At 37.6% G+C, this 59,517-nt stretch overlaps 8 protein-coding genes across 14 annotated transcripts; 3 read left to right on the top strand and 5 right to left on the bottom strand.

The window, feature by feature from the left end:
• The first annotated feature begins 952 nt into the window (after positions 1 to 952).
• Positions 953 to 10,403, top strand: LOC130715656 (uncharacterized). Its single transcript, XM_057565773.1, has 8 exons — positions 953 to 1,301; positions 1,424 to 2,776; positions 4,049 to 5,827; positions 6,345 to 7,412; positions 8,421 to 8,525; positions 8,699 to 8,788; positions 9,330 to 9,440; positions 9,522 to 10,403. The coding sequence occupies exons 1-8, from the start codon at positions 1,242 to 1,244 to the stop codon at positions 10,056 to 10,058; spliced, it is 5,103 nt and encodes a 1,700-aa protein (XP_057421756.1). The 5' UTR covers positions 953 to 1,241; the 3' UTR covers positions 10,059 to 10,403.
• Positions 10,404 to 11,259: 856 nt separating this feature from the next.
• On the bottom strand, positions 11,260 to 14,700 carry LOC130711466 (uncharacterized). Its single transcript, XM_057561094.1, has 2 exons — positions 14,502 to 14,700; positions 11,260 to 13,230 (listed from the first exon to the last, which is right to left on the bottom strand). Exon 2 carries the CDS (start codon positions 13,196 to 13,198, stop codon positions 11,456 to 11,458), a length of 1,743 nt encoding a protein of 580 aa, XP_057417077.1. The 5' UTR covers positions 13,199 to 13,230; positions 14,502 to 14,700; the 3' UTR covers positions 11,260 to 11,455.
• A 3,462-nt stretch (positions 14,701 to 18,162) lies between these two features.
• LOC130711771 (uncharacterized) lies at positions 18,163 to 23,149 on the top strand. Of its 2 annotated transcripts, none has more exons than XM_057561508.1 (9): positions 18,163 to 18,529; positions 20,017 to 20,224; positions 20,316 to 20,548; positions 20,640 to 20,843; positions 20,990 to 21,082; positions 21,857 to 21,958; positions 22,070 to 22,486; positions 22,578 to 22,677; positions 22,804 to 23,149. In XM_057561508.1, the coding sequence occupies exons 2-8, from the start codon at positions 20,047 to 20,049 to the stop codon at positions 22,656 to 22,658; spliced, it is 1,308 nt and encodes a 435-aa protein (XP_057417491.1). In that variant the 5' UTR covers positions 18,163 to 18,529; positions 20,017 to 20,046; the 3' UTR covers positions 22,659 to 22,677; positions 22,804 to 23,149. The 2 variants fall into 2 exon arrangements, with proteins under 2 accessions (XP_057417491.1, XP_057417490.1); XM_057561507.1 differs by having other exon boundaries at positions 18,165 to 18,529; positions 20,307 to 20,548.
• Positions 23,150 to 26,003: 2,854 nt separating this feature from the next.
• On the top strand, positions 26,004 to 29,084 carry LOC130715511 (flavin-containing monooxygenase FMO GS-OX-like 8). Its single transcript, XM_057565619.1, has 7 exons — positions 26,004 to 26,709; positions 27,285 to 27,355; positions 27,447 to 27,605; positions 27,707 to 27,789; positions 28,143 to 28,278; positions 28,449 to 28,631; positions 28,745 to 29,084. Exons 1-7 carry the CDS (start codon positions 26,145 to 26,147, stop codon positions 28,940 to 28,942), a joined length of 1,395 nt encoding a protein of 464 aa, XP_057421602.1. The 5' UTR covers positions 26,004 to 26,144; the 3' UTR covers positions 28,943 to 29,084.
• A 366-nt stretch (positions 29,085 to 29,450) lies between these two features.
• On the bottom strand, positions 29,451 to 32,937 carry LOC130713071 (uncharacterized). The gene is made up of 9 exons (XM_057562873.1): positions 32,763 to 32,937; positions 32,308 to 32,489; positions 31,555 to 32,193; positions 31,402 to 31,479; positions 30,626 to 30,938; positions 30,347 to 30,540; positions 30,068 to 30,144; positions 29,799 to 29,985; positions 29,451 to 29,456 (listed from the first exon to the last, which is right to left on the bottom strand). The coding sequence occupies exons 1-9, from the start codon at positions 32,935 to 32,937 to the stop codon at positions 29,451 to 29,453; spliced, it is 1,851 nt and encodes a 616-aa protein (XP_057418856.1).
• A 3,240-nt stretch (positions 32,938 to 36,177) lies between these two features.
• LOC130710937 (uncharacterized) lies at positions 36,178 to 41,521 on the bottom strand. 6 transcript variants are annotated; one of them, XM_057560334.1, is made up of 6 exons: positions 41,379 to 41,521; positions 40,695 to 40,826; positions 39,811 to 40,112; positions 38,363 to 39,104; positions 38,206 to 38,241; positions 36,178 to 38,118 (listed from the first exon to the last, which is right to left on the bottom strand). In XM_057560334.1, the coding sequence occupies exons 3-6, from the start codon at positions 40,051 to 40,053 to the stop codon at positions 36,362 to 36,364; spliced, it is 2,778 nt and encodes a 925-aa protein (XP_057416317.1). In that variant the 5' UTR covers positions 40,054 to 40,112; positions 40,695 to 40,826; positions 41,379 to 41,521; the 3' UTR covers positions 36,178 to 36,361. The 6 variants fall into 6 exon arrangements, with proteins under 6 accessions (XP_057416317.1, XP_057416318.1, XP_057416316.1 ...); XM_057560335.1 differs by lacking the exon at positions 41,379 to 41,521 and adding an exon at positions 41,186 to 41,370; XM_057560333.1 differs by lacking the exon at positions 41,379 to 41,521 and adding an exon at positions 41,190 to 41,370.
• A 3,086-nt stretch (positions 41,522 to 44,607) lies between these two features.
• LOC130713070 (uncharacterized) lies at positions 44,608 to 47,999 on the bottom strand. Its single transcript, XM_057562872.1, has 2 exons — positions 47,384 to 47,999; positions 44,608 to 47,285 (listed from the first exon to the last, which is right to left on the bottom strand). Exons 1-2 carry the CDS (start codon positions 47,997 to 47,999, stop codon positions 44,608 to 44,610), a joined length of 3,294 nt encoding a protein of 1,097 aa, XP_057418855.1.
• Positions 48,000 to 57,734: 9,735 nt separating this feature from the next.
• LOC130713069 (uncharacterized) lies at positions 57,735 to 58,934 on the bottom strand. The gene is made up of 5 exons (XM_057562871.1): positions 58,812 to 58,934; positions 58,643 to 58,735; positions 58,451 to 58,552; positions 58,030 to 58,347; positions 57,735 to 57,818 (listed from the first exon to the last, which is right to left on the bottom strand). The coding sequence occupies exons 1-5, from the start codon at positions 58,932 to 58,934 to the stop codon at positions 57,735 to 57,737; spliced, it is 720 nt and encodes a 239-aa protein (XP_057418854.1).
• Between the last annotated feature and the right edge of the window lie 583 nt (positions 58,935 to 59,517).

Here is a 59,517-nt window from a genome sequence, read left to right as displayed (position 1 = left end):
ATATTTTATGTTTCACTCGACACCTTGTACCCTTGTACTTGAAGGCTTTCTACATGAGTGGTGAAGCTCCCAACTGGTGTAAATGGACGTAAAACAACAACACGCTCTACAATTGAGAATAATTTACTAGAGCCCCACTCTAAGATACGGTGCCTCTCTAACTATGAGAATAACCAACAATAATTATTCAAATTAAGGAAAAATAATATTGTGGCAAAATATCAAACATGTTTGGCGGTGGAGGGAGGTGGTTGTGGCGGTATTGGTGGTGGTTGGTCATGGCAGTAGGTAGTGGTGGTGGCGATGATGATGGCGGTGGAGGCAGTGTTGTGGTAGTGGTGGTGGATGATGTTGGTGAGAGTATTGTGGTGGTTGCGGTTTTGCAGGTGGTGCCAATGGCGACAGTGGTTCAGGTGGTGTTTGTTGGAAGGTAACATTGATGATGGTGGTGGGGGCGACAATGATCGTGGTGGCGGTGGAGGGAGGAGTAGTGGCGATAGCAATGACAACATCGATAGTGGTGGTGGAGGCGACAATGATGACGATAACAACGATGGTGGTTTTGGAGGCAACAGTGGTAGATTAAATATTTTCAATTTTTCATGTAACTTATACATTACACTTTTATCATGCCTTATCCATCAGCTATAAGATGGATTAAATAATTCATCATTTTAATATATAAGATGAGATTGATGTATAAATTTATACAATACAATGTTAGTACCAAACAATGAGTAAGTCCATACGTTCAAAAAATAAATTGCACTCTCTAGAATTGAACCCTAGACCTCTCCCACTCATGACTCAACTCATACATCCCCTAACTCTTACTCTTGATATATAGTTAAGCTATTATTTGGAAACAAGTCAAACAAACATGGAACTATTTTCATGATGGAATGTGGAATTTATATTTAAATTTTAATCTTAAAAGGTCATGGAATAATGTAGTGAATTTAGAAAGGGAAAAATGGTTACTCCAACCAGCGAAGGGCAATATTTTGGTTCGCATGCTGCGCTGTTCTGTTAATCGACTACTCCTATTCCTCTTCCTCTTCCTCTTCAAAAGCCCTAAAAAAAACCCACCCATTTTCCTCTTCAAATTCCACCCATTTTCCCCTCACTATTTTCACTTCCTTCCTTTTTCCCTCATCGCCATTTCCCAGAAATCTTTTCGCTTTCCCTTCGCTGTTAAAATCACCCTCAAACGATGAATTGATTCCTGCATTCATCGTTTCATGATGGAGGGCAGTGAAGCTGTCGATGATCAGAACTCGGGATGGTTCCAAGTCAAAAAGGTTATTTTTTTCCCATTTATATTTATTTATTTATTTATTTTAATCAGTTGATACATTCTATTCTATTCTATTTTGAACCCTTTTTTATGAAGCATGTGAGTTACTGTTTCCTTGTTATTCAGAAGCACAGATCAAAATTCTCTTTGCAGAGCTGGGTGGGAGGGTTTTCAGGGAAAAATGCCTCTCACACTCGGCATTCCGTGAATAAAAAGGATGCCAATTCACATAGCAAGCAGAAAACTCAAGTTTCGAGGTCAGGGGGGAATTTTTTACAGAACCCTGTTCCTGGGAGTGTTACGAGTTCTCTTTCCGTGTCAAAGGATGAAAAGGGTACAGCTACACACAACCTTAATACAGGTGTGGTTAGACATGACACTGAAACTCATAAGTCTGCTCCACTAGTTAGCTTGGATTCTCGAGGAAATATTGAAGAAGCCGGTAAGTTACAACAAAATGACAAGCCTGACGTAGCGCAGAAAAGAAGATGGGGTGATTTAGAGGAAGGGGGATTGGCACTGCCGCATGAGAACTTGATTGGAGTTGGAATTAAGTTTGGTAGTATTGGAGATGATAGTTTGCTTAGCTGTAAAAAGCATGAGAATGTCCCTGATCCTTGTGATTCATCTCATACACAAGAAAAGGACTTGACAGCTACAACTCCTGATGTAGAGATACTTTCTGATCCTTCCTTGAAATGTGAGGATCACGAATTCGGAGAGAAGGGTAGAGATGTTGTGAACGTAACCTTGGAACATTTAGAAACTCAAGAAATGAATGGGAAAAAAGTTGGTCCCGAAGATGATACTTTATATTGCAATAAGAAAACTGAAGAAGTCAGTGAAACAGCAACTGATTGTGGCATTAACAATGAATCTTTGTCTGGCAACGATTCTGTGATGGTTGGAAATGAAGCCCATGCTGTTATCAATGCGGCAAGTGATATCAAAACTTTTGAAATACCAGAACAGAATTGCAGCTTAAGCAATGCAGTTACTTCCCAGGATTCCGAGTCACACGTACTTGATAATTGCAGCTTAAGCAATGCAGTCATTGCCCAGGATACCGAGTCACAAGTACCTGAAAGTGTTAATGATTCTATAACTTCTGTTGAAGAGGTTAGAGATCCACTGGATGGTATTGTGGAAGATGTTGTTTCAAGCTCTCATAGTGTGAGTGCTCCTGAAGAAGTGGATTCAAATGAAAGCAAAGAAAGGTTCAGACAGAGGCTTTGGTGCTTTCTGTTTGAGAATCTTAATAGGTCTGTCGATGAACTTTATCTTCTTTGTGAACTAGAATGTGATTTGGAGCAGATGAAGGAGGCAATTCTTGTTCTTGAGGAGTCAGCATCTGATTTTAAAGATCTAATCACTAGAGTTGAGGACTTTGAAAAGGTTAAAAAGTCTTCTCAAATAATTGATGAAGTTCCTGTCATCTTGAAGAGTGATCATCGCAGGCCACATGCTCTCTCATGGGAGGTATGCTTGATCACATCATTGCTATTAGTCTGCTACTCTTTTCCTTTCATTGTTCAGCTTGATATTTTGTGGTTCCATGATGCTACAATGAGCCTTTAATGAATTTTATATGTTGTGACTGACAACTGTGGACCCTATGCTAAAGAAAGATTAATTAACCCACTAATAGCGAATTCAGACCCTGTTTAGAAGAACTTATTTGAGCTTATCTTATAGCATAAGTCCTTATGCAAGTGTTTGGGAGAGAAAACTTAAATAGCTTATGGCCTAATATAAGCTGTTTTGAGCTTATTTTCATAAGCTGTTCAGAATAGCTCATGAAAAAGAGCTTATGCTTATTTATCTCCTAGTTTGAAATGATTTCAATAAATTTCTTAAAATAGCTTATGAATAAGCGCTTATGGCCAGAAGCGCTTAATTAAGCTGTTTTCCCAAACGCACCCTCACTATATTTTTGAAAACGATGCATCTATTTTGCCTCTGACTGTGTTAAGCAAATGTATGATGATCTGATAGGTCTCCCAATCCTTAGAAAGGATGAAATTTAAAGATAATTACACTTTCATCAAATGCGAGGGAGAATGTCTGTGTAATGTGTGTGTGCATTGTTCAGATGGGGGAATAATCAAACACTAAATGACATATGCACATCTCTTTTTTCTCCTCTTATTTTCCTTTGATTGAATTGAACCTTAATATTGTATAATTATGATCCAGATCAGAACTTTATTCCTTTTTGACTTTTCAGTTGGATAGAATTTTGTGATGAGTCTGTCCATCTTGATATGTATCTGTAGTTCTCCACAAATATGTTGTGTAGGTGAGTTTATGTTTATGCACTCACAGTCTCCCCTTTGTATGGAGAGTATAGATAAAATAAATAAGGGTAAATTTACTAGTCAAACACTATGGCGAGGATCTTTCCCACTATCTAATATAATTTGTGTTATTTTATTCTACCACTTATGCATGATGAAATTCATGCCATTCCAACTGGATTACTCAACAGTTGTGCTATTAAACCTTGTTGTAGTTATACTAACAGTCATTGGTTTCTTGTTTTGGACCCTATTAGAAAAGATATAGATAAAACATGACATTTAACCAAGCAATCACTTGTGGTTTATATATACCTTTTTGCTTTCTTGATTTATGGTTTCCAAGATGCCAGTCCTTTGACTTCACATACGAGATTATGAGTATCACTTGTTATAAATCTGTACAATCTGGCTTTTTATCATTATGATCTTCATTTCTCTTTACTGATTCTAGGTCCGAAGGATGACAACTTCACCACATAGGGCAGATATACTGTCTTCATCTCTTGAGGCTTTTAGAAAGATACAACAAGAGCGTGCTAGCTTGAAATTAAGCAATAACACAGAACATGCCATGTCTAAATGTTTGACTTCTGAATCTGTTGGCAATATGAATGGAACACACAATGCCAAAAATTCAAGGACAAAGTCAAGAAAGCATATTGGGTCTTCAGATGCTAACCAAGGGAATCTGAATGTGAAAAAGCACAATATTGAAGGGACCAAACCCTGTGATGCAATCAGAGTGCAAAAAGGATATATCCCACCAGAAAGCTTATTAACTTCAGAAGTTGATTTAGCTAAATTACCTTCCTTAGAAAATTCTTCTGCTTTGGCAACTGCTAAGGTTAAAACTCACCTTGGATCTGGAGCGGATAAGCTGCTTTCTTTAAAAGATAAAGCACCCACAGAAGTTATTAATGAGAAGAACCCCAGATCCACAGATAACCTTAGGAGGCAAATGCAGCTGCCTGAAAAAGATAAGGAAAAAAGGAGTACATCACTGGGAAAGTCCATGAATGCTTGGAAGGAGAAGAGGAACTGGGAGGACATACTTTCATCTCCATTTCGTGTCTCTTCCCGCATGTCATATTCACCAAGCCTGGGCAGGAAAAGTGCTGAGCGTGTACGTACACTGCATGACAAACTAATGTCTCCTGAAAAAAAGAAGAAAACAACTTCAGACTTAAAAAAGGAAGCAGAAGAAAAACATGCTCGTGCTTTGAGAATCAGAAGTGAGTTAGAAACTGAGAGAGTTCAAAAGCTTCAACGCACATCACAAAAACTAAATCGTGTCAGTGAATGGCATGCTGTTCGTCATTTGAAGCTACGAGAGGGTATGTATGCTCGCCATCAACGTAGTGAATCTCGTCATGAGGCTTTTCTGGCTCAAGTGGCAAAGAGAGCTGGTGATGAAAGTAGCAAGGTGAATGAGGTTCGGTTTATTACTTCCTTAAATGAAGAAAATAAGAAATTGATTTTGCGTCAGAAACTTCACGGGTCAGAGTTGAGGAGGGCTGAAAAGCTTCAAGTGATAAAATCTAAGCAAAAGGAGGACTTGGCCAGGGAAGAAGCTGTTCTTGAGCGTCGAAAACTTATTGAAGCTGAAAAGTTACAACGTCTTGCTGAGATGCAGCGGAAAAAAGAGGAGGCTCAAATCAGAAGGGAAGAGGAAAGAAAAGCATCAAGTGCAGCACGGGAAGCAAGAGCTATTGAACAGCTTCGAAGGAAGGAAGAAAGAGCCAAAGCACAACAAGAGGAAGCCGAGCTTTTGGCTCAGAAATTAGCAGAAAGACTCAATGAAAGTGAACAACGTCGTAAGATTTACCTGGAACAAATTCGGGAAAGAGCAAATTTGAGGGACCAATCATCCCCTTTGCTGCGTCGATCATTAAATAAAGATGGGCAAGGTAGATCTACTCCTAACAACAGCAGTGATGATTCTCAAACAAACATTGCCTCTGGATTAGGTTCTAGTCTCGGAATTGGCAGCATCACGTTGCAACACTCAATGAAGAGAAGAATAAAGAGAATTCGACAAAAGCTTATGGCTTTAAAGTATGAGTTTCTTGAACCGCCTCTTGGTGGTGAAAGTGCTGGCATTGGATACAGAGTAGCAGTAGGTGCTGCCAGGGCAAAAGTTGGCCGGTGGCTTCAAGAACTTCAAAGACTTAGACAAGCAAGAAAAGAAGGGGCCACAAGTATAGGGCTAATCATTTCTGAAATGATAAAGGTATTTTTTTTTTCATGCACGGGAAAATGATCTCTCTCTGCTTATGGATCTAACAGCTTTAACATCTTTGAAGTTAAGGATGTGGCTCTGTGAGATGAAACTTTATGTGCATTGAAATTTGTCCCTACTAGAGTTTGGAATCTTGTGCTTATTAAAACTGGGTCTGGCAAGTGAACAATAGCTATTTGTCTGGACTCTGGAAAAGACACCTTTTATTGTTGTGTTTGTTTCTAGTTATTACTGAACTTCACCATGTCCTTTTCTCATCGACACTTGCATAGTCTTTGCTTTGTTTAATCAGAAACTAGATCAATTACTTTTATGCACAACCGTCCGACCAACTCCTTTTTTTCTAACTAGATATTGAACCAAGTTTCTTTATTTTTTAGACATGCGTACAGTTTAAATGTGTGTTTTGCCCCTTTACATTCTTGAATTTGTTGATAGTAACACTTCTTTAATTGCTTTAGTTTAACTTGTCCTTAGACCTCTTTATTTATTTATGATTATTTTCTAGTATTTGGAGGGAAAGGACCCTGAGCTACAAGCATCTCGTCAAGCTGGACTAATTGATTTTATTGCTTCTGCACTGGTTGCGTCTCACACATCAAAACCCGAAGCGTGCCAGGTTACATTGCACTTGTTAAAACTTCTGAAAGTAGTACTGTCTGCACCTGCAAATAGGAGTTATTTCCTTGCACAGAATCTTTTGCCTCCAATCATCCCAATGCTTTCAGCAGCCCTTGAGAACTATATAAAGATTGCAGCATCTTTAAGTAGTCCTGGCAACTTTAGTTTGCCTTCAAATAAAGCATCACTTGAGAACTTTGAATCAGTTTCTGAAATATTAAATAATTTCTTGTGGGCTGTTACTGCAATACTTGGCCATATAAGCTCAGAAGAAAGGCAACTTCAGATGCGGGATGGCTTGCTGGAGTTACTGATTTCCTACCAAGTGATTCACCGGTTAAGGGATCTTTTTGCACTTCATGATAGGCCTCAGATGGAAATGTCAGCATTTCCAGCCCCTATTCTCTTAAGCATACAACTTTTGATGGTTTTGACTTCCAGACCTGGCAAATCAAGTTATATTGACTGGGAATATTCCCCTGTGGCAATGGAGCTGGAAATTGGCGGTGAAGGGGCTAAGTTTGCAGATTCTGTTGGTCCCTTATCAGTGATCAATGGAAGCTCAGTTATGCATTTACCTGATGTCCCTGAGGACAGACCGTTGGATGAAACAATCAAGGTGAACAGGAATGAGGAATCTATTTCTATTGGTAAGGATTGTAAATTGGAGCATGATAGTTCTGATAAATTGAAAAATGATGAGATGGAGAAGATAGATGATCTGGATGAACCCCAGAAAAATCAGGGTGGGGATATTGCTAATTCTTTTGTTTCCCAGAAGGATGAAAAGCATACAATGGTAAATATTACTACACAGAAAAATGAAAAATCATCAAATTTGGCTCAACCAGTGGTGTTTCTTCTTTCGGCTCTTTCGGAAACTGGACTTGTTAGTCTCCCTTCCCTTTTGACTGCTGTTCTTCTGCAGGCCAACAATAGATCATCCTCTGAACCGGTAAGTTTTGTGCAACCTGTAAATTCATTCATAGTTTCATACAATTAATAATTTATGTCGAAGATCATTGTTGTGAAAACCCAAGTAGATTTCTGATATTGACATTATTCTATATCTTCATTGCTTTGCCATTTTTTATTACATATTTGTGTAACATTTTCCTGCAAAATAGTATAGAAGTTAGTTTACTGATAAACAAGCATGCCATTTTCTGGTGGCGTGGGTCCATTATGGCGCATTTCCAACCATTTATTTGGTATATAGTGATATACTTTTCAGGAGTTTCTATTGAATTTCAACTTTAGTGAATATGGATCCTTTTTAGAGGGGGTAAAAAGGATAAAAGCGTTTTGTCTTAGAAGAGATGGTACTTTATCACCAGCCCTTTGTATAAGTTGCAAAGCAATAAATTCCTGCTGGCTTTCCCAGTTTTGACTTTTGTGCTTAGCTTCTGGTCTCCTTTATTTCTCACTTTTAAAATTTCCTTTGATGGAACTTTAGCTTTGCAATTCCCTGTGTGTGTGTGATACATGGTGAAGTTGAATATGTACTATGTCTTGCTTTTAGGTTGAGAGGTGGTCAATAGCCTGAGAAATAACATGGTGAAATCTGAAGCGGCTGCAAGTATTGGGTTGCTCTTACGTATTTCTTTTAATTCATGGTTGAAATTATTACTACTTTTTCCTCTTGGCTCCATAGGTAACTGCATCTTTAGTGTCTTGGTTAAGTTGTTTCAAGCGCTGTCCCATTTGTGTTCAGAGTCTGATTTTATTCAATTATCTTGGTCCCTCCTAGAAATGAATCATTGTGGCTTGCGGGTGGCATATTGATTGCATTGTGAACTTAGACCTCTAAGTATTATCTTGGTCATTTACTATATGTTGCATGTCTAATTATTTCCTTCATTTGCATTGCTTTGACATGGTGTTCTGCTTATACATCTGCGTTATAAGTGTGTTAATGCTTTTCTTGGTTTATATCTAATTGAATAGCTTCATTTCCTTCTAGGCCTCATTTATCCTTCCATCTAATTTTGAAGAGGTGGCAACTGGAGTACTTAAGGTGCTAAACAATGTGGCTCTTTTGGATCTTGTATTTCTGCAACGAATGCTGGTAAGTTAGCCGATTCCCCTTATGATAATCTATATTTGAAGCAGCTTAGTCTAAGAATGCTTGGGTATTCAATTTAAGTTAAATTTGGTAAGATAATCTTTACTTTCTCTTGTTCCTGGTGGCTGGTTCATGCTGATATATTCCTACTTTCCCTGTGCTGTTTTTGCTCACAGGCTAGGCCAGATCTGAAAATGGAAATTTTTCATTTGATGAGCTTCATGCTTTCTCATTGTGCCAGCAGGTGGAAAACTCCGAACGATCAGGTGAATCCCTGATGACTAAATCTCATTAATGCTTTTGACTGATTAAAGACTTGGCATTGGTAACCCTACTGGCCTGGCTAACTTTTGGGCCTCTAAAATGAAATATCTTTGAAATCACATTTAGTGTTGGTGGAGAGTAGTCACTAGGCAGCATGGATAGTGTAACTCGTTTGTATTCAACGTGTTCATGAGCAGAAGCTCCAAAACAAAAATTGGGTAAATCGTACTAATCTCCAAAGATTTGATGAAATTACAATAATTTCCCCTCTATTTTGTAAATTACAGTAACTTTGCAAAATTACACATAATTTGCAAAAGTTTTATAGTTTCATCTAACCTCAAGGAAGGTCAGCATACTTTTTTAAAAAAGAAAAAATAAGCCAAGTGATAGAAAGTTCTGTGCGTGGGAAGCATTTATAGCTGGAATGAACTCCTTGCCTTTACTTCGTGAGATTCTATTTTGATGCCTTTACTTTAATTAATGTCTCGGGGGATATGTAGCTACAATTACTACAATGCCATGATCTGCGTTGTTTCTCAGGTTGGTTCCCTTATGCTTGAATCTCTATCTCTTCTGGGTCACTTTGCATTGTTTCATCCTGGAAATCAAGCTGTCCTTCGATGGGGAAAGAGTCCCACCATCCTCCATAAGGTTTGAATATTTAAGAAATTCTGATTAATTTTGTCAATTTGGTTTGTTAAGATAATCTAATGTTCCACTGTAAGAAAACAGGTGTGCGATCTTCCATTCATTTTCTTCAGTGACCCAGAGTTGATGCCAATCTTGGCTGGCACATTAGTCGCTGCATGCTACGGGTGTGAGCAGAACAAGTTCGTAGTTCAACAAGAACTGAGTGTTGACATGCTACTTTCCTTGCTAAGATCATGCAAAAGTGCTGCACCTGCAACTCAGCTTATAACCTTAGACAATTCCGCAACAGATGAATCTAGTGAACCTAATCAATTAGGTACTGAATTTAGAAAGACTCAAGTGGACATTCCTGTAAAGCACAGCCGTTCCAACGGCAAAGGCATTCGGGCTTTCTTGGGAAAGAGTGGTGTTCTGGGAAATAGCTTAAAAAATGGCAGGTTGAAAAGTTTAAGGGACGGCAAGACTACTAAAAGTTCTGAAGAAGTGGTTCCTAGGCAAAATCTATCTACATCGGAGACATCACATTCCATGTTGCATTGTAGATTTCCTCAGAGCTTCATTGATAAAGTAGAGCAATTCTTCTCAGCAGAAATTGCCAATGGGGTAGATGGCGTCTAGTTTAAACATTTTGAACTCATTTTGATTATTTAAGGATCTACACGCATGCCCAACTGATGATAGTACAACCACATAAGCATTCAAAAAGCTGATGAGGCTCTGAAGACTAACTGAGTTATATACCATATTCGTTTCTTAGTCGATGCCAAATATATTGATCTGTTCGGGAAATATAAATATACGTAGTACAGGTTGAGCATCTTTGTAATACATATACAATAGAAAAATGGCTGATCAACTACCATAGATGAAATTGTAGCTAATATGGATTCCAGTATCAATGTCATATGGATTCCAGACCAACTTTCTGAATTATCAATCTTTATACAGTGAGTTTTACAATGATATCTTCATTCTTCAGTTGATATAAGAAAATAAGTTTTAATTGCACTTTGGGCATTTCTACTTCTATTATTCAGTGATTTTGATCCTTATACGGTTATACCCTTTTTTATTTTAGAGAGATCCTTATACCTTCAGTTGTACGATTCTTTTTTTTTTCCAGATGATACATTCATGTCCCAGTCTTCTATTCTTTTTTTTTTTTGATGGAACCAGTCTTCTATTCTTCTATTCTTTAACAAGCGAGTATCCTTCAAATAATTATATAATAATGTCCCATAATCTTGGACACATAAGTGCTTTATGGTTTCTGCTTCATTTATAACCTCCTTAGTTCTCTCATTGATGGAAAACTTCTCAAGCTTTTCACAAACTTACTTTGCTATCTCGGGAATTTGAGATTCTCATACCCTCATCATCATTCACAGTAGAGTGAAAGATGGTAAGAGCCTTACGACAATTTGCTATGGTATATGTCAATTGAGCAGTAGAATTTTCTTGAAGAGATAGTGGTTCAGAACCTGTTTCCACCACATCCTAGAGATCATAGGCTCTCAGTTGAGCATCTTCAATTCATAGCCTGAATTTCACAAATCTTTCCAGTAAATACAGGAGGTGTTTTTGGTGAAATATTGTTTGAAACTATGAAGAAAAAGTTAAGTCTTCCAGTGGGTTGCCTGGTTTTCTCTTGTTTTTGTTTCCGTTTGTTTTCTCTTCATGTACTTCATGACACAATTGGCACAAGAAGTAGTTCAGAGATGCTATATAGCAAACTTCACAAAACATGTAATTAAGGTATTAAGCGTAACAAATTCAAGTGAAATATTTTCATTCACCAAATCTTAATGACACCTAGGGAAAAGGTTAAGTAAAACACATAAAACAATATTAACAATCTTAGCTTTACAAATCCAAGCCACAAACAGTTGCAGTTTCACAAAGGGTAGAAAGCTCATGACCACTTTGTCAAATACATAATTATCATTCTATACAACACAACACAGTCATATGTTAGGAGTTGAATACATAACAACACAACACACCAGAGGTAAAACTCAACAAGCTGTGCTCGCTTCAGCAGCATTGGTCTCTGCTCGAGGAGAATCAAGAGATATCACGGTTTCAAATGCACCAACCAGAGCCTTAACCTTGCTCTTTCTTAGCCCAGCAAGCTTGATTGCTGTCTCTTCAATCACATTGTTATACAAACGTGAGTTCTGTTTCTTCCCTTCCACATTTTGATGCCTCAAAATCACTTTCTCAGAAGCTGATTTGGAACCATACATATTCTTGCTTCTATCTCTCACAAGGCTTCTCTTCTTACCTCCTTCCACAGTTTGGTGCCTAGACACAGCTTTCTCAGATTCAGTATTTGCATTATTAGCTGCATTTACCTCACCACCATCTTCAGCTTTTTTATTGGTAATGGCCCTTCTCATTCTTGCACCATTTATTTCTCTTTTGATGTCATCAGCACCAAGCAACCGTGCTGGCTTGAATTTGAGCCTCCTTGGAATGTTGTTGTTCTGAGGCTGAATTTCAATCACTTTTCCTCTCCTGAAAGATAATTTCCGGGGTGGAACAACTTTGTTTCCTACAACAACTTTTGTGCTCATTTTTGGCCTGATTTTGTACCCCACCTTCACATTTTCACCTTGATGACTTTGTCCTGCTTTGTTGGACTTAGACTTGGCAGCACCATTTTGTTTTGAAATTGAAGATATGGATGAGGAAGCAGATGATGAAACTGATGATGATTTTGAAGAAGTACGTACCATGTTTGTTTTGCCTTTGTTCCCTGAAGATATTTGAGAGAATGTCACATGTCTAAGGTTCTTCCTTGAAGTTGAAGACATTCCAGAACTGGCAATTTTCTTAGTGGTCCTCCTCTTCAAGATTTTCTCCCCTGATGATGGATGAGAGGGTGAAGGCAACTTAGTTGCACCGGGAGACTTAGGAGGTTGTTCAGATAAATTTTCAGAGGTAGGTTCAATGACATGCAAAATTTTGTCTGGTAAATTGTCATTGCTGGATATTTCATGTTTGATTTCTTCAACATTCTCATGAGTTTTCAGAGAAGACACTCCCCTCAAGTTTTTGACAGTTTTAGCACTTGGTGAGCTTGAAGGTTTCTTCTTGACATTATGTTTTGGAGACAAGTTAACGCTTGGTGGTGTTGATTTTCCCTTGCCTTCAGTTTTTGTCTGTTTGCTTCTACTTTCAGTTCTCTTTGGGCTGCTTGAACCAAAGGCAAAAGCAGTTTTGTTCTTGACAATTCCCCTTTTGGTTTGACTTTTGGAACATTCTTGCACTGGAAGAGATGGCTCAGAACCTTCTTGCCTTAGGTCACTGTTGTGATGTTCAATTGAAACATCTGTTTCTTCAAAAGATGGTGAATTTTTCTCTGAAGTAACTGTTTTTTCATTTGTCACTTCCTTGATGTCAATAGGAGAGCTGGGATCTTCACCTTTTGAAGTCAGAGAAGGCTTTGAACTTCTTCCTGATTTCTTTGTCCCTGCCAAAGATATTACATTTTCTTCCAAAACATTGGTTTGAACATTGGTTTTTCTTCCCCTTGTGTTGACCCTTCTCCATGGTTTTTCTTCATCAGCATGTTTGATACCATACTTGCAAAAATCATGGCAGGAACTCTTTCGAGCACTAAGATAACGTGAAAGGATCTTAGGTGGGACTTTTGTGATAGTTAATGTCTCTTCAGGATTTGCTTTTTCAACAACTTCTTCAGGATCAGTTTTCTCAGACTTCTCCTGGTTAATAGTACTTTCCTCTGTCCTCATCTGATAAAGGATGACACAATGATTTCAGGCCCCTGCAACAGATAAGAACTCTTTCAGAGATGTAGAGCAAGGGGGAGGAAAGATGCTAACTAAAGCAACATGAGATATGTACAATTTAATTTAATGCATGTTTGGGAATCCTTCTACATTGAATATAAAACCAAAATCAATTCCGAGGAGAAGCCTCTGAGCACCAGAATTGATTCTGGGAAAAAACAAGTTGATCCAAACCTGCTTATTTATTTTCTGGGATCTACTTTAGAGGAATGGTGCCTAAGCTAGATTGTCTTGACACATCGATGGTAACACTTTGATTAGTGACATGAAAACATTTCAAAGAGGAGATTTAAAAGCTTGAATGTGCAGCAAATTTTATGTTTAGTCTCCAACTGCAGGAATTGGATCCTTTCACTGAGCATAACAATTGTCAAATCTGAAAACTAGGAACATAATAATGAAAACAGTAGGATAAAAGCCTTGCTTGAAGGGAATAAATAATTAACTTCAAGATTTTGTTCTATCACATTATCATGAAATGAAATCTTTTACATCAATTACTCCTTTTATTCATCTTTTGCAGACAATTTAACATTTGTCTTGCAGTTCAATAATAAATTTTACTCCATAAAAGGAAGCAAATTTCACTGTTGATGACATAATTTTTTTTTTCGATGAACAACTCATTAGCACTAGTATCTATAGACAAAATCAATCAAAAACTTAAGAAAGATATCAAAAGTTGTGTTTAAGATTATTTTAATATTATCTAAAGCTTTTGATAGGTTGTATCTAAATCCTGTTTGCACAACTTCAAGGGGCAACTAATGTTTGAATGAAATTCTAAACTAGGCCCCAGAATCATTCATCTGATTAATGCAAACAAATGACAACACCAACTTAGATTTGATTAATGAAAATGAAGATCTTGTGGTGCTATAAACAGCAGATCCTAACATCACGAATTGATTCAGATTTCAGACCAAAAAATAAAACAGCAGAACAGAACAAGGATAGAGAAGAGAAAAAGGCAAACAAAAATGAAACAAACTTGTCTCTCCAGAGACCAATAATAATCATGATCTGATCACATAAGAGAATAGCATCCCATTGATGAAACGATCCTATGACATTCAAGATCATGATCACACATCGTTAAATGAGATGGCCTATGTCATTAATCATGTTCATGGCATGCATCATAACATCAATGAAGAGGAGAAGAAGGAAAAAATGAACAGAAATGAATAAAACAAGCATGATCCAACAAGACCATATTCATAAATTGTAATAATCAACATAATACCTTGTTAGGGTGGTAATTCTTAAAAAGAGATCATGCAAGAAGAACCCCAACAAGGGAGACTGCAAGTCAGGAATGGATGGATGCAAAGTGAAAAAGGGTGGTGTAAGGTGTTGATGAAGCGCGTTTGTTGCGAGAAAGTAACCTTCCAGAGTCCCACCTTGAGAAATAACACCCTGTCAACCATCCCCCCCTAACCATGCAATATCATTACATACTCACATTCAGAAAAGCACGTCAGCATCTTTATCTTAACCCCTTTTTTCCCTGCCTTTGCCAAACTACCTTTATTTGTTCCTTTTTGGTTGCAAGAAACTACAACCATGAGATTAATCATCTCGCAGTTTTGAGATTACTTTAAAAGAGTAGATATTTTTCAACAAATTCACCTCTATACACACCACCTAGAGATTGAATACTGGACTACATGTTTAAGGAGTTCAACTATTTACAATCTATCAAGTGTGCTGGATGTAGTTAGTACCAGACTACCTTTGTTCTATAGATACCTGTTTGGCATTTTTCCTGTTAGTTCCTTTCAATGCAAAAATATAAATACCTCAAAACATACAACCCCATATATATCAGTGTTAAGTTATTTACGAAAGCCATTAAATGAATCTTTTAATAACGATTAATATCAAAAGTAAATGATGATTCACAAACAATACGTTACAACTTACAAGGTATTCTTTTTTGGCCAATTCTTTAGAGCGCCCAAGATTTTTTTGGCTGTTGCCTTAATGACATGGTCAAGTACTAAATTGACTTGTGTAAATTGATTATTTCATTCATAGGTATATTTAATTCACTAAGGGTTTATTTACAATTAGCTTAATTGTTGGTTAGTCCCTTAAGCAGTGAAGCTGATGATACTCGATTATTTTACCATATGTGAGAGTGAGTGAAATTTAGGATTTGAAAGAGGGGAAAAGGTTTGCAATTTGATGAAGAAGTTGTTGACGAGGGTTTCGAAGAGTGGAAGTCTTTGAAGCTCGTGAGATTGTTGTTTCAGTGTTGCAAATGTATTTTGTGGAATGAGTTTCAAATAAGGAAGTCATAATGCATTCAAAATTTAGGATTTTAAAGAGGGATTGAAAGATAGAACATGCATCTTAAGCTCGAGACTATGTTCCAAGCGGTATGTTTCCTGGTACGAATTTAAGAAGATTTTGTTGAGCGAGATCCAATCAGGGAAGCAAATTGCGATTAAATTTAGGGTTTCAAAGATGGATTGTAGCGAAAAGAAAACCTCTAAAGCTCAAATGTGTTCTTAAAGCAGTCCATTGGAACGACTTAAAGAATTGGTGCACTAAAGCCCGAACTCGTCGTGTGGTTGTTCATGCAGCCCAAGACTCACTTTATTCTCTTATATGGGCAAATGACCGATAATGACAAAACTTGAATTGTCGTTTCAGGAGTTGCAACATAGTGAGATTGATGGTAAGTAAAAAATGTAAACATGAATCAATAGGTTTCTTCCAAAATGATAGTGGTGGGTCCATGTTTACATTTACCATGTAATATAACCTACATGTGATCTTATGTAAACCTTCTTACCCAATCGAAGTAAAAACAAAACAAAAGTCACATATCATGTCTGCGTGGACTTTCGTCTAACTTGGATGAAAAAGTTAAATGTTAAGACGAAAAAAATTGTAGTAATTTTAAATGGACAAAACACATAGGACAAAAAATTAATAAAGCCACTTAAAAAGTTCGGTCCTAAACGAACGAATGCCTCTAAAGCTCGAATTTATTCTTGAAGAGTCCATTAGAACAACTTAAAGAACTGGTGTACTAAAGATCAAACTCATCTTGTGGTTGTTCATACGGCCAAAGGCTCACTTGATTCCCTCATTTAGGCAAATAACCGATGATGACAAGACTCAAATTGTCATTTTAGGAGTTGCAACATAATGAGACTGATGGTAAGTAAAAAAATGTGAACATGAAGCAATATGAAGCAATATGTTTCTTCCAAAATGATAGTGCCCCATGTTTACATTTACCATGTATTATATCCTACATGTGAGCATATGTATACCTTCTTACCCAATAAAAGTAAAAATAAGGCTTAATTGCACTTTTGGCCTCCCAATTTTAGTCTTCTTGCAAAAATCGTCCCCAAACTTCAAAATTAGCAAAAAATGACCTTGAAGTTTACACCCGGTTGCAAAATTTGTTTTCCGTTAAATTCCGTCTAAAAACTAACAAAATATTCCGTTAAAAATAAATTAAAAAATAAAGAAAAAATAAAATTGAGAAAATAATAGTATTTTAATTGAAATCCAGAAATACCCAGAGTATTACATCAATTCATGAGAGCATTCAAGTTTCAAATGATCACAACCTGATCTTTTAATCCAAACTAAATTGTTCAGATTAAAATGAAACCAAATCCAGGCAAAACAAATCCCTGAAAAGGTGGGTTTTATCATTTCTTGTTTGTTATCCCTTTCCACATCAACCTGCATTTTCTCTCTGCTTCTTCAATCGAAACCAAAATTCACCATCGCGGTCCAAGCAATTGAAGGAGAAGATCAATTGACCCCCCTTCCAATCAAGTACTCAAACCATAAACAACCATAAAACCCAGAACTTGAAAATGTAAGTGTGTTGGTGTTCCAAAATTGGTGGGTTTTCTGGGTTCTGGGGGTGAAGAAAGGGGGATTTTTATGAGTTTTTGAGAGGAAGGAGTCATGGAGGGAGGAAGATCTGAAATGAGAGAGACCCATAATTAAAAGAGACCAGATCTGAAGAAGAAAGGTGGTGGCTTGAATCTGCCTCATTCACCGTCATCCGCCACCATCGTCGAACCATTGACCGAATCAGCAACCTCAACTCCGTCTGCAAGCTATGGGTATCTTCGTTCGCCTCTTTCTCCATCTCTGCCACTTGTCATCGCTTCTGCTTTCGCTCCTCTTTGCAGCGATGGAACCCAAAGTTTGAATCTCTTGTTCGGTGTGGGTTTGGTGGTGGTGGTGGGTGGGTGAGGAAGAAGGTAACCGTTTGTGGGTATTGGGTTTGCTGGTTGGGGTGGTTTAATGGGGAGCTGGGGTTGGGAATGAGAATGGGTCCGGAGGTGAAGGTGCAGAGGAGAAACAATGTCATCGTCGCTTGGGCTACAGAGGGAGACACTCGAAGCTCCTTTCTCTCCCTGACCAAAACCTACGCTCTTTTGAAGCACCAAATGGAAGTTGCTGCTAGATCTGAGGTTCGTTTATTACTGCTTTTAGTTTTTTCTCTAGTAGAATTTTGAATCGAAATAGAATAATTGAGGATGGTAAGGGATGAAAATGAAGAGGAAGATGTTTGAAGAAGATGAATAATGAATGAAGGTTGTTGGGTTTCATTTTTTTATTTTTAATTCATTTTTTAACCTAGAATCCGTTAAGTCTTGGATGGTTTTGGACGGCAGACCGGTTTTGCAACAGAGTGTAAATGTTGAGGATGGTTTTTGCTAATTTCATTGTTTGGGAACGATTTTCGCAGGAAGAGAAAAGTTGAAGGACCAAAAGTGTAATTAAGCCTAAAAATAAATGTCATGTCTGTCTATGTGGACTTCCATCTTCGTGTTTGGGTGGAGGATGTTCAGACTACTTAACTCATAATACTAATACTTTTGTCCTTCGTATTTGGGTGGAGGATGTTCGGCTGAGATACGAAAATGAATTATATTAGAAAGAGAAAGCCATTTAAAAAATTTAAGACAATTAATTTGATGTATAGTGTCAATATCATAGTGATAGTGATAATTGCCACTAAAAAAATCCACTTCGCGCGATGCATCTCTTCTTCTCAACTTTCCCCCATTGAAACCCTCGAGAGCTTTTCTGTATCGAGCTCATTCCTCGCTCTTTACCAGATCTAAGCTCTCATCTCAATTTCCCCTCACTGTTCTCGTTTCCCTCTGATCTCTGATGTTTGTACTGATCGGTGTTTTTCATTGAAGGGGGAGGCCAAATTACAACGCTAAACGAAGCAGGAGCACCACCTCTTCCCCCCTTGTGACCGCAACCATCACCGAGGTATGATGGAGGAGTTTCGTTCAATTTGTTATCTGAACCCATTTTGGGGATTAGGGTTTGATGCTGTCCCCTGTAATTTAATGTTATGCTAATAAATTAGTTTAGTTTAAAGAATTGAGAATGGCAGTACTAAATTGTTTGCAATCTTAACCACTCTGATGTTTTTGACTCTTGAATTGGACATGACTTGTGATGTTTCTAATTTATGATTGCTATGTCATGCAATGCACTTTTATGATGAGTTTGCTTGCTGCATTGTTTGGTTGAGTGAATCGGTTTACGGTGTGTATGGATTTTATGTTTTCAACTTGTATATTTGGCCACTAATCAACAGAAATCCCTTCTTGTTGCTGGTTTATGGAAACGTGAAAGGGATGAAAATCGAAGGCCTGAGGCTGAAAGACATGCAACCAGAAGGGATTTCTGTTTCAGTTCCTACACCTCTCTTGGAGGACCTTCCGCATCCTCAATACCATTCCTTACCCATAATTGGTAAACTTGTGCCTTTGCTTAACTGAAAGGGCCTTGTCAAAGTAATAAGATCAGAATGGAAATGCCATAATAAGTAGCCAAGCCAGCAGTCTAAGAGAGAGAGAGACTAGAGAGAGAGAGCTAGGTGTGAGAGAGGCTTCTGTTTGTGGAGTGCTTGAAGTGTTGGCTAGAAAATCTTAAAAAGATTGTTGATCACTAAGCAGGTGAAGAAGCGAGACAAGCGGATCCTTGAAACATAAAACGGTCACATTTGATGTAAGGAATTAAAGTACATTGAATTTGTGATGATGTAATGCTACGGGAACTTCTTTCTTCTCCTCTTCTGGATTATTAGCTCTGAATTTTGGGTTGTGAATGACTTTTCGTATGAATTTATGAATGGTGAAAAGGAGTTTTACCATAGTTTCACACTTTCACTTCTGGGTGAAAGTTTGTTTGCTCGTGTTATCCCTTGTGACTATGTCAGTTTATCTTCTTAATTTGTTTCTGAAAGGTCTCTTATATTATATTTGCGTACAAAATTCCCCTTATTGTAGTCTTATTGTTTTTATACGTTACATAGTAGCTGCGAAGCATTATATAGGTGAGAAAGCAATTAATTTTCAGAGAATACAATAAATTTAGCACTGTCGGATAGCTATGGGCTCTGATTGGTGTAATCAAGTTAGGCCCGCACAAACCTTATACTACAATGTTTACTACTGATACATGCACCTGGTTTTTCATAAGTAGTAGCTACATGCCTCCAATATGCTCTATGCCAAGCAATTTATAGTTTTGAGTGGTCCACCACACAAGACTGTGCTTCTTACCTTCTATATTGAGGATACATGCCATGTACACAATTTGCTTATCTATACTCCCAGGTATCATAAGTTTGCTGCAGTTTTTGGCTAGATAATTTCAAAAGTGTATCTTAAATTTTGATTTAAAACTGGTTATTTTGAATGATTTGTTCTCAAACTAGTTTCTTATTGAAGCATTGTTATTTACAGGATCAAACTAAACTACATCTGTATACCATTATGGCTAGGACAAGTAACCGCAGGTTTTTTAATGAACAACATCAGGATGAAGATGTGCTGCCTTATATACTTCAATTAATACAAGAAGAGAACAACTCTCAATCTGAAGCACATAGTGCTGAATCTAATGAATTGAGCAATTCAGCTAGAACTAATGATGAACTAAATGATGAACCAGGTGCTATTATTTTATTGAATATTGTTTTTGTATATTATATTTGCTTGAATTGAATCCTGACATTCAAATGCTTTCATATTAGGTTCTTCAGAAACAAGAAAAGTTCGTGGGCCTACCTTATTGAAAGATATATGGAATATGCCTGAAGGGAAGACAATTGATGTGCGATTCAATACTCGTAATCAAGCTATAGGAAAGGAAGGTCGAAAGCTTGCTAGCTTTCTAGGAATTATAGCTAGAAATCCACAATTAACACCTTTAAACATAAAAGATTGGAGAGCATTTGATAAAAATGAAAAGAATAAATTGGTGGAGCTTGTGAGGGTATGAAATATCTTTTCTTAATCTTAATGTAATTTAATTTTGCTTTGTTTTTATCATGCATGGTCTAACCTTGTAGTTATTTGTATTGTAGAAAAAGTTCTCCATCCCAAAACACGGTGAGGAGTTTGTCAAGAAATCACTGGGGAAGAAATGGAAGGATTACAAATGTGATTTAAAGAATATGTATATGACAATGTATAAGACCAGATATAACTTACTGAAAAATAGACCCAATCATATACCTAGCGACCAATGGACTGATTTGGTCTCTTATTGGCTTTCTGATAAAGCAAAGGTAACTATTTTAATAAACAAATTCCCTTAAAAAACATAAACTGTTCAACTTTATCTTGTTTTATATATTTTTTGGAATTCACACATTGTTTCTCTTTTATTTGTCTAAATAAATTATGTGATGATCTTTTTATTTTACAACAACAGAAGCGTAGCCAGGCAAATAAAAGCAATAGAACAAAGCAAATCATGCCTCATACTGGGGGATCCAAAAGTATTGGAACGCTAATGGATGAAAAGGTATTATGCAAATTTAGTTGACAGTTTTGTTAAGGTGTACGCTGTTAGTTAGGCAGTTCACCTAACATAAATCCTCATTGAAATTAGCTTATGTTCAGTGACAGAAAGGTAGATGCTGATGTTAATTCATGGAAGGGATATATGTTGGAAAAAGCAATTTTCTGAGTACTCTTATTCAGAGTACTACCTGTTTACCACAAAGGAACTTTGGGAATTTGTCTCCTTGGAAAGAAATGATCTCAATTATCAACCATTCATAAGAAAATCAAGACCCTTTAACACATTTATTATATTTATGTTCATATAGTATCAATAACTGATTTTCTTATGAATGTTTGAGATAGATCCTTTTCTTATTAACTGATTTTCTTATGTTCTTATTAAACCAGTCCCTGAATCCTACTTGTTAATTGTTTACATGTTTTTAAAAACGTGTATTAAAGAAACCTTCCATCTTATGACTGATATGAGCTGTTTCCAAATATTTTTCTGAGTTCTCTCATTGACAGTGAGTTTATGCAGCTGAATTTGTCATTACTCACCCACCCACACACACATACTTGGAGGATAAACAAATTAAAAGATTGTTGTGAAAAAAGAAAGAAAAAGAAAACCTGGTAATTTAGCTTAAGAGGCCAACCACATGAGGACAAATTCTCCATGGACAATCTAAGAATAGAAAAAAACCCAATTAATGGATATATATAATATTTGTCTTAAGAAATTGTTTAACATCAATTCTTATGAAATGTTTTAACATCAATTCTTATTTAGGCCAAAGATGGGATAGAGCCTACACTAGCAGAAGTTTTCATGTTAACTCATAAGAAACGCAAAGATGGTAGACCACTAGATGAGGAGTCTGCAAAAACAGTGGTAAGATTTCTCTTTCAATTATATCATTTATAAGTTATGTGTGTGGTTATTTGATTATATATGCTCAATATTATTTATGGGTTATAAATTTCCAATTGATGACTCTCTTAGGATGTGATACAAGAAAAGTTGAACAACGAAGGGACCATTAATGAACAATCTGATGGTAGTGTTGCCTGGGAAGGGGATGTGTATACCCAAGTGTTTGGACCTGAAAGAAGTGGTTATATTCGTGGTTTAGGACTTGGTCCAACTCCTTCTCAATTATGGGGTAGTAAATCTTTGTCAAGGAATATCTCTATGGACAATATAGAGCAAGAGATGAAAGAGTTGAAGGAAAAGCATGATGAAGAAATTAAGCAAATGAAGGAGCTAAAGGAAAAGCAAGATGAAGAGATGACCATGATGAAACAAAATCAAGAAAGGTTGTTCTCAGAATTATCTTACATGAGACAAGTGATGTGTAAATTTATTCCTACAGGGTCATTGATGCTTCATAACCTTGGCGGAGGAGGCTCATTTGAACAAGTAAGGCTTCAAAAGCTTATAAAAGTATTTGTTAAACTTTGACGATATAATATAAGTTCAATATATCATGTCTTGAATATTATGTTATTAGGTCCCACCTGATCCTAACAATGGCCATGAACAAGCACCCCAAGCACCACGCAAGTCATCCCGATTGCGCAGTGTTGTTTGAAATATTGAAGATCCTCATGGTATTGCATTTGTATTAATATATTGCTTTTATTGACATTGCCTCGTGATATTGCACATGAACATGTGTTTCCTAACTTACATTATGCACATGTATATAATATACTCTTTTTATGTTATCATTTCAGGGCACACTTTGATTTTGAGAAGTCAAATTGTGGAAGATTTCACTGGGATTGAGCGTTGTAGATTTTGTTCATGAATTGCCAAGATCAAGTTGTTAGATAAAAAAGGATAAGTACATATTAGATTTGGATATTATTAGTACGCTTTATGTTTTGAAACTCGGGAACTTGTAATCAGTGTTTTAAAACTCGGCTCGGTCATCGACTCGGTCGGGGTACTGAGTCACTGGTCGGACCAGTGGGTCATTGGTTTGATTGCTTGACTCGGTGTATATTTAAAAATCATGAAAAGTGTCCAATGCAATATATATTTAATATATAATTAATAAAATCCGTCTCCAATCAATAACATAGTAATAGTGCAGTGGTTAGGTTTCCTCCATATTTCCTCCATGGCTTGTGTTCGAACCCTCCTGGCAGCATTTTGAACATAATATCAAGTTTTTTTCCTACTACATACAAAATGTTTATAACTGGATTAAAAAAAAACAATTTGAATGGCCCAATATGTTTAATAATTAGATAAACGGGCTTCCAAAAAAACAATTTGAATGGACCAACGTCAACAAACTTAAAAAAAAATTAAAAAAACATGGAAAGGGGGACTGGGCTGACTGGCATTGACCAAAAAAAAGAAAAAAAGGTGACTCGCCGGTTCAATCAAAAAACCGGCCGAGTCACCGGTTTGATCATTAAACCGGCCGGTTTAAAGCGGTTCCAGCCGAGTGACTTGCTTAACCGGTCTGAAGTGTGGCTCGGACCGGTCAGGTCACCGAGTCCCGGTCGGACCGGTCGGACCGGCCGGTCCGAGCCGAGTCTTAAAACACTGCTTGTAATAGTTAGATACATTTGATATTTTAGTATGGATTTGGTGAAATATGTTGTTTCGATGGAACTATGATGGTTTATTTGTATAATATTTGATATTTGTCAAAGGCTTCTATAACCAAATGTTAATCAGTCATAAAAGATTTTATTTTCAGAATTAAAGGAAGTTTCTCTGCAATACTGATGTATAGACATTGCCAATGCATGCTTTCAGTGGCAATTGTAAGTACCTGCCAAGCCAGGAGGGAACAGATACGAATGTGTTTCAGTGGCAATAATAAAGGGCCTTAAGAAATTACTGCGAAAACCTGAAAAAATTTCCTGGACATCCAATGATATTTACCGCTCTGCCAAATCGCTGTTAAAATCTACATTTAATGAAAACATCTTGAATTAGTCTCTCATCTTCATTTTCGTCAAGATGCAATTTGTCCCTTAAATCTCGCCCAAATCCATGTTTTTTTTGAAAGTCCATATGTAAAAGTAACATTTGCAGAAGTTAACTCATATTTTCCGATGTATCAAATTTTTTTTCTTCTTCCAATTACTATATACAGTGACAGTCTCTAGAAATTAAAAAATGACATATTTCTAATAAAAAACTGATCCAATAAATAAAAAAGGTGTTGTATTACATGCTACAAAATCTATGCGGGATCATAGCTAACAATAAGCCACGTTAAATTATTTGCTAAAGACGACATAGGGGCGCCACTATACCTAATAGATATGTTAAATCTTATAACATCTTTGTGGGAAAAGGCTAAAGAGAGACAAAATACCAACCTATAAATGTGACAGAAATGTATGCATCATTATTTTTATAACAATGTCAATAATACATTTATACTATATAGAAAAAAAGTTTTCTTTTTCGGATTCATGCATGTCACGTGTTATAATTATCAGAAACACATTTATAAGTTTCCCTCCAAAATGATTTTATTAATGTGGTTGGTGTTGTGGTGAGTAGGAACTAGGAAGACATTCTTAAGGATGAAGTGTGACTTGCGAAATGTCATGAATTTTTTTATTTAATAAGGTATCTTAGATTGGTGAGACTAATTCTTTACAGACTTAAAGATCATATTAAGTAGATAGGTTTCTTCCAACAAATCATACTTCATATGCACCGTGTTCAATAATTGAACTTTCGACTAAAGTTTAATGACCCAACATATCTTCAACTATGTTGGGAATTTTTCAAATGTGAGTAAGGAAAAAAAAAACATAAAGAAGCTTCTCATATTGAATAAAAAATGTAGACTCATACACACATTGCTTAAGATTTTGAATGAAAGGTACAGTGTCCTCCAATAACATATGATTCACTTATCCAATGTGGTTATAAAAAAGATATGCCCATGCTCTCATATGTCATAACTGTAAGGTATGCATCTTCACACCAGAACAATTGATATTAGTGCTGGTTATAATGACTAAGATAGTAAACAAAATACCCAATAAAGAGGGAGCATGGTTGGTGATTCACACGCTTGAAAGGGAAATTGTTGAAAATTTTTCAAGTGTGAGTAAAATATAAAAAACAAAGTTCTATTACGTGCTACAAATGTGAGAGAGATGTTTGCATCATTGTTTTTATAATAATGTATTCTTGTATACTATATATGAAAAAGGTTTCCTTTTTCGGATTTATGTATGATAGGTGTTGTGTTATTATCAGAAACACATCTATAAGTTTCCCTCTAATAAACTTTTAATAATGTGTTTGGTGTTGGGGTGAGTAGGAAGACAGTCTTAAAGATGTAGTGTGCATGGTTTTTGAAATGTCATGGTTATTTTTTTAAAAGAAAATGGTAAAATGAAGAGAAAACATCTCTAAACTATTGAATTGGGTGTCAGTGACATATTTGAGAGATCAGCAGAGATCTACTCTTAATTAATATGAGCGTCATAAGATTTTTTTGAGGCGGATTGTCCACTAACTAAAATTTTACTCAAATGTAGAATACTATACCATATTTTTCATAATGTATTTTGTGGTGTAGAGATTAATGTTGCTTAAAAATCAGATTATGAAGAATATTATTATACTGAGATCATTTTTGACAATATCTTCTCAAATTCGTTTTAGTCTCCCTCTACCTCTTTTCACTTGACTAAATATCATGTTATCAACTATTCACACGGGTGCTTCCAAAGGTCTTTTTTTATTCACGTTCATACCATCTTAACCGATTTTTCGTCATCTTCGTCATGATAGTGTCACCCCCGATATCTCTGCCTATACTTGCACAACTTATCCCAATTAGTCGGGGTAAATTATCAAGTGTTAGGTTTAGTCACCTTTTATGAAAAATACTCAACTACAAATACCCTCCAATGATTTACAATTACACGTGAATCTCACCACCCAATCATTGAACTTTTATGAAAAATACTCAACTACAAATACCCTCCAATGAATCCATCATCACCTTCAACACATCACATTAACCCAATTGTAATTTGCAATCTCTCAAACTACTTTTTTCTCACAATATATCATATACACCATGGTTTCCAAGACAAATCAAAATTCCAAAAATGTTTGTGTGATTGGAGCTGGACCATCAGGGCTAGTGGCAACGAGGGAGCTGAAAAGAGAAGGACACAAGGTGGTTGTGTTTGAGCAGAATCATGACATTGGTGGACAATGGCTCTATAACCCAAATGTACAATGTGAAGACCCTTTGGGAAAAAACCCTGTTCTCAAAGTGCATAGCAGCATTTATGAATCTTTGAGGCTCATGTCACCAAGAGAGATCATGGGGTTCACTGATTTCCCATTTTTGGTCAAGAAAGGTAGAGATATGAGGAGGTTCCCTGGCCATAGAGAGCTCCTTTTCTACCTCAATGACTTTTGTGAATGGTTTGGGTTGAGAGAGGTGATAAGGTTCAATACAAGGGTGGAATATGTTGGACCCTTGAATTATAATGGTGCTTTTAGTGGTAATGATGATTTGAAGTGGGTTGTTAGAAGCAAAGAGAAGGAGAGTGATGGGGTGGTGGAAGAAGTGTTCGACGCGGTGGTTGTTGCCTCGGGCCATTACTCTCATCCTAAATTGCCCTGCATTCAAGGTATATATATGACCAAAATCCAAATATACACTTAGTCACTGCATCGTATCTTTGTCTCTCACACAGCAAACTTGTATTAAGATTCTAATTACATATACTAAGTCATGTAACACATTAAACAATATAATTTGTGAACTAAAAATTGGTTCAATTGCATGCATTGAATGTTGACAAACATAACACCAATTGTGCACTTTAATATTCACGTAAAATCTCATAGAATTTTGCTGATGGCTTTATGTCGTCGCAAAGTCTCGCTATTACCGACAATCTGACCGTTGATAACATGTTTTTTTTTTTAAAAAAAAAATGTGTTACCAACAAACTAGACTGTTTGTAATTTGGTACTAGCAAGTAGTTTTTTTCACCAACTTAGTTACGGTCAAGACTATCAATATTCTGAAATTGCAACCTTATTATCAACAACCAAAGTTAGTAACTTAACAGTCATTTTAAATTCTGGGCGTTAGTTACACACTACCGGCCAAAGTGATAGTAACTTAGGCCTTTCGATGCATATATTTCAAACTCAAATATGAATATGAACTGATTTTATTCTTGCGGTTGATGCCAAGGAATGGATACCTGGAAAAGAAAACAAATGCATAGTCATATTTACAGGACTCCACAACCATTTGGCAAGGAGGTATAAGACATTTTGAAATGTTTTCCCTCTTCACTTTAAGTCAGCACTCCTAATTAAATTTAATTGAGAATGAGAAGTTTTTTCTCTACAGATTGTGGTGGTAGTTGGAAATTCTTTTAGTGGGCAAGAAATATCAATGGACCTAGTGAAAGTAGCAAAGGAAGTCCACCTCAGTTCCAACTCTGCTTATATTAGTGAGGGTTTATCCAAAGTCATACATAAATATCAAAACTTCCACCTTCATCCTCAGGTTTCACTTCTTATTAATCTTTCAAGTTCTAATTTCAAGAAGAAAAAAAAATAGCTTCTATAATGACTCAGCTCACAAGATGTGGTGCATATATTGTGCAGATTGACAATCTTCAAGAGGATGGACGGGTTATTTTCACGGATGGTTCAAGCATTCAAGCAGACACTATTTTATACTGCACTGGGTAACAACATTATGATAAAAATATTAAGATGGAATATTGACTAATCACCTATGATAACATAGGTCATTGGTAAATGACCTTATAGGTACCTTGAAGGATCTTATTTTGCACCATATATCTTATTTCAAAGTTCAAATTAAAAGAAACCTCGCATTATAAATCAATGTTTTAAATTGCGCTTGCGGTTATCACTGCGTCGCAGAATTGCGGACAAACACGAGTTTGAGTCCAAAATCTGTTACGTTGTGCGGTTGCGGACTACAGTTTGAAACCATGATATAATGAGATACTTGCTATATAGTTGTGAATCCTAATAATATATTGATGGGTTCAAGTTTGCTATGTATATATAGGTACTCTTATGTTTTTCCCTTTCTTGATACCAAAGGAATGGTTGTCATAGAAGATAACAGAGTTGGTCCTCTGTATGAGCACACTTTTCCCCCATCACTTGCTCCTTCTCTTTCCTTTATGGGCATCCCTTCAAAGGTATGAAACTTCAATTTTAGGTAGACCACTTTTTTTTCAAAACCTAAGGCTCATTCGAGCCGAATAGGACTACTATGGACACTTTAATTTCATTATTTTTTTCACATAGGCATATATACACAATTTTAGCATTATGAGGTGAGATGACTTGTTATCGTGGGACCATGCAGGTCCTGGGGCCCCATTTCTTTGAGTCTCAAGCTAAATGGATAGCTCAACTACTATCTGGGAAGAAAATATTACCATCATTCGAGGAAATGATGAAGTCCATTAAGGAATTATATCATTCAAGAGAAGTAGCCAATGTTCCTAAGCGCTACACACATAGCATTGCAGATAATGATGGTTTTGAAGTAAGTGCATATATATGGTGGTTAATTATTAGTGATTTAGTATTACTAAACTTGCATGCCAAGGTGATTAAGTAACATGAGTTAATAAGAGTTGAGCTTGTTTTAATTTGTAGTATTTTGACAAATATGGAGACAATGCTGGATTCCCCAAATTAGAAAAATGGAGGAAAGAGATTTGCATATCATCCACAGTGAACATGTTTGCCAACTTGGAGACATTTCGTGATTCATGGAATGATGATGAGATGCTTCAGGAGGTCCTCAAAATTCCTTACTTCACTCAACTTGGAGATCATGGATTTGAAAATTGAAAATCCTCTGTAAATTAAAATCATATCGATTGGTATTTACTTATTTGTATTTGTGTGTTCAAGAGATGAATGTTTGTGACTCTATTTTTAATTTGTGCATTGTATTTTGATTGATTTTGAATAAGAAATTCATTCAATGCAACTTCTTTTAATTTATTTTTTATATATAATATAAAAGTACTCGTACATTGCACATGATACATAATAGTTTATTATAAATCCGAACACGATACAATCTCATTCAATTTGTTCTTCAGTTTAACCTTAAAACCACTCCTAGAAACATACTGATAACAAAGCTAAAACAACACATATATTTGAAAAATACAACTCAGAGAAGTGCATATAGTGTTACAAAGAAGAAATTAAAAGACTAAAACAATATTAAAACACTATGATAGTAGTTGGGCATAAGTTGGAAAATAACTCTTCTTCTTCATGCAGTCCAAGTCTCATTTTATGGAGTTTTGAAATTTCTGGCGGTTGGACTAGTCATTTGAGATGGTTTTTAAAACTGCAAAGTGCAAACAATATAACAACATTAGGTTATGTTGATTGACAAACTTAACTACTGTGCAATGCTTCTTTAATTGCTCTTAGGCATACATATGCAATGACAATGATATAGTCAATGCTAAAGATACCACTTTCTAATAGAAAATTTAGAGCCAAATAAAATTATCTCTTATCAATTAATGGACTTCACAGAAAAGCAATGGCTATGATGAAAAGCTTATACGCGACCAAGTTAGTTTCTTTCTATGTACAATCTGAGAAAACTTCTCTGATCCATGTATAAAGCAGAGAATAACTGATAAGTGATAAAATTGTTGAATAACTGAATAGATGTACTTACTTTGTCTACAATGTCATCAACACCTTTGTCTCCCTCAATCACATAGATAGATTCCTTGGCGACGGGAGCAGCAGAATATTCCCTAAGATGATTCATTGGTTCCACTATCGTCCAGGCCCCATGACTAGGATCAACTACTTTGATACTAGAAAAAATGGTGCATCCATCAAAGCCATCAAGAGCAAACCTACATAGTAAATGGAGAAGTTAAAGTGCAGAAAGTAGAATATTTGAATGGAGTGAAAAACAATTAAGCCATAGATTCTTACTTCAGATAGTTAATTCCATTATATCTACCAGTTGCGTAAAGAGAACCATGAGATTCCACAGCAACAAGATCAAAGCTCTGGAATTGTAAGATTACTCATGTGATTAGTTCACTAAAGTTTAGCATGATTTCCAAAAAAACAAAAAAAAATGTACGATAAACTTATTCTTAAATGTGAGAATTGAAGAGACTCTTGCAGGACAGATCCATAACTTCATATTCTAAAGTGACTAATTCATTGAATTGAAGCTAATAATAACCTCAAATTAATATACTTTACCTTGTCTAGAATTGAAGGTAAAGAGATCCCCCTTCCAGAATCAAGCATGTCAACATTTGAAAGACAATCAACTCCATAATTAGCACCAATTGAGAAGATATTATTGTTTAAAGAAATTCGAGCCAAGGGTTCTTTCTTCTGATTCAAGGAGGTCCACAAGGTCCATTCTTTGAGAACTGGGCTGTATAATTTAGCTACATACACACAAGATGAAAAGATTGAACAAAAGTTTCATCCCAAATAAAAAAAAAATAGAAAATTCAGCATGAAGTCACACACCTGTGGCATACCAAACACAACCATTCTCACCACCAAACACATAAAGCTCACCATTTGAATGTAGTACTAATAAAGCATTTGAGTGAACAGAGCTCATAGACTTTACAAATTTGATCACATTCTGGGAAGGAGAAAACAAATTTGTAGCAGATAATTGTGATTCTCCCTCAGAAGCTCCTTTCAAGAGTAAGGACTCTTTATGGTCTAAATACAACTCAGCGGACGGATGGATAACTTTCTTTTGTGTCTTAAATGCAGTTTCTATAATTGCAAAACGATCTTTCAGATACTGAATTTCCATTGCCGACTTCATCTGAAATGAAAAATAAACATAAGCTAGTAAAGGTATGAAGAAAGGATTGTGAGATGATAAACAAAAAATGATCACATTAAAGGTATTGAAGGTGTTTGTGCTTCTAAATGAACATTATGAGTTCAACATTACTCAAATATATGTGACAGAATTAATAAGAAAAGGGTAATCTAGTAAGATAAGTTAGAATCAGGTAACAGGATTAATGAGTACTAGAACAAATGAGCATGTGATTTACACATTTTGGGATTTCAAATTGTAGCATGTGATATGAGTACAATTACTTGGCAAGAATCCACAAGTTAGGTAAATTATGAAGTATAATACCTATTTAGTCAATGTGTATGAAGACCAAATACATTTTTATTTATACCAACTATATACTCAAACAGCTAATCATGCAAGGGGGGAAGAAACAGTTGCAAGCTCTGATAAGATTTAGCTTTAACATTGAAAAGAGTACCAGGTTCTGCTCCAGGTAACAGTTCTTATGTGTTTGTATTTTCTTGAAAGTCGTCAATTCTTCAACATCTTGGATCGCCTACAAATGCATCAAAGTTAGCAGCAAGAATACAAAAATCAATTTATACCATTGAGTATATTTTCCTTCATTGACCTCATCCACTTGAGCTATGGGGCATTGATCCACAAATGGAAGATTGTAGCACTCCTCCTCCTCCTCCTCTAAACCTGCTGATATCTCTAGATAACTCTTTTCTGAAGAGCACATACTATTCACATCAATAGTATCATTTACATTATCATGCAAAGAGTGGTATTGGTTTTCCCATTCAAGAGCTAGTTCTTTTAGTTTCATATATATAAGGTTCTTTTCATCCTCTTTTACTTCCCTCGCAACTGATTGAGTTTCCAATGATTCTATGCCTTCATCTATGGAAGCAATGTAACCAAAATTTGTTCTTCGAGTAAAATGCTTTATGTCTGGTTCATCAGCTTCAAATGCTTCACCTTTCTTCAGATCTCGTGATGGAAGAGATGGGGACACATTTCTACACTTCATATTACGTCGCGGTACAGGGGTACCAGGGGATACATTTCTCCACTTCATATTATATCGCGGTACAGGGGTACCAGGGGCAATCGCCAAAGACGTTAGCAAAAACATCAACTTGCTTGTTTGTCTATGATCAAGCTCAAACCAGAAGTGTTCATTTCTGTAATAATTGTTCGCCATCACTTGTCCAAATTTTTCTTCAACTAGCGGATGACACTGGAGCCGGACACGGATTTTCACCTTAAACATTAACAACAACAAAAGGTACTAATGTAAGGGCCTTTACATGAATCATGTCCATTTTTAACTAAATGAATTAGATTTTTAGCACATAAACAACAATGGAATTGGTACCTGTGCAGGATATGGTGTCATCTCTGAAAAATCGTTAGTCCATGCAAAAGGGTCTATACACATTTTCCCCTTGCTAGTTGCTTCAAATATTCCATGAAGCTTTCTGTCACTATAGTTGAATAAAAACAAAGGCAACCCAGGAGTAATGTTCCTAACATAGGAAAAGTGACGAGCTGGTAAACCTGTTAAGAAATAAACATTCTCATGACTTACTAATAGGATATGATTAAATGTATGATTCCAAACTTTAAGAAAAATCGAGTAAAAGTAAAATAATATCAATGTTGTCATGTCATATGAAAGTTGAAATGAAGAATTGTTGTGGGAGTGCAAGACATGCATTGTCAAAATTTCCATGATAAAATTCATTGTTTTGTGCACTTATAGTAATAGATATTAATGTATTACAAATGCTACCTTGAAAGCAATTGAATGGAAAAAAAAATAAAACTAACCAAAGAGTTGTTTAGATCGACATTCTTTCATTGTGCTGTTCTTGCAACCAAATATGACCCCACCAAGTTCATACTTCCCCAAATTTCTGCCACATCCAGAATTGAGTTTTGGATTTGGAGATACTGGCAGAATGGCACCGCCATAAAAAGTTTGTTTTTTTCTCCCTACTCCCATCTTGACAAGAGAAGAAGGCTTATTTTATTAAAAAGTATATGACAAAATGAGCACCTGAAGAAATGTAAATTATTAATATTCTGACAAATGATAAAAAAGTTCAAGGTGTATTTCAAAAAAAAAAAAAAACAAGTTAAATTAAATAGATTTTTTAATATTACTATTTAAAAAGAAGGTAGACTCTTTTTTGGTAAATAGGAAAAAATAAAGAAGGTAGACTCTTAAAAAAATAATTAAAAGTTGACTAGTTTAAATACAATAAATAAGTATTAAGTGTTGCAATTTATTGTACTATATTGATAAAGATTAATCGTTTATTCGTTTTGTAATCAATCAAGCAATTTAATCGTGTAATATAACAACATTAAATAATTTAATACCGAAACTGCATAACTAAAACATTGATGTGCCATTTGCATGCAAATAAATTAATCAAGGTTATCCATTCAAAAAAATTAATTAACTTGATGATAACAAATTATCCATTCAAAAAAGTATTGAGTATTATAATAAGAAAAATTCAAAGATGAGACACTTCATGGGCGAAAAGAGAAAGCATGCGCTAACAAAACACATTACTTTTGTAACTTTCTTTGACTTGCGTTTCAGAAAAGAAAAACTTTCTTTGACTTGAAAATGTAACGATACATAAAGAGAAAATATTTTATACGATATTTATATATGTCCGGCATGGCTTTGGCGTTTCAATATGAAATGATATTGGCATGTGGTGATCATTTGCATGTATACTTCGTAGACCAAAAAAATTAATTTGCATGCACTTTGAAATTGAAAGAAAGTTGTAAGAACTAAAAAGATAAAAGTAACGCAGTAAAAAGCATTCTTTTTCCATTAAAATATAAGTCACTTTATAATATTTATAAAAATTTAATTTTTTCATGTTTATTCTTATATTAATAATCTAACATTTAAAAAGTTATACATTTAGGCTTAATCCAGTTTTTGGTCCTTACCCTTTGTCATAAATATGGTTTTAGTCTCTCGCCGGAGCAAATGTGGGGATTAGTCCTCAGTTTTTTGCAAAATAGTTGGCTTTGGTCCTTCCGGCCGGTTGGGTCAAAGCCGGAGCTCCGCCAGCTGATGTGGACATTGCTACGTCAATTAATGAAGTCCATGTGGCTTTTTTTTCATTTAAATTCTAAAAAAATATAATTAAAACCCTTAATTAAATCCTTCATTTAATTAAAAAAAATCATTTTTCATCTTCTGGATTCATCCACACATCTCTCATCATCATCATCTTTCATCTTTCATCTTTCACCATCATCAACATCCTCCCCCCTCTTCGTTCAACCTTCCCCCGGGTTCCGATCTACCTCAGCTTGGGGTTATGGGTTTTGGGGGTGGGATTTTCGATGGTCATGGTGGGTCGGGATTATGGGTGTGGTGGATATGAGTTGCGGTGGGTGGAGAAAAGGAGGCCAGATTTGGAGGAGGAGGAAGAAGATGAAGGGGAAGCTAGGGTTTTTCGTGGGTTTGCTTCTTCTTCCCTTTTTCGGCGGTTGGTGGTGGTGGAGAGAAAGGGGAGATTAGAGGTGCGTGGTTTTAGCTCATCACTTTTTGAGTGGTCTACCCAGGCTTTGCTCTGTTTGGAAGGTCTGTGAATATTACTGGTTTACAATTTCTGCACTGTGTTTTTTGTTGTTGGTTGCTATTAGTTGAAGGATGGTTCTAGGCACCTTGCTGGGTAGTCGTGAAATGGGATGGCTGGAACATTGTTGTCTGTTGTTAAAGCAAGGGAAGATTTTTGGATTCTTGTGGAACATATTATTTGTGCGGGTGGATTGCTGGAATAATGCAGCATTGATGGGTTTTGTGGGCAACATTTACAATTTGTAAATTCATCTCTTTTCATGGTTAGAGCTTAGATTCTTCATTCTTGTATCATTGTGTTGAAAGATTATTAGATGGGTAATTGTTTACTGTGGAATTTTGATGGATTTTGAGTTCTGGTAGAAGAAGAGGAGGAAGAAGAGGCTGGGAATAGGGTTGAGATATGGGGTAATTGGGTTGAAGTTAGGAGAATCTGAGTTTCTTTTTTGAAAAATCTGGTTTTTTTTAAACTAGACATATCTGGGTTGAAGAATGAAGATGAATAAGAAGATAGATTTTTTTTTTTGCCTATAAAAAAAATTAAGAAGGAAGTTAATTAGTGAGTAATTAGTGAGGGTTAATGGTGTTTTAATTATATTTTTTTAAATGAAAAAGAAAAAAAAAACCACTTGGACCTCATTAATTGACGTGGCAAGACCACATCAGCTTGCGGAGCTCCGGCGTTGACCCAACCGGCCGGAAGGACCAAAGCCAACTATTTTGCAAAAAACTGGAGACCAATCCCCACCTTTGATAAGGCGAGGGACTAAAGCCATATTTATGACATAGGGTAGGGACCAAAAACTGGATTAAGCCATACATTTATTGTTATTAACTAATTTTAACTTTTTTTAAGTAAAAGTGACTTATAATTATAAGGGGCGGATGGAGAAAAATTGGGCGTTGAGAAAAATTCAAAGATAAGTATTGACTCTGCATAGCAGCATAGATATATGATAGATTTCGTATGAATTGAAATAATAGCATTTATGTATCAAAAAATAACAAATAGCATTTATTTACACATTTTCACATATCTACCAGATAAATGGATATAAAGACTTGATCATGCAAAATATATAAAATTTATCTAACTAATATCCACTCGATAAATTATTGAAAAGAGTTACTCCAAAAAGTTAATGGAAAGAAAATGAATAACCATTTGATTGAAGTTTATTGCATTATTATTTAAAAAAAAAAAAGTTTATTGCATTATTGAAGTTTTGTTTATTTAAAGAGCACAGCATATTACTACATTTGATCGTTCAAGACTTCAAGTTACTATGTCCATGATGAAAACAACTACGAAAATTCAATTTAAATGTCCATGATCGTTTGAGCATATAAATCCTTTGGCTAAAATGTTTAGCATTAGAATTTGCCAATTATATTAAACCCAAAAAACATGGCTATGCTTTATCTTAATCTGTGCTTGACAACAAAGAGGCAGGACCCATGGTTAAGCACTGGTCTCGATTTCCAACAACCAAACAAGGACATAAAAGCTATTCATGTTTGGAAATTCTTTTACGATCAATTCTGACGTCCAAATTAATTATGAGAAGTTTTTGTGACTAGTTTTCAGATGCTAGAATTAATTGAGAAAAAAATAAGCTTATCCAATTATTCAAACATGCTATAAGACCATCTCCTACATGGGAGAAGAGAATTCATTTAGTCCCAAGAAATAACTGTTTCTATCCTTCAGTTACACCACTTGTATGATTGTTTATAAAGACATTTACAAGACCATCCTATAACTTAAAAAAAAAAAATCATCAACAGTCCATGAACTTCTTAGAATTAATTATATACTTTGCCTCAAAAGAAACTTGGGATTAGAAGTAGGAAGCCTCTTTCCCCTTGGCTTCTTACATATCTTTCCCCAACTAACTAGGCCTCTTTTCTCAATGCCCAATTTAGAAGAACTAGTTGGCTGTTTCAAGGTCAACAGCAAGTCTGTGATGTTAGAGGTTGAAGTGCAGGATCTTCTCCTTCCCTTACCCAATGCATTTCTACCTGCACTTCTTTGAGAACCAGCCTCTGAGTGAGTACCAGCAGAACCTACAAGACCTCCAATCATCTGAAGATCCTCAGTCACCTCATGCCTAGACAAAGAAGCAAGGCTTGGGAGGATTTCACTTTGGAAGTCCTTCCGCCGCCGCCCTCTGCCCCGATTAGTCCGGCTCCCTTTCCTCAGCTGTGTGGGTGGAGTTGATGATGCACCTACTTGCTCAGTTAGGTCCTTACTCTTACAGCAGAAATCTTCTACCTCTGTCTCAGCCAACTTTAAGGTCATGAACTCAAAGTAATCCATTTTAGCAGGCAGAAGCCCCTCAAGATCATTAGCCTTATCACTGGCATCCACCTCGGTTTCTTTCTCAGGATCAGGATGATCCACTGTGGCGGAAACAATGCCAGCAAACCAGTGAAGAGGACTGCCCAAAAAAGGTTCAGATGATGAAAAAGTTGTCATGTGGAGATCTTTGTGGGCCCCAAGTCCTGATATAGAAACCAAAGCTTCTGCTGCGATTCTGATTTGCTTCTCTTCTTGCGCCTCTGGAGCCTCTTGTTCTGTCAATTGGGACTGCATCTCAAGCAGGTTTTCTTCAGATTCTCCTCTGGGTGGCAAGCATTCCTTGTTCTCTGGACTTGCAGGTGCATGAGAATCAACTTCAATTGGCATATTCTCATCCTCTACAATGCTTGAATTTAGGTCAATCAGACCTGCGAAAGATTCATGTTTCTTCTGATCATTCTTTATCAAATGCTCACCAGAAGGAATCTGTTTCCCGAAGTCAGGCACTTCAATACAGGGTGACTTGTCATCAGAAATGCAGCCTTTCTCAATTTGTTCAATACTTTGATCTTTGGATTGGCTCTGGAAGACTTCAATTTGGGTAGAGATTTTATTCTCTTCATTGGGTTTTCCTTCGCCTTTAGGTTTTTCCTTGAGCCAACTCAACCCCCTTGATGAATCCTGAGATTTATTTTCTTCAACTGCTATCTGAATGCTTTGAAATGCTGTTGAATCAGAACAACCAGCAGGCATCATATTAAGGTTTAGGTTCTTGGGAGTCCCTACATCTTTGGTACCCTCAGCGCACTTTCTAAGCTCATGGTGATCTAATGAACCATGGTTGTCACAGTTGTTTAGATCATTAGTACTCACAGAGGGAAGATCCAACGGCTTGGACCTGACGTCAAAGCAGCTCAGAAGACAGTTTTTGCTTTCTAAATCAGCGCCAGATTTAACATTTGTACCCTGATAAAGGTCAACTCCAGTGAACCCAGAAATTCCCATAAATGATTTAGAAATTTGACCTGATGATGCAGATGATGCAGAAGATGCTTGAACTGCTAGTTGGCTAGGTGTTTTCCATAATTGTGTTGGTGAAATCTCAGAACTTATCATGTCAGCCCCAGAAACAAGCTGCGGTAGAGCACATGTATGCGATGCACTGCTTGGTCCAAACAAGCCATTTCTGTTGGGACCTTGAGTTTGTGCAGAGCTCTCACTGCTAGAAAATATTCTCTCTATCCAAGGTCCACGGTTGATTTGATCTAATAAATGAAAATAAGGAAGGTCATTAAATTGATCCATATTCTTAATTGATTCAACTGAAACAGATGGGTTTACCGTGTAAATACCTTTGGCAAAAGAATCCAATAAACCACCACTTTGCCCTGAAAACTCAATAATAGTTATGACGGTTATTATAATTGTATGTGTGTATACAAATCTGAAAATGAAAAATAATAACTTCAGTACAATCTTGGAGACAAGTTGTCAGCAGTACTATATTACCTGAGGACAGCCACTCATTTTTGTTCTCACGGAGTGGTACTAGTAGTGGGTTATCTGAGCAAGCTTCGAGATACGATCTCTTTCTCAAGTTCTGGATGACATCATTCGGCAAATTTTGAGATCCAAATTTTGTTCTTGACGGATCATAGAAGGGATTGTTCCATTGGTGTGTAGGCCCTCCCAAATCATAAGACTTTGCAGCTGGTGCTTCTTCAGGCTTAAAAGGTACATTTAAGTCAGAAAAACCTCTAGAATTAGTTCCATATGATTTGTCATGACTGTCACGGACAGCCTGAGAAGTTCCAGTCAAAGAATAAGCTGAAACCTGGGGCACTTCAGTAACCCTTCCATTTTCTTCATCTTCTTCAGTACTAATGTACTCATCAGCAGGAAGTCGAAGATCCAATAACTTCTTGCCAACTTTTCTGTACTTGGACTCTGGTAGGTTATAGTCTTTTAAAGATTCATCAGTTTCAGCTGAAGCATAAGCAGGAGCAGGCGCAGAACATATTTGTCTGCTTTTTCCTTTCAGCAACTCGACACTATCAGCAATTAAAACAGAAGATTGAGCAGTTGGCCAGGGCAGGCTTGGCAAGCAAAACATCTTTTGAGTGTTTTCAGATGACAAAGCGGAACTTGACCGTGGTGCCTCCAATCTTAAATTATGTTTGTATACTTCATTCCTTTTAACTTCATCCATCAATTCCCTCTGTTTGTGGTAAACACGGTGGAGCTCATGAATCTGAAGAGCAATGCAGATTGCAGAGTTAAAAGACATAAAAAATAAAAGAGTTTGATGAGCCCTCAAGAATAATGGAGAGCAACATTGTCAGAAATAACAAAAAACCATAAGCAAGGAGCTAAGAATGGTAACAAAAATAAACTAATGATAATTAATACTCAAAATAAATTTGACTGGACTAAATAAGGTTTTATTTTTGCTCCCAAAGGGCTCTAGTTAACGAATCACAAAACAGAAAGTATCTATCAAAAAGTATAATATTTCATACATTGATAACTTAAAAGGCTGATGTTTACAATAAATATGTTTCATGTATGCCTATAGGGCAAATATTAGCATTTGATTTGCCTAATATCCTTAATACAACTCGATTTATAAACACTGAATTTCCAATTCAAAATCCAAAATGCCCATTTCTTCAGAAACAATCTTCCTCAAACCCTAAAAGATTATATAGAAGACCCATCTTCTCTGCCATCTCAATGCATCAAAGAGAACATAGAAAAGCAACCAAAAGATCTTATGACATTTTTTATCTCATGTTTGGGCAACGGAAAAGCATACAGGCCCTAAGTAAATTATATCATTTATCATAGTTTTGAATAAAATACAAAAAAAAAGCTCATGGAAATTTTAGCAGAAATGAGCAAGAGAACACACAGAAGAATCTAGTCTAAGAAGAACAGAAATAACGAAGTTAACATACTTGGTGCTTAAATATGGCTTCTTGGTTGAGTATTGTCTGCTTTAGGAGTTCCTTGTTGTAGTCTAAAGGGGTACATGGTGATGATACTGGAAAGGAGCCCATCTGGTGGCGGTCATTCCTTAGTTCAATATTAACATTAGATGAGGTCCATGTGCTGCCTTCAGGGTCTAAAGTGACATCCTTTGTCGAATAATGTCCTGGAAAATAGTCGTTGCATGGCACGTTTGCATCCAGTAATGCCATTAATGATAGTGTAGAGGTTTCAATAAACAAGATATCCCGCGATTTCAGGGGAAGAAAACCTGCATCCAAACCAAAAAAAAGAAATTTTCAGAATGTACACTAAAAGAACAACTACAACATAAAAGGTCTACCTATTTTACTTTGACTTATAGGCTTTTTCATGGAATACAAAACAGTTAATAGCTGAATCAATTTTTCTAGGTAATCAATATGTATACCCAATAGAATTACTAGATTCAACTGGATAGTTCTTGTATCCTGGAGACAGGACCAACATCATCTGACAGTTCGATTAACAAATAAAATTTGCAAACACATCACAATTTTGGATCGCGAGTCCATATGACCTCGTAGCAATCTAGTACCCTCAAACAAACAGCATTTTGGAGAAATAAATATGAGAGTCAATCAGCATGACACCAGAATAAAAAATTAACAAAGATCTGCAACAAGCCATCTTCAATTGTCTATCAAACTTCTTCAGCTGTTCTACATTATTTTACGGTTAATATTGTAATTCACAAGGCATAGACATGACACAAGTTTAGTAAAGGAGATGAACCATGATGACAAAAGGATTTTAGTAAAGGATTAGTATCAAAACGCTTTCGTCACAGAACAGTAGCCAACATTTTACTTACATCAAAAAGAGTATCAACATATCAATGCTGGAAGAGTTTATAAATTGTGAGGTAAACAATCAACACAGCACCAATTATCTCCATAAAACAGAACCGCATAACGCGATCAGAATGAGCATTCAAGTCCAATTCCTGGAAGGGGACAGAAAAGTGAAGAATCGGGTAAAAGTTTCTGATACACAGATCTCTCAAACAAATAAGACCCAGATGTCCAACACAAATCCAGTCAAATTAAAATTAAACCCATCACCATAATCAAACGAAGAAAATGACCTGGTCAATTTTTGCCAGAAACTGGAACAAGTTAAATCAAAATCACCCCATGTCACAAAAACAAAACTGAACCAACAATTGAGGTAGAAAAACAAACAAACCAACAAAAATCTGATACACCCAGTAGCTGAAATCGCTTTTTCAAAGTGATGACTGATGAGTAATCCATCAAAACAAACAATTCAGAAATGTTGCAGATGAATTGAACTAGAGCTTACATACACAGAGTCAACAATGACTATATGCAGAGAAACAATCGGAGAAGAAGAAAGCGAAAAACTGAAGCGACCCAAAAATCAAAAAGCGGATAAAATGGGGATTTGGATCTACAGTAGTACAAGAGGGGCATTCTAAGAAGATTTGGGAGAGAGAAAGAGAAAGAAGAAAGATCCTAGAAGAAATGAAACTTACATGGGAAGAGACATTAAAAGTCGTCAACATCATCCTTTTCAATTTTCATGTTTGTTTTATTTGGATTTTCTCATACATCAAGAAAAATATATCATGATGCATGTCCTGCTATCACCCTCTAGATTCTCTCCCTCATGCTTTGCTTCTTTCCTTCTTCAAAACATTTTAATAATCCTTATAAGGATGGAATTTGTTTTAATCTTCATTATTATTCATTATTTAGTTTAATTTTACATCTAAAACGGTGGATGTCTTCCTTAATTAAGCATCTTATCCATAGTTCGATCCTTAAACAAACAATTTCATCCTTACGCGCAGTTGTTGGTAAGTATAAATATGTTTATCGGCTTAACGTGATTTCAGAGTCTTGAAAAGATTAGTCTTATTGCTACTGACGACTGTGTGAGTGACTAGTGAGTATGTTAGCGGAATAAAGATGATAATGTGACAACAGTGCCTCACTGTCTACACCCCACCACTATTGCTACAACAAAGAAGAATCGTTAATTAAAAAAGAAAACAATCTTTTAAACTACCTTGATCTTTCCAATTTATTTTATTTTAATTGGGTTGGTTGCGTCCGTTATTGTTTTTTAATATTGTTCCTATAAGTGCAGCAGCAAGGAGTGGGGTCCCCCCACCCTGTTTCTCAAGCATCCAGCATGCAAATTTCGTGCACCATTTCACATGAATTTCCCTGTACTTCACCATTATTAATTACAATTAGAGCTTTACCATAAAAGTATAAACCGGGTTTTGAATAGATTAAGATTTTTTTTACATTTAAAAAATAAATTACAATTATCCAGAGTTGATCCTTATACGCATTTCCAACTCATATGTTCACAAGCTCTAATCACTCCAACTATTATTTGATGACAGATTAAAATTTATCTTAAATAAAGTTTCTCTTATATATTTTAAATATTAAAATTTTGTATATATGTCTCTCTTCTTAAATATTTTAAGAAATATAAACAAAATTTTATATCTCTCATATATAATTATTTACTACTTACATAAATATAAAGGAATATGAGGGTACTTGCCCCCTTTAAATTATCTTAACAACTGGGATTCCTAGATGCAGCATGACTAATGGACGGAGAACAATTGCAATCAGCATATTAATGAGTAATAAAAAGCTAAGGTAGGATTAAGATATTGTTAAAAATAATATTTTTTTAATTGTAAACACTCTTAATAATGCTTTTTGTGTAATAATTATGATTTTATATTGTGCTCAATATAATAATTATAGAATACTTGGTAATTTTTTTTAAACAAACATTTATGGTAAACTAAATTATTATATTTTATATGCATATAAATGTTGAATATTTTCAAACATTTCCTTAAAAACTATTTATTATAGTGTAATTTTATTGTAAAATTTTGTTTCAAAAAAGTTATGGTAAACTATTTTTTTTTTGAACCAAACTAAATTAATTTATAGTTTACATATTAGGAGTGTATCAGTGAAAATTATAAGTTGGCTGGTTCGGATAAGATTAGATTTTTCAAGGTATGGTGATGGTGTATTGGGCTAGCTTAAAAGTGTTACTCTATGGGTGTGCTTCAATTTGGTAGGAATATATACATTGGCTGGGTTATTATTTATTAAACATAAATAAGAGATTAAGGTGTATTTTGGCTTTTTGGTATTCGCTCACTTGCGATGTTCCCAAGTATTTATCGTTCAATAAAATTTCAGCTTTTTTTTTAAGGAGTGTATTAGTGAAAGAAATTAAAATATACGACTAAGAATTCACTTGATATTAATTTGGTCCTTAAAAAATTTGTAAAATCAAATATCTTTCAAAATTCAAAACAACATTAATATATAATCACAAATTACGTAGATCAATTGACACATGATTGTTCTAACTGAAGTAGATGTATCGAGTTCGAGTTACATTTGTGTTAAATATTTAGTCGGAAGAGCTTTACCGCCCATATATAGTAGTCATACCTAGCTCGAAATTACGAAAGCAATTAAATAAAACAAACATTAAAATAATATTTCTATTAAATAATTATTACATTAATATGACATCTCAAATCAACACAAATATTAACACTACATATGCATCCTACTTGTTATGCTTATTTCGCAAATATCTCGTTCCTACGAGGATTTTCATGTTGGAAAGGTAAAGTTAGGTTATGCATTTCTTTAGGACCACTTTGCCGTGTATGATCAGATTCCTTCCGCACCATGCTTTTTCTTTACGGTATGATAAGCGTTTTCCACGCACCGGACATATTTGTCTTCAAAATTGTGTGTCTTTTGGTTAGAAAAAATGTGTCTTTTACATCTCATGCATTATTCTCTTTATGATTTTTTCCCTAGTTGTTTTGACACAAACTACAAAATAGACTTCTTTTTTTTTCACCTTGATAGAATGATAGTGTAGATTTAAAATTTATTTATCAATCTAGTGCAATTTTTAAAATATTTATTAAAGTAGTGTAAATCACCACCATTATTGGTGATATATCTAATTTTTCATGTTTAAAAGAAATCATCAATATACAACAATATATGTTGTTTTTTCCTCAAATTTCCTTATGGTTTCGCCACTAAGATTGGTGTTAAATATATACATTTTTAGTATCAGCACTCTAATTGGCGATTTTACTTATTTATTTTAATAAAAACACCATTACCATCGGCGATTTTATTTTTTTGCTGTTGTTGTTAGTGACAGAAATAATTCCCTCTCAAAGTTTCGTCGCTAATTCCCTTCCCAATAATCCACTAGGATTTTGTGACGATTTAAACTTTTTCACAAAGAATATTCCGTCAGTAAATATTTTGCTACAAAAATCTTCTATTTCCACAATCCGTCACTATTTTCTTTTATATTATTTCCCATAAGAGAAACCTGCAGCGCAAATAATTCGTTTTTTTTTTGGTCAATGGTTAGACTTTCATTAAAAGCCAGTCAAAGGAGGCAAGAGTTACAATATATGGTGTAGATAGGAATGAGGGGGACAAGGGCCCACTAAACCAGAAAACCACACACATAAAAGTTACAAAGCCTCAAGAGGCAAGGAAAAGTAAAGACAGAGAAACCAAAGTGAGTGAATTTAGTGAGAGGTGCCATGGCCTTCGAGGCATCATGTTTCACTAATCAAGTCCATCTTCAAGTTTTCATGCCTAGCAAGGATCACCGCAACTCCACAACGAAGGTAGCTTCAATCTGGCTCTGTTACGAAGGAAACTTCAATCTGGCTCTGCTACGAAGGGGAGACTGTCTTTTCTCAATTGTGCAGCAATCTGTTGGGGTGGAGTAAAGAGCCAGTTGGGGGGAAGGAGGTGCCTGTTGTGGAGATTCGCAATTGAGTGAGCAACACAATTTACTCTCCTTGGGATCCAGGAGAATTTGCAGTGTAGGAAGTTGTTACTCAACTTAGTGATATCATCTGTGAGTATTTGAATCTCCCCTACTTGCCTTTTCTTGTTGCAGGCTTCTATCAATTGGAGGCAATCCGATTCAATCCAAATGTCACCCCAACCCAGATTGGAAGCAAGAATCAGGGCTTCTCTCACCGCTGAGGCTTCTGCCGCGAGAGGTGTCGGGCAGAGAAGATGGGAAACTGTACCGGTAAGGACTCTTCCTGAGTGATTGCGGGCAATAGTGGCCAGAGAGCACGAGAGTGAGGTGCTTACCCAGGTAGCATCTGTGTTCAATTTGATCATTCCTCTTGTTGGTGCCTTCCAAGCGTTACAGTTTTGAATTCTTCTCCCCATGGATGAGTGATTGTCCTTCTTGTTACTATCATTTTCTGCCTGGATGCAATCTTGAAGAAGTGATTGTGCTTGTCTAATAGCATTCCCAGGATTGGGGTTCTCATTCGAGAACGCTGCTTTGTTTCTATCCTTCCAAATGGTCCAAAGTGTATAGAATAGGAGAGATAGTCCTTTGTCCAGAGAGTTGGGAGAACTAAGTCTATTTAGGACGAGGATTAGCCATTCATCAAAGCTGGTAATGTTAGTGCAAATAGTGAGTTGGAGGGGTGAGCCACACCATACAGCCCTAGTCCAAGGGCATAGAAGAAGAGTATGTTCGATGGTTTCTGGTTCCCTATTGCAGACAGGACATAAGTCACTAGTTGAGATCCTTCTGCGATGGAGGTTGTGCTTGACTGCCACCGCATTATGGCATGCCTTCCAGATGAAATGCTTAATCTTTGGAGGGACTGGGCTGCTCCAGATAGCGGTCCAGAGTTCAGTAGGGATCATGCGCGAGGGGCCAGCTAGCTCAGTAGGAACGGGCACCATCATTCTAGAGGTTTGGTAACCCGATTTAACACTATAAGTACCTGATGGATGATGAGGCCAGAAGAACCTATCCTTCTCTTCTACAAGTCCTTTGGGTGTTTGGAGAACCTTTAGGGCTTGGGTACTTGGAAGGAGAGCATTGATTTTAACCTCATCCCACTTGCCAGTAGAGGTATCAATGAGAGTGCTAACCTTAAGGGGTTGTCCATTGCTCCATTGATGGAGATTTTCTCCATTCCATAACCATTTATCTTCCCAAACATTGATATTGTCCCCTTTTGCTATAGCCCATCGTCCATGGGTCTTTAGGAAGTCACAACCATCCAGCAAGCTTGTCCACATCCATGAAGTTCTTCTGGGTTTAGTGGCTTCTAGAAAATCACTGTCGGGGTAGTAGATTGCTTTTAGAATTTTGGCCCACAGTGCTTCAGGGTTGGATAAAAGTCTCCAAGCTTGATTGGCAAGGTGTGCCAAGTTTTGGAGTGAGAAATCTCTGAAGCCCATTCCCCCATCTAACTTTCTCTTGGTAAGCACCTCCCATTTTTTCCAGTGTATCCCACGTTGATTGTGTTGTCCTTTCCACCAAAACCTAGACACCATTGAGTTAAGGGAATCACAAAAGCCTTTGGGGAACTTGATGATGGCCATGGCATAAGTGGGAATGGCTTGTATTACCGCTTTAATCAGGATTTCCTTGCCCGCTTGATTGAGGAGAACTTCCTTCCATCCTGTCATTTTTCCTTCAATTCTATCCTTTAGCCATGCTAGGGAGTGGGTTTTATTTCTTCCCCAAATGGCCGGAAGCCCTAGGTAGACTCCTGGGGATTCCCAAACTTGGATGTTGAGGATGCTTGCAAGTTGCCCTCCACGCTGGTGTTCCAGGGCACGGTTGCAAATTAACCCAGATTCTTGGATGTTGATGCGTTGTCCAGAGGCCAAAGAGAAGGTGTTAAGTAGGTTGATAAGGTGGTAAGCCTCTTGGCTGGTAGCTCTCATGAAAAGTAGAGAGTCATCCGCAAAGAAGAGATGTGTGAGGCTTGGGGCAGTAGGTGCAAGTTTGATGCCCTGGATAGAGCCCTTCTCTTGTGCTTTCCTTAGCATATGGGAGAGAATATCTGCACAAAGAACAAACAAGTAAGGTGAAAGCGGGTCTCCTTGGCGGAGTCCACGTTGAGGAGTGATTTTTTGGGATAAATAACCATTGATCTTGAGTTTGTAGGTGACCCCCCTAACTAGGTTCATAATCAGATCAATCAAATGGCTATTGAAGCCAAAAGCATGAAGTGTTTTTTCAAGAAAACTCCATTCCACTCTCTCATAAGCTTTGCTCATGTCAAGCTTGATAGCAATATGATCCTTGCTCTCTCTCCCTTTCTTTAGGATGTTGTGGAAGGCCTCCTGGGCAATCATGATGTTGTCTTGGATCATTCTCCCCCCCCCCCCCACGAAGGCACTTTGATTGGGGGTAATGATGTGATTAAGTCCACCCTTTAGTCTAGACACCATGATTCTAGATATGACTTTGTAAGTGAAGTTGCAACAACTAATAGGGCGGTAATGAGTGGTTGAGTCCGGATTGGGGATCTTGGGGATGAGGGTTACCACGGTCTCATTAATCTCTGGGGAAGCAATCCAGTTATGAAGAAGGAGCGTATAGCATTACAAAATACCTCTTTGATTGTCTCCCAATGGGTTTTGTAAAATAAGCCATTCAAACCATCGGGGCCAGGGGCTTTAAGGCTGCCCAAACACTCCACCGCATCCTTAATCTCTTCATCAGTGATACTCTTACACAATTCTTCATTGAGTGATGGAGGAACTGTGATATTTAGGTCTTTCAAGCAATCCTCTATCCCTTGGACTTCTCCTCTTGTGTAGATATCTTGGTAGTGTTTGACAAACAATTTCATTATGGTATCTTGCCCATCCAACCAGTTACCAGAGTCATCCTTTAGCTTCTCTAGTCTATTCACATCACGTCTTTGGATTGTACTTGCATGAAAAAATTTGGTGTTACGATCGCCCCATTTGGCCCATTTAATCCTTGATCTCATGCCCCAATACATCTCCTCTTGTTTCAAGAGTTGGTTGATCCTAGCCTTCAGTCCTGCTACTTGTCCCCAGTCAATAATGTCATGTGGTTGATCATTAATGAAGGCAAGCTCCTGCTTTAGTTTGCCAATCTCTTTGTCAGCCGCTGAAAAGGTTTTCTTCTGCCACGTGAGTAAATGTCTCTTACATGCTTTGCTTCTTGCTACATACACGTTCCAGCTTCCTTCAGCCTCATCCGTGTTGTTCCAGCCTTCCAAAACGGTTTTTTTTGCAGTCTTCATGTTCGTCCCAAAAGGCTTCATATCTAAAGGATCGTCCACTACGCTTTTGTGGTTTCGGGTCCAGGAAAATTATAGCATGAGCAGAACTAACAGTAGGAAGAGCGTTGGCAATGGCATGTGGGTATTTGCTTCTCCAGGCCCAATTGACAAGTACCCGATCAATCTTTTCTCTTGTAACAAAGCCTTGGCGGGGATTGCTTTGCCATGTGAACTTGGCACCTTTGAGGCTCATGTCCATCAACTCTGTAGTGTCTAGGAAGTTTCTAAAGATTGCCATTCTACGATCAGCTTGGGGTCTTAGACCATCTTTTTCATGTTGATATAGGATTTCATTGAAATCACCTACGCAACACCAAGGGTTAGCCCTTCATAGGTGTAGAAGAGTGATATTATCCCAAAGTTGCTTCCTTCTGCTGGGGTTAGGGTCACCATATACAAAGGTGCATTGCCACCCAATGACCTCCTCCTTTGGTGTTATAATTGTATGGATGAAATTTTAGGATACCTCAATGACTTCAATCTCTACATCCTTATTCCACAAGAGACAAAGTCCTCCAGAGAGACCTGCAGGCTCAACAACATGACTGTTATGGTAACCAAGCTTGGTTCTGGTGTGCTCAACTCTACTACTTCTAGCTCTTGTTTCCATGAGGAACAAGATAGACGGTCTATGCTTCTTAGATAGGTCTTTGAGCTCTCTAATTGTCGTGGCGGCCGCCAAACCACGACAATTCCAACTTAGGATTTTCATGGCCCCTTGGGGGGCAAGTTAAGGCCCGCCTTCTCGGCCGTAAAGTCAAGTGTTCCAGGAAATCTTGTAGAGTTGGGAAAGAGGTGATGTAGATGCCTTGCTGTGTCTAAGGCATCTTGGTATTCCTTCATCTTCTTCCTCGTAGAAGGGGAGGGAGGGGAACCTGAGGTTGATAGAAGTTGAGCCCTTCTTTTGAGATTTGAGCGTGTGTCGAGCTCCATGACTGAGAGTGTTTCAAGGGTTGATTTAGAGGGTGATGGTGCTTGTCTAACCTTGTTTTGTGTTTCTTCTGGGAACTCCACCGTATACTGAGTAACTGGAGGGCTCTGTTGGGTTGAGGTTTAGTGAACTTTCTGTTGTTGAGAAGTCTGCCCTTGGGCCATAGTGTAGTGGTTTCCTTTCCTAATCATCATTTTTCATTTTTTTATCTCTTCAGCACTTAGATGAACACCAAAGCGGCTTGACCCATAGTACGTTGGGCTGGGATAGTCAAAAAGAATAGTGGGCTTAGGTAGCCCAATATCCTCTGGCTCTAGGTCAAGGGAGTCCAAATTAGAGGGACCCAATCCTGCTCTGACTCTCCTATGCTGAAGGTCCACTCTGGTAGGGTCAGAAGGGGCCTGTTGAAATGACTCCTTAGGGTGGCAAGGGAGGGAACTTTCGAAGTGGCAGGCGCAGGCTGTATCTTCCTTGTATCGGATTATGGGACTAGGATGACTAGGACGTGACAGGTTAGGGTTGTGGGGTTGAGAGTTGGCTGTGATTGGCTGGAAGTAGCTTGTGGTGGGGTTGTTTAGGGTTATGGATGCTAGAAGAGAGGATTCTAGATTTGTACTTTGGTGAAATGTATTATCCGCATTAATGGAGTGGGACCTACCTGTACCTTCCTCCTCAGTAGAACGTGAGTTGGTGTTACCTGTATTTTCCGGTGGTAATCCGGCCATTAGGACGGCAAGAGCTTTAGCTGGCTGAGCACAGAGCCTAGGGCCACACCTTGGTTTAGATTTGTCGAACACAGTCACCGCCCTCTCACGACGACACTTACGTAGATCATGCCCCACCAAGCCACAATTATAGCAGAAGTCCTGCAATCTCTCATATTTGAAATGCACCTAACTTTTGGGTTGATTCTTCCTTGGAACCCAGACACCTGAGGTGAGGGGAGCTTTAGTGTTAACTAGGACTCTCACTTTCAGGAAGCTTCTCAACAGCTGGGAGTTGACAAATGGGTTCTCAACTTCCTCTATTAACCCAGCAGTAGCTGCAATCCTTGCTGCATTGTTTTCATTCATGGCTTCCAGTTGGACATCATGGAGTTGGACCCTAAAAGGTACTAGGTCGAAGTTAACTTCATTGATGGATTTCTCCGGTGTCCAGGGTTGAATACTCAGGAGCTGACCTAGTACCAGCCAGGGAGCTCCTTTTAATACTCTCATGGCCTCTTCTTTGTTGGGGAGTTGGAAAAGATACAGGTTGGGCCCTAGATCCGTAATCAGCAGGCCAGAGGGTCTACCCCACGCTTTTTCCAGCATGTCCTGGACTACACTCCTGTTAATGATTTTATCCGTCAGGATCCTTCCAACCAGGGTCGTCTCAGACAGCAAAGGTGGCGCTCCTTCATCAAAATCCAGCTCAACGGTGGTGCCTTCAGCTTCATTGTGGTCTTGGTTGTTCATCGTGGGTTTAGAGTTTGAGCGAAAAACAGGGTTAGAAATGTGGAGGTAGTCAGGGTAAGTGAGGTCAAGGCAGGTTGTGGGCAATGTTGTGAGTGAGTGGAATCGTGGAAGGTACGATGGTTGTGAGGAGCTAGATGCGTGGGAGGTTAGGAGGTTGTGGAGAGCTAGGTTTGTTTATGTGGTGGTGAGAGTGTGAGTGTTGAAACTTGTAAAATAATGCCAAATCCTGAGTTATGGAGGTGAAAATAACGAAGTGATGGTGGTTGGGGAGCAGTAATGGAAGAGGTGCTAGACACGCATTAATGAGTGCTACAATAAATGCCAAACCTATCCTGGGATTGGCGAAGCATAATCAAGACTCCACCATGAAGGGGAGTGAGGAATCTCTTACCAGGAAGAGAGAACAGCTCCTACCCCGAGGAGAACAGCGCAAATAATTCTTCTATGAGCATTATTTATTTTTGGCAGAACGGTAACCTTGGGCCCAAGAGACTTGAGGGTTATTATTATGACGGGTTGATCCATCATCTTCATCCACCATTTAAACAAATTTTTCCACTTTTAAGTTGCACAATTGCTTAAGTTCTTGGAGTGATGGAGTCCATTTCATCAGGTTCTTTTTCTTTTCTTTTGCAGGGTAATGAGATTGGAGCTATTATATTATATTTATTTCTACGTTACTTTTTTTATTCACTTTCACTTTTTATTTATTTATTCTTCTTTTAGTATATCATATATTTTCTTGTTGTATTTTTTTTCCCTCTACCGTGATTATTGCTGGATCCATCACTACTGAGTTGACTCCGGAGTGATTGAGGAATATGGGCCTAGGTGGTGACGGCATATGGTTGGGTCTTCGGAGCCATCCGACTGTTTTAATGGCTGGATCTTCGGAGCCATCCGACTGTCTTCCTAACTGGGTCTTCGGAGCCATCCGTCTATCTTCCTAACTGGGTCTTCGGAGCCACCCGACTGTCTTCATAGATGGGTCTTTGGAGCCATCCGACTGTCATTATAGCTGGGCATTTGGATATAGTTCCCTCAAGTTTTGCAAGAAAGGATATTAGACTTCAAGATTACTAATCTCCTCCTCGATGCAAACAGTGTAATGAATGTCATGGAAGGATATAAAAGTAACGTGGTGATATAATATAAGGTCAATAATTCGGTACTTGTGGTCAGAAGGATTTTCAGTAATCTCATAAACAATTGTAGCAACAACATCTCTTTTAAACTATACAATAAACAAGAAAGGTATGTATTAAATTGGTAATTAGAAGATGGAAATAATCATAACCAGCAGGGTGAAATTAAATGAGGATTAGCTGCTACATGTCAAGATAGCTTATGTTGACAAGATTACAAAATTGAATATTTACCTGCAATTAAGATTTTATAAAAGAGATGCTGAACTGATAATAGTATCAAAGACATGCAGGTCACGGATTATGGAGATTTTATGCTGTTGAAAATACTTCTCAAATTTTAGAAGTAGTCTGAAAAATGAAAATTAACAATATGTACTAGTTAGACAATTCGATACACAAACTCACACTGTTACGAATCAGCATGTGTATAATGGATAACGAATACATTGAATATAGCAGATGAAAACCAGTGGAAAGTTCAACCTTCAAGTAACTCAGGAACAAAACAGTAATATGTTTGGGAATGGTTAAAATGTCTTTATACTACGATCAGTCATAAGGAAAGCGCATTAATAGCAAAACAATAGATGCGTCCATACATAAAGACAAGACACAAACAGAATAGAGGCTAACAAAGCTAAGACTGAGAACGAACCCAACTACATAGGGTTAAACAACCATCCTTGCCAGGAGCTCTCTAGGGATCACAAGACATCACGAGCTTGCCATCCTTAATCACTTTGAAGGGATATGCTTCCGAGATGTCGATGTTCTCATGAAGACACTTAACTTGATTAATCGCTTCCTCAAAACCTCCACCAAATGCAAGAGCGGTTTCCTGTTTCTGTAGGTCTAGCTTATCTCGGAGGTCTTCAACGTTAGTCTGCAAGGCCTTCAATTCAGCTTCATGAGACTCAGCCAAGGTTGCTTTTTGAAGCTCCATCTTTCCAATCTTGTCATTCGCTATCTCAAGCGACTTCTGTAAGTTACCTCTCTCCGTGGTCAGGTTAGCTATCTTCTTTTTCAAGGTTGATCTACGTTGTGTTTCCGTAGCTAGCTTAGATTCTAAGTCATTAATGGTGGCTGCATCATTCGTTTTTTCTTGCTGCACGGCTTGGATGGCTAACATTAGGTTTGTCATGGCCGGGGAGTCAACAGGAGCTGAGACGTCGACGTACTGGTTAAGAGGTAGGATAGCAGGTACCTTCCCTAAAGCCGGCACGGGCGCTGGAGGAGCATGGTCAGTCAACTCGGGAGCTTTGCGCTTAAGTTTCCTCGATGAGGTGGAGGAATCTCCATTCTTAGCGTTGGAATGGGGAATCGAGGAATGGCTTCTGACCTCAACCTCCTTAGCTTTTCCAAAGTAAGCTTTCATCTTAGCTTTAGTCATCTGAGACATTTTTCCTGCAAAGATGAATCATTTGTAAACTGTTAGATACTTGCAAAGTGGAAGATAAGTAATAATTCATGGTTTACAGTACCAATGAACGTTTGAAGGGCCTTCGGTTGGTTCTCCAAACGTAATAAGTCGGCACATTTCACCGGAGGAATGGACTTCAGGAGACGCACGACTTCCCTCTCAGCCGCGTTTAACATTTCAAATGTGATTACGGGGCTGGGTTGAGGGTTCGAAGTCCAGTATAGAGGAAATTTACGAGAGCCATCCTCCTTATCAAATAACAAGTCTGCGGTGACCATTATTTTGAAGAATTTGTTTTTAAAGTATTTGAAGCATTTGAGAAATTGGTCCAATATACGTTGGCCTCTTTGAGTACTCAGGGACACCCAGCCAGTGCCAGGTTCATTGTCTTTCTTCGATTTAAAGAAGAAAAAGAATAAGCGACATGTTGGAGTCAGTTGGTGGTGGCGACAAAGTATTTGGAACGCACGCATGAACCCCCAGCCGTTAGGAAGCATCTGAGACGGGGCAATGTTTAGGGTGGTTAGGACGGCACACTCAAATGAGGTGAATGGAATTTTCGCGCCAATCCTATTTATGACTGCCTCGTACATGAAAAAATAGTCCTCTTCATCTGGCTTTGAAGGGCGGTTGCAGATCGGTTCTCTAGGGTGGCATCCATAAAAAATAAGCTGTCTATCAGGAGTTTCCGTGAGGGTAATGCGGTCAGCTAAGTCATCCATGGCTTCAATGGTAGTGAACTCGGAGTATGTTTGCAATACCTCGAGCTTGGCCCATGAAAGGGCAGATACATCAAAATCAACCTCTGATGGAGAGGGTGATAGGTCCTCATAATTATCCTCCTTGCAATCCATGTTTGTTTCAGTTTAAATCTACAAAAAAAAAATTAATAGCAGCAAGGCAGATCAGTTTATTGCAGTAAAAAGCTAATTGTGTGTTTAATAAATTTCAGGGTTTAAGCCTCAAGGAGGCGTGAGAACCAGCAGCTCACAATCAGATTAGTTGTTTTAGTAAGATAAAACTTGAGTTTTATGTGTTAAATTTTAGGGTTTTTGGGTTGTCAAGGCATGAGGACCGTAAGCAAGGGAAAATTAATTTTACATAACATGGAGAAAGAATGGAGAAGAGGCAAAGCTTCCACAAACCAGTTGCACATGAAAGACTTATTTCAGCTAACCCACAAACTAATTTTTTCTATAAAGAGAGAAAGGGGGAGAACGAACCTATCGAAGGGGCCTCAAGGTAGCGGCGAGTCCCGCGGTGGTTGGGTTGGAACGACGGCGGCGCGGTTGGGTCCGTCGGCGGCGTGATGGTGGCTCAATGGTAAACTGGAAGGCAGAGGTAGAAAGAAGAAGAAAGCACTGAGTGGGAGGAAGAAAGCGTGTTTTGGCTTTTTTTCCTTTCCAGTTTGAATTTTTTCTGCAGGTTAGGTGTGGACCAGCGTACGACCCATTGGGATTGCTCCATGTGGCCCGGTGACAGGCGCGCTCTTGGAGGCCGAGCAATTAAACCGCATGTGCTCTGAAGGAGTGGGGAGCTGGACCGTTGGGGATGGCCCAAAATAATTTTTTTTTTCTTTGGCTTTGTGTCCAAAAAAAAGAAAAAAGACAAAATTAAAGAACTAAATCATAAAAACAAAAAATTATACACAAACAAAGGGGAAAAATGTAACCTTACCGATCTTGTGCTTGTGCCTGTGCATAGTTCACCTTCAACCTCACATAATCTGCAATCCCTTCAATCAACCAGCTAGGAGCACCGCCATTCCCATTCCACTGCCAACATTTCATGGTAAAGCACACCTGAGATTTCTCTTTTCAAGTCGTCGCCGCTCCTTCGCCTGGCCTCTGAGTTCAAGAAATCTCTTTGATGGCTTGATCGATTGCTGCACCTTCTTCAGATTGCTCCTTCGCCTGGCTTGATCGATTGCTCTCTTTCTCTCTAAGGTATTGTAAACCTCTTTTTCGCCATTGAGTTGGCCAAGTTTTTGAATTGGGAACCCCGTGATGGCTCTGCGCAAGGAAGAATCATGTTCTAGCCTGAAAAACTCCTAATTTCTATTACAACTGAGGGTGAGTGAAGCAGGTAGCGGCGGTGGGTGAGTGAAGAGGGAGCGCCGGTGTGGCCTGTGGGTCAAGTTGGGAGTGATTGAGTGAAGAAGTAGGCAATTAAGGTGAGTGTTGCTTGTGGGATTTGATTTAGGCCTTAGGGTTTGTCAGTGAGACTTGAGAATTGAGATTGAGAGACAGAGAGAGTGAAGGAGTGAGATAGTGAGTTGGAAGCAGGAGTGGATTCACAAAGATAGTGAGAACTGAGAACTAAAGCATGCATGTTTGTAGATCTTGTTGGATTCACTGAGAACTCAATGATGCATGATTGCATGTGGTTATGGTCTTGTGGAGATGAACTTGAGACTTGAGAGAGAGTGAAAAAATGCGAGAGACAGAGTTTTTTTTTGGGTAAGCAGAGTGTTCTGGGAGCCTCCAAAACCGACCGTCCCCCGAGGACGATCGCTAGGGGACTACTGTTCCAGGAGCCTCCAAAACTGACCGTCCCCTAAGGACGATCGGCCCAATCTCGTAGCTCAAGCTTCACAACGGCACCTCCCTAAAACGAGATCGTACATAAAGGAAGTCATCTTTGTTGGGTCCAGGTGGGCCAGCATCCTGCCTGCAGGTAGCATTCGAAACGGGGCGCTGTCTGCTACGCTATAAGAAATAACGTTGCGCCCTCACTAACACCAATTGGTTTTGGCGTAGTGGTAAGCGCGTGATCCTTCAAGTGGTATCAGAGCCAGGTCCCGTGTTCGAATCCCACGGAAGGCATGCTGTGCAGCTAGTTTGGCTGGCAGGTGCTTGGGGGGGGGGGATTGTTGGGTCCAGGTGGGCCAGCATCCTGCCTGCAGGTAGCATTCGAAACGGGGCGCTGTCTGCTACGCTATAAGAAATAACGTTGCGCCCTCACTAACACCAATTGGTTTTGGCGTAGTGGTAAGCGCGAGATCCTTCAATCTTCTAACTCTACCGTCCTTATTTGTATGACCTGGTTGACGAACGCACTGTTGCGGGTGCGTGTCAAAGTAATCCTGCAAATAAACTGATTAGTGCAGTACAAGGTGTAACACCAGGATCGTTCTTACCAGGACTAAAGTGAATTATAAACTGAATTTAGAGACGAAAGTAAATAAAAAGGGGGTTGGTTGAATGATTATCAAGCAAGAAAATATAAGGTTGAATTATCAGATGAGAGAAACGTTAGCCTTCAGGTTATAATAGTCACGTGCAACATACCTTCATCGGTTACAAAAGACTAATTCAATTAATTATTCAAGTCTCTGAGTAGAAACTCAACTCACAATCGTGAGTTGGAATCCTAGATCCTCCACCGGACAATCGCCTAGAATTTGATTAGTTCAAGTTAAGAAAGAAACATCGCCCCCTCAAAGTACAAGAACAATCTAAAGAGTCAGGATCCTCAAAGCTAACAACCGATCGGTGTTAGAGATTTACGTACCTATAAGATCAGTATTCACAATCGCTTCAACTGATTCACTTGCTTAGATAAGGAAATTAGAACGGAATATGACTTCAAATTCAGACGTCATGAACATAAAGCACATTCAAGCATGAGTAAAGATCATAAATCAACTTTGAATAAAAAGACTAATTACTATTACGAACTGAACCTCAGGTATGCTAACACATGAAAATTAATAACCCTAGGGCTAACTGAAAAGTTTAGCAAGCCATAACTAAAATAAGGATTGTAAAAGCACTACACCAAACTGTGCAAATTGCGGCGGTTGTAATGGCCATTTTGCGGCGGTTCTAACCGCCGCTAAAAGCATCTTGCGGCGGTTGTCAAAGCGCCTCCTTTACAGGCGTCGCAGCGCTTCTTGCGGCGGTTTTCCAAACCGCTGGAACAACCGCTGCAAGTTACCATTTTGACTTTAGCGGCGGTTGCAACCGCCTCAGATACATACACCTAGGATGCTATGATTTTGTATTCAGCGGCGGTTTGAACCGCCGCACATTGAACGTATGGGAATTAGGATTTTAGCCATTAGCGGCGGTTTGAACCGCCGCAGTAAGTTTTATTTTATTTTATTTTTAATTTTTTTTTGCTGTAATTATATTTTAAAATAACCCTGCTTTCTAAATAAATTTCAATCATTGATTTTTCATGACAACAAAATAGATAACCATATCAAAATAACATTGCTAATGGGAACAAACTCTCCCAATTGAGGGTCCAAGGCTAAACAGCCAACACATACAATGCTAAACATCAGTACTAGTCAATACAAGTTTTATAACAAAAGCAACAACAACCCGTCAAAGTCTGGAAGTAACATAATGCGATCCTAACACAAAATCCATGACTGAACAAAAATAACAAAACAAAGCATGACTTGAGACTCCAAGAAGCATGGCCTCCAAGGACAGTACCAGATGCAACAAACCACGCACCAAGCCTTGAGACTCAATCAGGTACCAAAAAATCAAGACAGCATCAAAACACAAGCTGCTCTCTCCCATTAGAACATGTTCACCTGGTGAAAATTCATTCATTGAAAACAAACTAAATTAACTTAAATCAAAACATAGGTACAATGACATTAATCAAAACTGTAAGGAACATAGTTCATCACTTTCCACCAAAATGATAAAGTGACATATTCAATACAATGAACCAATTAAGTTTCAACATTTTAAATCATTTCACAAACCTTACATAAAACTAAGTAGATGGTCCATTGTTTACAAGTTGATGACTGGCGGATGAAGATCGCCTTACTTCATTCGGGGAGCCTACATCGCTAACCTACAAGTACCAAAGTCATCCGTAAGGTACCTCCAACAAATTCACAAGCAACAATCATCGTAGGTCAAAACCAAACTCCAAAGATACAATACAAAGTTTAGACAACTTCTCATTCAAACCACATCTAGGCAGATTCCAAGCAACACCTGAATTGGTTTCTTTAATCAAAGCTAATGTGAATAAAAAGTTGTCTATCAAATTCAATCCATACCTGATTAAATCCATGGCCAATGACATGCTGCATAAGAAATGCAAGTTGTTCCTCCATACTCTTAAACTTTGTGACTTCTTTTTCCAAAGCTTTTTCCAAAGCATCAACTCTAGCACGTTCTGCTTCTAACTCTGATTGCAGCTGAGTAACTTGTGATGAGGAACTGCCGGATGATGAGCCCCCAAAACCTTCGAGGACTTGAGAGGGGCAAACACCAAATCCCATGCCTCGCACACGCCCATAGTGTTCTTTTCCAATTATAGTCGTGAAAGCTTCTTCTTCAGACATATTGTTATCAATAGCCATCTCAAGTTGTTCCTACATATAACATTAACCACATAATTAAGAAAACACTTTAAAAGTGAACACATGTAAGCATCTAATTACAAATAGAAACTCATAAATTACAGATTGTACTCACATTTTTTTCTCTAGCCTCATCATTGACAAAAGATCCATCGCTTCTCTTATGGGTAATGGAATACAACTCAACTCTACTGTATGATCTTCCAGTTTGTGTTTCCTATTATGAAGTATTAAATTAGCAATCTCATAAAATAATAACTTCAAATTTGAGATTTAATGAAGCATTATTAACACAAATAAACCATACCAACTCATGTTTTTTTCTTGCAATTGTCATTGTCCCAAGAGTGTGAGGGACTGTTTGCTTGAGTCTGTTTGCAGTATTTTTCTCAGAATACTTCTGCATCAAGAGATATAAAAAATAGTTAGCTAATGGTGAGTATTTGAATATCATCTAAAACAATACTTCTTATTACCTTAGCTTTTTCAGAGGCACGATACTCTAAGAAAGAAACCCATTGCTCCAAGGGAACACCATCAGGGCACGCCTCAAGGTTTTGTTCCCAAGTATTCTGTTCTCTAAAACAATCAGCATACATTCGAGCGCGGCTGTCCCTCCATTTTTTCCCCAAATTTTCCAATATATATTTTCTATGTCCTTCTTCATTCACTATGAATTTTTTCTACAATAAACAAATTTGATTAGTAACATGTACATAATGTCAATAAGAGAAAATAAGTAGTTAATTATGATACTTACCTTTATGCTATCATTCCACACATGGTTCTTGTGTGTGCTAGAAACTTTATGCCAATTCACAAAATTGATAGGAAACTTAGAGGCATTAGATGCAAGCTCCCCTAGATAACCCCCCAAAAGGCCTCCAGAATCTCCAACCGGTTGACAATTCCTATTCCATTCAACCACAATTTTCTTACCTCAAGGAAGGTCATAACGCAAATCTTTTACTCGCAAGCTAGCTTTTGTCACAACCCCATCCTCGCCTACATGTGAAGCATTAGTGCAGAAATACTAGTCAATAAAAACTATTGCATATAGTCAAACATGTTAAGACATGAATTTCATACCAATAAGGTCCACTGTCCAATATCTCGTAGGTGTTTTCTTATGAGGTTGTGTGGATTCAGACCCTCCACGTCGTCTACGTGGCTGATTTTGGA

This window comes from Lotus japonicus, chromosome 4, assembly GCF_012489685.1.
Source record: "Lotus japonicus ecotype B-129 chromosome 4, LjGifu_v1.2".
Classification (NCBI taxonomy): Eukaryota; Viridiplantae; Streptophyta; class Magnoliopsida; order Fabales; family Fabaceae; genus Lotus; species Lotus japonicus.
Note: the sequence above shows the minus strand (reverse complement) of the source record. Positions and strands in the feature narration are given on the sequence as shown.

What these genes read in the sequence shown, in the direction of transcription:
- LOC130715656 (XM_057565773.1), top strand. Translation starts at nt 1,242, where the DNA reads ATGATGGAGGGCAGTGAAGCTGTCGATGATCAGAACTCGGGATGGTTC. An exon ending in TCATTTCTGAAATGATAAAG is followed by an intron (nt 5,828 to 6,344) that starts GTATTTTTTTTT and finishes ATTATTTTCTAG; the next exon opens with TATTTGGAGGGAAAGGACCC. An exon ending in TATTTCTGCAACGAATGCTG is followed by an intron (nt 8,526 to 8,698) that starts GTAAGTTAGCCG and finishes TTTTGCTCACAG; the next exon opens with GCTAGGCCAGATCTGAAAAT.
- LOC130711466 (XM_057561094.1), bottom strand. Translation starts at nt 13,198, where the DNA reads ATGAGGACAGAGGAAAGTACTATTAACCAGGAGAAGTCTGAGAAAACT.
- LOC130711771 (XM_057561507.1), top strand. Translation starts at nt 20,047, where the DNA reads ATGGCTAGGACAAGTAACCGCAGGTTTTTTAATGAACAACATCAGGAT. An exon ending in TGAACTAAATGATGAACCAG is followed by an intron (nt 20,225 to 20,306) that starts GTGCTATTATTT and finishes CTTTCATATTAG; the next exon opens with GTTCTTCAGAAACAAGAAAA. An exon ending in AGGAGTCTGCAAAAACAGTG is followed by an intron (nt 21,959 to 22,069) that starts GTAAGATTTCTC and finishes TGACTCTCTTAG; the next exon opens with GATGTGATACAAGAAAAGTT.
- LOC130715511 (XM_057565619.1), top strand. Translation starts at nt 26,145, where the DNA reads ATGGTTTCCAAGACAAATCAAAATTCCAAAAATGTTTGTGTGATTGGA. An exon ending in ACTTCCACCTTCATCCTCAG is followed by an intron (nt 27,606 to 27,706) that starts GTTTCACTTCTT and finishes TATATTGTGCAG; the next exon opens with ATTGACAATCTTCAAGAGGA. An exon ending in TTATGGGCATCCCTTCAAAG is followed by an intron (nt 28,279 to 28,448) that starts GTATGAAACTTC and finishes GGGACCATGCAG; the next exon opens with GTCCTGGGGCCCCATTTCTT.
- LOC130713071 (XM_057562873.1), bottom strand. Translation starts at nt 32,937, where the DNA reads ATGGGAGTAGGGAGAAAAAAACAAACTTTTTATGGCGGTGCCATTCTG. An exon ending in TCGATCTAAACAACTCTTTG is followed by an intron (nt 32,490 to 32,762) that starts GTTAGTTTTATT and finishes ATTTCTTAACAG; the next exon opens with GTTTACCAGCTCGTCACTTT. An exon ending in GTTACCTGGAGCAGAACCTG is followed by an intron (nt 30,939 to 31,401) that starts GTACTCTTTTCA and finishes TTTTCATTTCAG; the next exon opens with ATGAAGTCGGCAATGGAAAT.
- LOC130710937 (XM_057560334.1), bottom strand. Translation starts at nt 40,053, where the DNA reads ATGGCATTACTGGATGCAAACGTGCCATGCAACGACTATTTTCCAGGA. An exon ending in AAGCCATATTTAAGCACCAA is followed by an intron (nt 39,105 to 39,810) that starts GTATGTTAACTT and finishes ATTGCTCTTCAG; the next exon opens with ATTCATGAGCTCCACCGTGT. An exon ending in ATTGGATTCTTTTGCCAAAG is followed by an intron (nt 38,119 to 38,205) that starts GTATTTACACGG and finishes TTCATTTATTAG; the next exon opens with ATCAAATCAACCGTGGACCT.
- LOC130713070 (XM_057562872.1), bottom strand. Translation starts at nt 47,999, where the DNA reads ATGAAGACTGCAAAAAAAACCGTTTTGGAAGGCTGGAACAACACGGAT. An exon ending in TAAAGCCCCTGGCCCCGATG is followed by an intron (nt 47,286 to 47,383) that starts GTTTGAATGGCT and finishes TTGCTTCCCCAG; the next exon opens with AGATTAATGAGACCGTGGTA.
- LOC130713069 (XM_057562871.1), bottom strand. Translation starts at nt 58,934, where the DNA reads ATGTATGCTGATTGTTTTAGAGAACAGAATACTTGGGAACAAAACCTT. An exon ending in ATGAGGCTAGAGAAAAAAAT is followed by an intron (nt 58,348 to 58,450) that starts GTGAGTACAATC and finishes TGTTATATGTAG; the next exon opens with GAACAACTTGAGATGGCTAT. An exon ending in TTGGCCATGGATTTAATCAG is followed by an intron (nt 57,819 to 58,029) that starts GTATGGATTGAA and finishes TGGTACTTGTAG; the next exon opens with GTTAGCGATGTAGGCTCCCC.